The following is a 72,089-nucleotide window of genomic DNA, read 5'->3' as shown; positions in this document are numbered from 1 at the left end:
CCCAAGTAGACGTATTCCTTCAAAACTTCCAGGCTCTCACTGCCAATTGTGAACTGCTGTTCCCTTGCTAGACTGTTGAACATTACGTTGGTTTTCTGCATGTTAATTTTTAGACCGAGTGTTCTGCTCTGCCTGTCTAACTCATTGATCATGATTTGCAGTTCACCTTCTGAGTGACTCAGCAAGGCAATGTCATCAGTGAATCGCAGATTATTTAGGTATTCTCCATTTACTCTTATTCCCAACTGCTCCCAATTCAGGCCTCGAAATACCTCCTGTAAACATGCGGTGAATAGCATTGGCGAGATCGGGTCTCCTTGCCTGACGCCTTTCCTTATTGGAATTTTATTGCTCACTTTATGGAGTACTATAGTAGCCGTGCAGTTGCTATATATATATATATATATATATATATATATATATATATATATATATATATATATATATATATATATATATATATATATATATATATATATATAACTTTCAGTATTTTGACATAAGGCTCTTCTACCCCCTGATTACGCAATGCCTATATGACTGCTGAGGTTTCCACTGAGTCGAATGCTTTCTCGTAATCAATGAAAGCTATGTATAGAGGTTGGTTGTTATATTCTGCGCAATTTTCTATCACCTGATCGATAGTGTGAATATGATCTATTGTGGAATATCCTTTACGGAAACCTGCCTGATCATTTGGTTGATTAAAGTCTAAGGTTGCCCTGACTCTATTAGCGATTACCTTAGTAAATACTTCGTAGGCAACGGATAGTAAGCTGATCGGCCTGTAATTTTTCAAATCCTTGGCGTCTTCCTTCTTATGAATTAAGATAATGTTTGCATTCTTCCAAGCTTCTGCTACAGTCGAGGTCATAAAGCATTGCGTATACAGGGTGGCTAGTTTTTCTAGCTCGATGTCCCCTCCATCCTTCAACAGATCTGCTGTTACCTGATCCTCCCCAGCTGCTTTTCCCCTTTTCATTGCATCTAAGGCTTTCTTTACTTCATCTTTCGTTACTGCCGGGATGACGCATTGCTGCGCACTGCTGTCTTTCTCATTAACGCTCTGATTACATTGGCTACTGTACAGGTCTGTGTAGAACTCTTCGGCTACGTTAACTATCTTATCCATATTACTAATGACATTGTCCTGTTTCTCTCTTAATGCATGCATCTGGTTTTTACCTATGCCTAGTTTCCTCTTCACTGCTTTTAGGCTACCTTCGTTCTCTAGAGTATGCTGGATTCTCTAAATGTTAAACTTCCTTATGTCGGCTACCTTGCGCTAATTTATTGACTTTGATAGCTCTGTTAGTTCTATTCTGTCGGTAGGGTTAGACGCCCTCATGCTATGGTGCTTCTTAATAAGATCTTTCGTCACCTGAGATAGCTTTCCGGTATCCAGTCGAACTGTCCTGCCGCCTACTACTACTGCGCACTCCGTAATGATTGATGTCAGATTATCGTTCATTGTATGAACATGAAGATCGTCTTCCTCAGTTAAAGCCGAGTATCGGTTTTGCAGCGCTATTCTAAACTCCTGTACTTTCCCTCTAGGGCTAACTCGTTAATGGTCTTCCTCTTCACCAGCTTCTTCCGTTCCCTCTTCAAGTCTAGGCTAATTCGAGACCTTACCATACTGTGGTCGCTACAACGCACCTTTCCGAGGACGGCCACATCCTGAATGATGCCAGGTTTAGCGCATAGTATGAAGTCGATTTCATTTTTAGTCTAACCATTGGGGCTTTTCCAGGTCCACTTCCTGTTTTCTCGTTTGTGGAAGAAGGTATTCATGATCGGTAAATTATTTCTATCTGCGAATTCGACTAATGACTCTCCCCTGCTATTTCTAGAACCTATCCCATAGTCACCTACCGCGTGGTCGTCAGCCTGCTTATTGCCCACCTCCGCATTGAAGTCGCCCATCAGTACAGTGTACTGATGGGCGATAGATTACATATCCAGGCCTGAGCTGAGGCCTGTCTCACTGTCCAGAACAGACAACGCACTACCTCACCACCACAGGATTTGGCCACCCGGGTTTAATACTTGGCCACAACTTCCATGGAGAAATCAATTAATTCATAGCAGAAAAACGTAAACGTTACTATGGCCGTAGTTTGCTAACATTTGCGATAATCGGAATAGTTATCACTACCTGTTTAAATGAAATTAATGTTGGATGCTCATGGCCATTCTTCTTCATTTCATGTTATAGTGTTCAATGTATTAAAACCACAATGGAACAGGCGCGAAGATAACTAGTTTGAAATTTTCACGCCGTGTAACGTAATATGGATGCCCTCGTTCCCTCCGACACAAGGTGCGCCCCGTTATGCGATCCTGTTCTATTACGTCACATGTCATGCACCGTGCGCCGTATGTAACGATTGTTTTCGTATGTGCAGCGGCGCTTGTAGGTTCTTCAGGACTCCTGACTATGGAATTAATTATCAGAAAGTTAAGCAGCCAATATATCCTTTTCAACGAACACTCGCCAAAGTCATAAAGGAAAAAAAAAGCAGCCAATACTCGTTTATTTTCCAGAGTACAAATAACATGCATCTAAGCCTTAAAGAAACATCTACCTTTAAAACGCGGCAGAAATAGTGACAAAAACTATGGGGACACATAATTACATGCGGGCAACGCGATGCCATTACAATTAGCGAATTTTGTGACGGACCCAAACGCCGGGTTCTTCAGTGACGACGCTCCTGTTTGCGGGGATGCAAGTGAAGACAGGGACGCGAGAGGTGACACTTCACATGACCTGATGGAGTTAAAACTTTATCAGCCAATGAGTGAACTTTTTGACTAACCACAATGCTGGCTCGACCCATCCGCAATTTTTTTTAATTTTTTTACTTTTTTATAGCGAGATTTATTGCCGCAGGGCATCAATAATGGGTGAAGGTGTGATGAAATATGTTATAGTGATTAAATGAATGGAAAAAGGCTAGCTGAATTGATGAAGTCCAGTAGAGAACTATGGTACAGTCCCTGCCTCCAGGCAATGTATGAAGCAGGGTTGCTTGGTGAAAGACCCGCTACATTCAGGTGCCGGATCCTTGTAGGCTTGAGAGCTGGGCAGTTCTGAAGCAAGTGATGAATGTCGGCTTCAATGTCCTCGTGTTTACATATCGGACACCCTGGCCGAGGATACAATTCTCGATACTTAGGCCACTTCCGAGTGACGGCCGGTGTGAGGGCAACCCCGACCCGGATCCTCCTAAGCGCAACCTCCTCTGCTCGGGAAAGACCGCGGGGGGGGGGGGGGGGGGGTATAAGACGCGACTGCTTATACAGCTCGTTCGGTCGAAAAGCCGTCGGCGTCGCATCAGTAGTTGTAGTAGTAGTTGTCGGCACTGCGCGTCGGAAATATTCGGGGGCTGCGTAAACATCAGAGCACACACAATCAATGAATAAAAAACCTGGGCCAAGACCGTCAATCGAACCATGGCCCTAGGCGTTCGATACGGGGACGCTTCCACTCCGCCACGACAGCTCTTTTTTTTCTTTATTGCATGGGAATCAAACGCGCTAAGCAACCAAATGCTTTACATGTATACTATTCCGGGATGAAGACACACATTCTCATGCCTTTGAACACTGCACTCAACCAGCTGATCAAAATTGCGGGAGACATACACATGAGCCAAGAATCGGCAACCACTCAGGCGCCCGGTCCTGCGCAGCATAAACCCCCCGTACGAAGGCGCACTGTTCACTGAACAGAGATTTAGATGAACGAGGTGGTTCTGCGAGTCGATCCATCATGCGGTTCTTATACAGGCTAACAAGTCCGATCTACATTAACAGAGCGCTCGGAATCCGGGAGTGTTTCAGGACAAGGAAAAACCTTATAGTGTAAGGCGACATCTCAATGTCCTTTTTGATTGTATGCTGTAGTATGTCCTACAAAAACACTGCATCACGGCACCACACAAAACAATAGTCGATCTTCTCTGGTTGCCCGCACAGGCGACAGTTCACCGACCTTGACGCGAAGCCAGACCTTGACGGGTATAGTAGAAGTGTGGAGTTTAAAAAAGAATGATTTTGCTGCAGGTTGAATATACATTGTCTGAACTCGCCTCAGTACAATCGAATCCATAAAAACAAGGTAAGGCTGCCGATACACGCGTACAGAGAATAGATATTCTAATAGTACTCTTGTCATCTGCCTCTTTGACAGGTCAAATAAATATTGCAACGAGAAGCGAACATTAAGGAAATGAAAGGTATCAGCAACCTCCTTCAGGAATCCCCACAAAGCCCCTTCTCGGCCTTGGGCAGTCGAAGCAAACAGATAAGGTATCCGACAGCTCAGTCACCTTCTAAGCACCGCTAGCAGAAATGGGTGGCTTGCAGCTTTAAAGACTCTGCCACGACGGTTAAACGTTTGGAAATGAATAAAGGAGCGTCTGGGGAATGCATGGGTTTCTTAGAAACGTATCTTTAAGATCCGCACTGAGGCGTACGTGAGTAATTATGAGCATGTAAATTACAGATGTCGGAATTAAGCGAGTACCATGCGTTTCCGATAAATTTCCTCCGGGCTTGGTGTGCAGTGGTAGCTCCATCGTATGGGACCCACTGAAACCCCCCTTCGCCATGCAGGGCGCTGAGAAGGAAGATGACGCACACGTAAGCGACGGTTCTGCGTCGGAGTAGTGTCGTTCATTTCTGAACAGGTGTGATGGAACCGCAGCCGTCTACGACTGCTAGTGTGCAGCAGCGCCTGTGATTTGAGACGCCTCCTAGAGACTCCGAGCGTTTTGTCCAACTGGCAAGGCGTCGTGCCGAACGTGCGATGGTGTTCCGTGGACTCCCTGGCAGCTCTACAACACACTGTCGCGTCCCACTCTTAAAGAGGAAGCTTAGGCGTCCTCCAATTTTTATGATGATGATGTCCTCAGGCTTAAAAATAAAAAAGTAGGCTTTTTGTAGCGAGAGCTACACTACGCCAGCTCTTCGAGCCTTCAGCGTGGCCACCCCTTGAGCTCCGTGGCACCCCTTGAGCTGCGTGGCGGCGCCGTGGCTGGTCACGTTACGTGGCTAATATGTGTGCAAAACCATTGTGTTTTCACTTTCAAGCTGAACCTAAGCGTATCCAGGCAGATGTAGCTCTCATGTCACTTCAGGTTTAACCAGAGCTAAACCACAGCCAATTTTTCTTTCATGAAGAGCCTTCTGCTCTCGGCGATAGAGGTGGATAGATCTCATTTCGGTTCAGAAGCAGGCGCGCCCACCGGTGCACCTCCGTCCACTGGTAAGCCCCAAGGATGGCGCCGGTCGTTGTTTCCATCGCGACTAGGACCGAATTCGCAGTAGTCAGAATGTATTATGCAGCGATTCTACCCAATGCATGCATGTTATTAAGTAACAGCCTTTGTTACTAGGACGACGATCTCGTGCTTCCAGTCTAGTGAAATTCCCCCCTACGTTACCTAATTTATTGCACCTAAAAAGGGCATCAGGAGCTTCTCCTTCAAAGTTCCTGAAGAGAGATAGATAGAAAAAGAGGAGGAGGGAAAAGCAGGGATGTTAACAAGAAAGGGGTTCCGGTTGGCTACCCTGCACTTGGGAGAGAAATTAGGTGACTAAAAGGAGGAAGAGAGAAGGGGAAAAAGGCATAACACACACACGCAAAACGCTGTCACAATGTGTCACTCAATCAAGTCGCTCTCAAGTAGGCAAAGAGGGCATTGTATGCCTTCAAGGCAGTCTACTGCTATGGCCACGGAACGAGAATTTTTTGCTCTGTTAATGGGCGAGGATCGAGGCGGTCCAGGGCACAACACAATGCATGTCTTGCACTCGAAAATGCAGGGCACTCACAGAAAAGATGAGCCATGGTCTCCTCACAACCATAGGTTTCACAGGCAGGGCTGTCGGCCATCCCCATCCGGAAAGCATAGTGGTTGGTAAAAGCAACACCGATCCATAAACGGCATAACAATTTTGCTTCGCGACGTGCTAATTTACGTGGAAGACGAAGGCGCAGTCCAGGGTCCAGTGCATTGAGGCGTAGGTTGCAAAACTCTCCCGTGTTCCACGCTGAAAGAGTGAGCTCGAGCGCCAAAGGGCGACGCCCACACGCAGCGTTAGGTTTTGATATTAAGATCCTCACTGGAAGTCCGTCGTTGTGAGAAGAACGCGCAGCAGCATCGGCCTGGTGATTACCGCTAAGTTCATGAAGGCTTCGTGCGCAACACTGTCATGTACGGGCGTTGCTCATTCCCTCGCTTCTTCAATAGTAGCCAATAGTTCCAGTGGGGTAAATAAATGGTCAGTTATACCATTGTTTTTTACCGCATCCTTTGTGGGCGCTAGCGGCGCACTGCGCATGTTCTGAAAACAAGAAAAAAGGACTGCTGCATGTTGTGAAACTTCTTTGGTGTGAGCTGAAGTGCGGGCCGGATAGTGCCGGCATGATCTTTGATCTTTCACCGTTTTTCCATGCCACTGAAAGTCGTCCACAGGGCCCTGTAGTTCTTTCCCGGCCCAAGCTACTGCAGAAGCATGATCAACACTATGGACCAGGTGCTTCTCACGTCGGAGCGCCTGAGTCGTTGGTCGGTTGGGCGATATCTTACATTGCACACCATCAGGGTGCCGGGAGGCCTGTACGTCATCCTGCTTTTGACATGCGCATACTTGCAGAAGGTAAAGATCTTTGTTTACTGTTCTATTGATGGAATGATCCTTGAGAAGCGCTTGTATGCAGACGCAAGCGTACCTGCGCTTAGTGTGGGCCAGAATATCTTGTCGAACGCCATCCAAGCTTGTTAAGGAGACTCTTTGTCGATTTTCCTTATTTTTGCCGTTTTTAAACCCATGCTTATGGGGACTGGCCGCTACCCCACGCATCCAATTATGCCTCCCCTTCCGGTCCACTGGGACCCTTCCACCACTTCAAATGCGGTGAATGCATGCGTGTTGCACGCAGCGTGGCGACCTCCGGGTTATTTAGTTGTTCGAACTCAGTTTCTGTAAGAAAACAGTGTGAATTTGATGACGTCTTTTGGATTCATGGCCGTAACCAGAAGCCATGTGCGGAGCGCTATAGTCTTCACCTGTTAGCACAGATGTTCCCGGGCACTTCAGTAGAATTTTTTTTAACCGAGCCAAGGTTCACTACTTAGTTCCTGGGTCGAATGTAAACTGACGCTGGTATGAGTAGTGTTTTGCAATCTGCATTGCAATCTGCTTATCTACGCATCACGTTTCTTCCCGAAACCTCAGGGCCTCAGAGAGAGTGGCTGAGCCTGTATAGATATCTGTATGGATTCTGCCACATTTGAAAAAAATATGTTCACTGGTTTCACAAGTTTAACACATACGACGGGTGCTGTCATCCTGGTTAAATTTCTTCTTATAGCTTTGGGTTATGACGCACCCGGATCTCGCTTGAAACAGAAGTATAGTATCCTTGAGTTACCATAGAACGGTTCTTTCCTGATTTGATTTTCCCGCATCTTGTACAGGTCAGAGTCTGCATCCCGCTTTTATTATTCTAACTCTCAACCTCTGCCTTCTTTGCCCAGTATTCGATTCTCTTTACTTCCAGTTTCTGCTACATGAGTATGTCACATATATTAAGGAGCCTAAATTAAATTTTAAAGGAAAGAGGTCTGAAGAAGACGACATCGATTAACCGAAGAATAAAGAAGAGGAAGAAGCATTCGGTGAGGTGGAGAGAGGTGATTGGTGGAGAAGCATTCGGTGAGGTGGAGAGAGATGATTGGTGGAGAAGAGAAAACGACAAGGCTTACGTGGTCTAACACCGAGGCTATAAAAGGGCGCGTGAGAGCGAGGCACGGGGAGGAACAGCAGAGAAGCGGAGGCTCCGGCGGGTCAGGGACACTTTGGCTGGAAGAGAGCGACGCCGGCTACTGCTCCGGTGAGCTCGGATTCTACGGTTTTGCACCGTGGACCTCCTGCCGTGCCTGAGCCCGTTCCGGGGAGTCAACGGAGGACGCTACCGCCTGCTACGGCCACGGGTGTCTCCAGCGCTGTTGCCCCTTATCCGGGTGGTGCCCCCAACGCCAACAACACCAGGATAACCTCCGCGGGCGCTTGGACCGGGAGCTTATACGACGCAGCTAGCGACGCTAGCCCAAGCGCGTCGGACGCCGCCAGCGACGCCAGCCCAAGCACACCGAACGCCGCCTCGATGCCGGCCTCGGGATCCATACAACGCCGCAGCCGCACCGAACCAACAGTGAGCACGAACGCCGACCACGAATAGTAGAACGCTTCCTGATTAGTTTTCTAATCATTTTCGCCTTTTTGAATCAATAATATTTTATCCAACTGCTTTAGTACATCAGTTGCCCACCTGTCATGGTGCAGTTTCCGTAGGCTTCTTCCACAAAATAATTTACTCTCACCTTCCGGCGTTTAAAATGGTGCCCAGCAGAAATCCCCTTGAACTGCCTCGTACGTGGTTTTTGCCGTGAGCAGTTATTGTTACTCTGCCAACTACTCATTTGTTTTTTCTAAGCCGAACTAACTTCTGCGTTTTGTTAAAAAAAATTTGCAAAACTAATCCTGGCAGAACTATAATTTTGATTTCAAAATACCTTTCAGTACCTCTTACCTAATTTATCCCATGAGCCGTGATCACGGCATCTCTTCGCCATTATGTCCTAGTAGTCTGTTCGTGATTTTTTTTTCATATACATCTCCGGCTCACTTACCCATACCCCGAAATACTTGTTTTCTGTATACGTGGGGATCAGATGGCCGTGTACTGTAAGAACTTGATATTTCGTGTCGTTAAATGTCATCAAGAGTGGCCTTTATGCGATAAAAGAAAAGCATACAGCGTCCGCTTCATCTGCAGAAATATCAACCAATGTCCAAAAATCTCCTTGGCCATCAGCCAATAAAAGAATAGTGCACACATATTAAACCCGACAGCCATTAAACTGCGACCATTTTGCCTTACATGCCGGAAATGTGTATACCGACCGCGGCGGCTGCGTTTTTATGGAGGAAAAACGCTAAGGCGCCCGTGTGCTGTGCGATGTCAGTGCACGTTAAAGATCCCCAGGTGGTCGAAATTATTCCGGAGCCCTCCACTACGGTACCTAATTCTTCCTTTCTTCTTTCACTCCCTCTCTTATCCCTTCCCTTACGGTGCGGTTCAGGTGTCCAACGATATATGAGACAGATACTGCGCCATTTCCTTTCCCCAAAAAACCAATTATTATTATTATTATTCGCTAGTGGGTAACGCGGCCCCGACTTTCCGAAGGGGAATGATATCGCGTGCAGATTCGAACAAGAGGACAAGAGAACAATGAGATCAAAGAAAGCAAATTGAAGCCGTATTTATAGTTTAAAGGAAAAGGGGCCAATAAGAAACGGACACGAAAACAAGAAAAACAGACGCTCAACACGCGTACAACACTACAGAATAAAAGGAAAGAGTTCACCGGGTACTGAGCGCCCCACGTGAAGCGGGGATGCCTTGCAGACAGGGCGGACGCGGGTGGTTGTAGAGCGACGGGTCACTGGCGCTGCGTCGAAGGAAGCGACGGAAGGGATCCAGGTGGTATTAGGAGTGGAGAGGAACACAGAGACGCCGATGGTCTCCCGTCAAGAGCCCGAAGAACTTGGCAGCAGCAGGAGAATCGTAGCCAGATCCCGTCAACTGCGTCACGAAACGCCGGAGGCTTATATCAGGCTATCCAATAGTGCCGCTCGGCAGCAAGGACCCTGAGTCCACTGGCTGCCGCCTCCACGCTTGCAAGGAACGCCGGAGGCTTGCGTAGGTGATCCAAGGGAGGGTCACGGCAGCACGGACCCAACGTCCGACGGCTACTACCTCCACGCTTTAATGACACGATCTCCGCTGTCCTGTCTCCTTTCACACCTCGGTTTTCTGACACGTCAGCGGTCCGCTCCTCGTGCTCGCCACGTTCTTCGTCGCCGTCGTCTCGCACACACCATTCGCACGCGCACATGCGCAACGCTAGGCTGGCAAGCGGAGCGCTCCGCTGTCCGACGCACCACTGTCGGCGCCTCGCGTTCACAAATCCTCCGAGGATCTTTTGCGCACCTCAGATACGCCCCCCTTTCGGAACAGTTCTTTCACATAGAAAAAACTGCCTTTGGTGCACACAACGCTTATGTTGATGTGGTAAACGGACAAGTCAGACGCCGCCCAAGTCACCGAAGGCACTTTACACAATCACACATAGAGGCACAAGGAAACGCGCACGGATTGAACATGAGGTCAAATATTATACATCTGGAAAAAGGGAAAATAAAAAAGCACAAAATATCAAACACAAACTTATACATGTCTGTACCATAAAGGTGAATATGTGCACACTTAACAAACCATAAGTGCAGAACCAAGGAAGAAGAGATAAAAACCCACGAACACTACCACACTGCATTTGCACACGTAACCATTAGTAGCACTGTACATTGGCATCACCCTCCGGTAATTTACAAACGACTCATGCAATCCGCACCTACGTTTTCGGAGCCCTTGATGTGCTCTACACGAAAAGTATACTCTTGTAATGTTAAACTGCAACTTAGTACCCTGCTGTTCAAGTCCTTCGCCTTTGTTAAATATTGCAAGGGTTGGTTGTATGTCTGAATGATGAAGAACGCCCCTGTACAAGAATATGTGGAATTTCTCAGCCGCTCAAACTATCGCCAAACACTCGCGTTCAATCGCTGAGTAGCGAGATTCGCGAGGCAACAACTGTCGACTCGCATATGATACCGGGTGGAGGATTCCATCATGCTCGTGTAGGAGAACTGCGCCTATGCTGACCTCGGAAGCATCTGTGCGAAGCACGAACTGCTTACTGAGAATTGGAGCTCTTAAAACGGGCCTGGAAGTTAACGCGTTCTTTAGCTCGTCAAAAGCGACTTGCCGCTCTGGTGTCCAAGAGAAAATGCTGCGTTCATTTTCCGTTCAGCACGATTTGAATGTAATAGCATCCTGGTGTGCTCATTCATAAATGTCGTTGAATCTTAAAAAAGTGTGTTCACATCACCTTTACAAGGAAACGGTCATGCCAGTTGACTACGTATACCGTAAATAACGCTGCTTTAAGCACGACCAGGAAATATAAATATTTAGGAGTTTACTTAACAAGTGATTTGAGGTGGACTAGGTACGTTCAGCACATAAAAGTTAAGGCTGCACGTGTTTTCGCTTTGGTAATACAATATTTCAGCGAACTTCAATCTGACTTAAATGAACAATTGTATTTCACTCATGTGCGCTCACTGTTAGAATACGCCTGTATTTGCTGGGGCCCGTATACCAAAGAGCTCGCAGATACGCTTGAAAAAAATACAGAATAGGGCAGTGCGATTCGTTTTAGGTAACTGGGATCGTCAACTTAGTATGAGAGAAAGCAAAAGTAAACTTAAATGGGAAGACTTGAAAGATCGTAGACGAAACCCCAGGTTGAAATTTTTTCATATCTACCATTCCAAAACTGGAATCGATAAGGAAAAGTACATCCATGCGCCGTCCTACATATCCCAAAGAAGGGACCACAGTCTCGACGTAAATGAATTTTCCTTTAAAGGGGACGTCTTGCGCTATGCATTTTTTGTTAGATTTATACGCGAGTGGAATGATCTTCCGTCTATGATTGTATCCATTGTTCCTAATGATGATTTTTACCACCCTTTGTGTAATTAGTTTCTTTATTTGTCGCAAATATGAGGCTTATTTTCATGTATCCCCCTGCTGTAATGTCTGCAAAGGCGAAGCCGGTATCAAATAAACAGATAAAATAAATAAATAAAAGTGTCCACTCCACGAGTGGCTGGACTTCGTCGGCATAGCCAGGGATAAAATCGCGGTACTATCCGGCAAGCCCTAAGAAGGAACGGACTTGCTTCCTTCGTCTTCGGAAGTGGTACGTTGAGAAGCTTTTCCACCACTGTTTCCAACGGTCGGATGGTCCGTTCTCCAAGCTGGTGTCCATGAAAAGAGATGTTAGTGGCTCCGATTTCACCCTTCTGAGGCTTGATCGCGAGGCCGGCCTCCCGCACCCTTCTGAATGGCCTGTTTAAAATCCAAAGATGTTCTTCCCACGTAGAGGTCACTACGATAACATCGTCGATGTAATGAACGACATTTTCTATGCCTTGTAACAGAATGCGCATCAAGCGAGTAAAGATAGCCGATGCTGTCTTAATGCCGAAGGGCATATAGACGAACTGATAGGGACCGGATTGGGTAGAGAACGCGGTTTTTGGACTCTAAGCTTCCTCCAAGGGTACTTGCCAATAGCCTTAACAAGGTCAAATTTCGAAAAATGCACCTTGGTTTCAACCTCGGTAAATATTACGTCCGTTCTTGTGATGGTTTCTGCATCAGACACAAGGACATCATTGATGCGTCGAAATTCGATGCAAGTCCGGTAGGTGTTGTCTATTTTTTTAATCAAAAGCAGGGGGTAATTGTATGTAAATTTTGAATTTTCAACGACCCCTAATTTGATCATCTCGTCTATCTCCTTTTCGGCCACGTCCTTCATGGCAAAAGGCAACGGGTATTGCGGGGTATTCACGACTTCAGAATTCGAGAGCCGGAGTTGAACTCCACTAGATTAGTCTACCCGGGAATATCGGAAAAGATGTCTGCATAAGTGTCAAGTAAGCTTCAAATCTCCTGCTGTTTGCCGTCATCGAGCTTGGTGGAGATCTGCACGGCTTCAATCCTTTTACCGTGATCCGTGCTAAGGGTAGGCAGTTGTTCTTCTGAGCCACCTTCTTCGATCACGACAAAAGATGACGCCTGCACGGTCTCTTAGGATGCATGCTCTTCGTACAGGTTGAGCATAGTGATGTGGAGTAGCTTCTTAGGCCAAGTCGATCCAATAATCCACGTCATTCTTTTGTAGCGGGAGCTACACTAGGCTACCAGTCGAACATTTCGCGGTACAGGCGATACGCCAGTTGTGCGCATGCGCTACCGTGGTAGACGCAAGAGGCCAGCTGTTCGCATGCGCCGTTACCATGGCAACCGGGGAGGAGGAATGGGTGCGCCGTGCGCTTTGGCGTTTTTCTCCCTCCTTTATCCTTTCGTTTACGGCGTGGTTCGGAGAATGCCAGCTCAAGGCACAAATACGAAGACTTAGCAACACAATGACTGGAAGGGCGCTCCTGACAAAGCTAGGTCGGGAAATAGAAAAGCCACAAAATAGCAGGGCCGAAATACCAGACCCGCTAAGAAAGAAGCTTTGCATACAACCTATCCCCCGAAACATGGATCCAAACCTCCATGCTAACAGAAGACAGGTTAGGGCAGAATTTTATGAGAGGAACATGGGGCATCGGGACAACAGTCTATACTGATGCCTCCCTATACCCCCAAACACACAAAAATAACGCGGTAGCAGTAGTTGTAAATTACCACGGAGAACACATCACAAGCCTCACAGCCGAAGTATCTAACATAACGGAGGCAGAGGAGATTGCTGTCGCCCTGGCAGCGAATGAAGGATATAGGACAGGGAGATCCCTTAACATCTTAACGGATTCACAAGAGGCGTGCCGGAACTATACTAGAGGCAGAATTAGCAGCACGACACTCAAGATCCTCAGTAGAGCTCTGCTCCCTGAGGGACGACCAGTACACAACATGATCTGGATACCGAGTCACGCAGGGATCAGGGGCAACGAAGGGGCAGACAACCTAGCTCGAGGAATGACCAGCCGAGCAGGAACGTCATTAACCCCGGAGGGGCCCCAGATTAATTGCGGGGACAGCTATTCGGAATTACTAAACGTATATGAGTGGCTAAGATTCCAATACCCCCCACCACATAAAGCATTATCCAAGGAGGAAGCCACAGGATGGCGAAGACTGCAAACAGGCTCCGTCCCAAACTTATACATATTAAACAAGATGTTCCCCACACAGTATAGCGCCAACTGTCCGTGGTGCGGAGCAAAACCAACACTATATCATGTCACATGGGAGTGTGGAAAAAATCAAGCATTCCACAAACACAAAACACCAAGTGCGGAGCAATGGGAGAGCCGGCTCACTAGCTGCGAGCTAGGGGTCCAAAGGGCCCTCATAGCACACGCAAGCGATCTGGCCCGACTCAGTGGCGCCCTGGACTAGGGGCCCACCCACGGCGAAGGAGGACCCAAGCTTCAAGACGAAGACTGCGTCCTCTACCGCTACTACTTCCTAAAGGAACCAATAAAGTTTTTCATTCATTCATTCTGGTGTCCACCGAGATGTGTGAGCATGGTACATGTGGGAGCAAGGTTGTGCGCAAGCGCCGTTACCATGGCAACCAGGGAGGAGGAGTGGGTGCGCCGCGCGCTTCTCGTCGTTTCCCTCTTTCCTTTGTCCTTTCCTTTATGGCGCGGTTCGGGTGTACACCGAGATATGTTAGACGGTTACTGTGCTTTGCACGCTCGCAGCAAGATCTGGCATGATGTAACACCGCGCGGCTCGCCGCCGCCGCCGCCGTTTGGTACGACGTCACACCGCGTTCAGCACCCTAACCGCGCGTCGGCGCATGCGCAGCATTGTGTATAAAAAGCGGAGATGTAATCAGCGGCTGTATCGCAACGCTTGATATGGATGCACTGGAGAGTCCAGCCGCTGCTAAACGGCGGTATAGACAACAGAACATTAACTCTTCCGATACTGAGGTTGTCGCCTGACAGTTGGCTGCTCAACAAACAGAGAATGAGCGTCAGAAGGCGAAAGAGCGGCGGAGAAGCCCGAACAGAGAGGGGAACGCCTTGCCAAACGGAAACGCGAGACTGCCGAGCGTAATAGACGCCGCATAGCCGTTGAGATGGAGTCTATGGAAGGCGTCAGTCAACGGAAACCAACCGAAGAGGATGTGAAGGCCCGTCGTGTGACTGATGACACCATTCGAGTTTCCGGAAGTGCATCTGCGACCCGGACATTTCAAGCGGACATGTGTGTCATTACTAAACACACAGTGCCAACAACAAGCTCAACCATGGAAACGTACCTCCCGCTATGCATATCGTGGCATAGCGGAGCTGAGCCACTGCCAGTTTTTTGTCAACAACCAGGAATGGACCTTTCTACTGCATCAGGAGTTTATTGTGGCTACTCGGCAAAAGAATGAAGGCACAATCTTTAACCCTTAACTGCCTTCTTGCTGTTCCTGTCATAGTATTTCTTGTGAGACTGTTGGGCACGCAACAAATTTTGATGTGCCGTTCTCACAGTTTGCTCGAGACGTGCTCTTAGATCGAGAACGTAACCAAAGGTCGTCTTCGTGTCTTCTCTCAGCTCTTCCCTGGTACAGAGGTCTCTGATAACTGCGAGCGGTCCTCGCACGTGATGTATAAATATCAACTAAAATGGAGAAAACACCAAACTCGCCTGCTGTGCCTCTCTCTATGAGAAAGAAGCGGAGCGATATAATGATTCCATGTTTTGGGCTGCTCCTGACTGAGCTTCTGCAGCATCTGCTTGAGTGTGCCGTTAGATAGATAGATAAAGAGGAGGAGGGAAATGCAGGGATGTTAACCAGAAGGGGGTTCCGGTTGGCTACCCTGCACTGGGTAAGAGGAATTACGGGACTAAAAGGAGGAACGGAGAAGGGGGAAAGGCATAAAACACACACACACAAAGCTGTCACAATTTGTCACTCAATCCAGTCGCTCTCAGGTAGGCAAAGAGTGCCTTGTATGCCTTGAGGGCAGTCGACTGCTGTGGCCACGGACCGAGGATCTTTTAATTTGTTAGGGCGTGGATCGAGGCGGTCCAGGGCACAACACAGTGTATGCCTTGCACTCGCAAATGCAGGTCACTCACAGAGAAGATGACCGATGGTCTCACCACCACAGCTTTCACAGGCATGACAGTCGGAGATCACCATCCGGAAAACATAGTGGTTGGTAATAGCAACACCGATCCATAAACGGCATAACAATGTTGCGTCGCGACGTGCTAAGTTACGTGGAAGACGAAGGCGCAGTCCAGGGTCCAGCGCCTTGAGGCGGAGGTTGCAGAACTCTCCCGTCTTCCACGCAAAAAGTGTGAGCTCCAGCGCCAAAGGGCGTAGCCCACACGCATCGTCAGGCCTTGATATTGGGATCGTCACTGGAAGTCCGTCTCTGTGAGCAGAACGCGCCGCCGCATCGGCCTGGTGATTACCGTTAATACCACAGTGTCCTGGCAGCCATTGAAAAATGATGTCATGACCTTTGGATACGGTGCCATGGTACAGTAGACGGATCTCAGCAACAAGTTGCCGTTAATTTCTTCACCATCCTATTGTACATTGGATGGTAAGGGGTCACGCTGAGATGTTTCACCGCCAAGAGATCATTGAGCTCTCTCATCATCTCGGAAGTGAAACAGGAGCCCTGATCGCAGAGGACCTCTCTCGGTAAACCTATTCGTGAAAACATCTCGACGAAACCTTCTGCCATGGTTGCTGAATCTATCTCTGGCAGAGTCACGGCATCGGGATACCGCGTGGCAAAATCGACGAGAGTGGGAATATATCTATTCCCTTTCACCGATGCCGGCAAGAGCGGACCGACAATATCGACAGCGACCCGATCAAATGGGATGTCGATAAGAGCCCTGCGTCCCAACGGAGCTTTCCCTACTTTGCCTTTCGGGGACGTCCTTTGACAAGAGTCGCACGACCTGGCATACCTCTTAAAATCCTCCTGCACTCCCGGCCAGTAGAATTCTTCCAGAACTCGATCTGTAGCCTTCTTAATGCCCTGATCCCCCGCCAACGGGCCATCGTGGGCAAGGCTTGACACCTGTGATATACAAGACTTTGTAAGTAGTACCTGTCGAACCTCTCTGCCAGAGGCAAGATGATAGAGGCGATACAGCAAGACCTTTTCAGCAGAATACGAGTGTGAAGTGCCGTGCTTGCCATGGAACAACTTTCATACTTTCACCCAAAACGCCTTCAATGACTCATCGTCTCTTTGCTCCGCTTCTATCACTTCCTTGGTGAAATTCAAGGGACCAACGCCTAAAGCAGTAGTTTCCCTCCTTCGTCCGGAAACTTCCTTTCCAGACGGGACCACTTTCAGGCCCTCGCCCTCACCATTTTCACTGGCAACCTCGTCAATGACTATACCAGGACGTAATTTATCAGCGCCCTTCAGTTTCTTCCAATTAATAGCTGGATTGGACGGCTCACGGGTCTCTGGCATATTTCAAATAATGACAACGTACAATGGTGTCTCCATGCACTTTACCAGGGCCGTGCCAGGGAAATAAGGAGAAGCGATATATACTTCTGCCTCGAGGACTTTTAGACTACTGCCATCAACAAGGAACACCGTAGATCAGGAACCGGTGAGAGCTGAGTCAGGAACTAGGGCTCTCCGCATCAACACTTTATTGCTCTCCGTGTCCAGTAAAACACGTACGTAGGCCTGGGAGCTCGCCCTCTAGTACAGGCATGTGTTGGGCGTCTGCAGGCTTTTTCCCGACAAGTCCGACCACCACTTTGTCTTCAGCTGGTTCAAGCCTATCTGCTGTTATAAACGCAGTTTCTGGCGCAACACTTTCTGGCGGAACACAACAGGACGACTGCTTATGGTTTCCGTGCTTTCTTGAGCAGGAGCTTGCATCATGCCCTGTTTTTCGACAATAAACGCAATAAAGTTGTTTTGGCTTAGAGCGACAGTCATCAGCCTTATGTCCAGGTAGATTGCCAATGACGCACCTTCCTAACTGTCTATCTACTTGATGGAATATTCTTCTCTCTCTGGATGCCCACATATAACGATTATTTGAACAAAGACAAGTTTCTTTGCCGCTGGGCCTCTAGAAAGTTTTCTGCGGCCTCAGCCATTTTTTCCGGCGTCATGCACTCTTTTTCTCGAAGGAAAATCGCCAGACGACTATGACAGTTCCTCATGAACTGTTCGGCCACCACCAAGTCACGTAGATCACTGTACGTTCTGGCCATTCCCGACATCTCGACCCATCGATCGAAAAGACTGAGCAAGCGCTGGGCGCATTACTTGTCTGTTTCTTTATCTAGCGGCTTACTTTCGCGAAACCTTTCGCGATAACCCTCTGCTGTGAACCGAAAATGTTGGAGCAGGGCTAGTTTTGCCTTATCATAGTCCATTGAATCTGTGCGGGACAATGGACTGAGCACACGGAGAGCTTCCCCAGTCAGAGACATACTGAGTGCTGCAGCCGATCTTTCATTGGGCCAGCTGTGCCCTTCTGCGATACGCTCAAAACGTTTGAGGTATGCATCTAAGTCGTCCCTGCGATCGTGCAAAGGCGGGATCAATTTGTGTGGGCTAACCGCAACTGAGGGCCCCGGTGCGGGCTCCTGGTTACCCCCACCAGCTTCTGCAAGCCTTAGTTGCAGCATGCAGTCTACGCTCTTCAGCCTCTGCTAGCGATTTTGCATGCTCGCGTTCGGCTTGTGATTTACGCCCTTCTGCCTCCGCTTGCGCCTTGGCATGCTCGCGTTTGGTTTCTGCTAGGGCATTGGCGTGCTCGCGTTCGTCTTCTCCTTGGGCCTTGGCATGCTTTCCTTCGGTTGCACGTGCAGCGCGTTCTTTCTCCTGCTCAGCGGCAACCCACGAACGCACCTCGCCATCTCTCAACCCCATTCGCTCTCCCAACTCGATCAAATCCTTTAGTGTTGCCAACGTTTCTTTTTACTGACCCACGAAAGGGAAAAAAAACACGACTTCGTCCTGTCGCGTGGACGCCAATTGTCGCGAGTCGGTAACGCGTCCCCGATTTTCCGAAGGGGAACGCTATCGCGTGCAGATTCGAAATAGAGGACAAGAGATCAAAGAGATCAAAGTAAACAAAACTAAGCCGCATTTATAATTTAAAAAACGGCCAATAAGACACGGACATGAAAACAAGAAAAACACACACTCAACACGCGTACAACGCTACAGAATAAAAGGAACGAGTTCACCAGGTACTGAGCGTCCCAGGTGACGCGGGGATACCTTGCAGACAGGGCGGACACGGGTGGTTGTAAAGCGACGCGTCGCTGGCGCAAAGTAGAAGGGAGCGGCGGAATGGAGCCACGTGGTAGTAGGAGCAGCGAGGAACACAGGGAGACGCCGGCGCTCTCCCGTCAACAGCCCGAAGAACTTGGCAGCAGCAGGAGAATCATCGCCAGATCCCGTCTACGGCGGCCCGAAACATCAGAGGCTTAAAGCAGGCTACCCGGGAGTGCCGTTCGGCAGCAGGGACGCTCAGTCCATCAGCTTCCAGGTCCACGCTTGCAAGGAAGGCCGGAGGCTTGCGTAGGTGACCTAAGGGAGGTCCACGACAGCACGGACCCAACGTCCGACGGCTACCACCTCCACAATTGAATGACACGATCTCAGCTGTCCTGTCTCACCTGACACCTCGGTTTCCTCACACTTCAGCTCTCCGCTCCTCGTGTTCGCCATGCTCTTCGTCGCCGTCGCCTCGCACACGCATTTCGCACGCGCACACGCGCAACGCTGGGCTGGTACGCGCAGCGCTCCGCTGTCCGACGCACCACTGTCGACACCGCGTTCACAAATCCCCAGAGGATGTTTTATGCACCTCACACTTTCCTTGTGCCTCAATTTTGTATATATATTATAAATTGTTACGTCACGGAGTTCGAGGAAGAAGAGGAGAGAGGCGCGCGCAGCCTAATCTGGGCTCTGGGCCGTCGGCGACCAGCTTTCATCCACCGAGCTTTCACCTGTATTAAAGCCATTTCATCCGCTACATTTGGTGGAGGTGCTTGGTAAATACGTCCTGGATTCGCCAGTACCTCGTCGCAGCCGCCGTGTAGCAGGTTTGCCACCGTTCTCGCCTCAACTGTTCCTCCCAATGCCTACCACCCAAGCGACGCAGACTCGGGTACAGCGACCTGACCAAGAGACGGCCTTGCTCCATCAGCGAGAGCCGCGTACGTTCCACGGCGAGACCGAAGAGAACGTTGAAGAATGGCTTCGGCATTATGAAAGGTGCAGCAAGTACAACCGTTAGGACTCTACCGCCCGCCTGTACAATGTCGTTTTCTTCCTTGCTAGCACGGCTCTGACTTGGTTTGAAAACCACGAGGAAATTCTCACTACCTGGATCCGATTTGTCGAAGAAATCAGTAAGTCCTTCGGAGACACTCTTGAGAAGAAGGAACGCGCTGAGCAGCAACTTTCTCGGAGAGCCCAGCTGCCCGGCGAAACATGCACGCGGTACATCGAAGAAGTCTTGAAACTTTGCCGCACTGTCAACCGGCAAATGCTAGATGATAAGGTCGGACACCTTCTGAAGGGGATTGCTGAGGACGTGTATCACTTCCTTATTTCACGCGACACCCTTGATACGGTTGCAGATGTCACAAAGCAGTGTCGTGCATTTCAGGCGCTTAAAGCACGCCGGATAGCGACCAAATTCGGCCGCCTCTCGAATGTCACAACCATCGCCAGCATCGACGTCCCCGACCCCGAAGACCTCGCTTCTATAGTCAGGAGGATCGTACGCGAGGAGTTGGCTGCTCAGCGGCCACGTACAAATTTTGATGTACATTACCAAGAGCCATCGAGGTCCGTGCCATCATGGGAACAGCCTACGCCATGGACTGCTGCCCCAAATGGCAACGGACCATGTTACACCACCGGCTCCGAGCGGACCCGGCAATCGACGTCGCACCCTTATTTCCAGCAGCATCCGTCCCATCCTGGTGAAGTGCCTCGTGGTGCGCCCCTTCGCGTGTCTGTCGCCTCTCCTCAACCTCCAACGGATCCTGATATGAGCTACCATAGCCGCCAGCCGACCATATGTTACGGCTGTGGATGCAGCGGACACATCTCCCGTTTTGCCCGCGTCGACAACTTTCTCGGCCCCCTGCACAACGCGCACCACGCTTCAGGAATGACGCCCAGTGGGAGCGGCCACACGCTAGCTTCTATCGGCCTCCTTCTCCCCCCCCCCCCCCCACGAGGTGCCCGCAATGACTCCCCTGTCTCCGATCGCAGTGTCACTCCGCCGCCGCAGCGGCAAGGCCGTTCACCATTCCCACGTCCCCGCTGCGTTTCTCCACCGCTGGGAAACTAGGTGGTGCGACCGATGGAGGTAAGGTCGCCGGACGGTCAATTTCGAGAATACCTCTGCCTATCATCATGTTAAAGAACAAAGTGTCAGTGTGTGTTGACAATGTTGAGACGAATGCTATGGTTGATACTGGTGCCGCTGTGTCAGTTATGAGTCTTTCATTTAAGAACCGCCTTGGACACAAAGTTATGTTTGTGTGGGACAGAACTGGTACGTTTTGTGGAGTTGGGGGTGAAACTCTAGTTCCGGTTGGTCTGTGCTCGGCTTCAGTTGTAATAGGTGACGAGTGCTACAGAACAGAATTCGTTGTGCTGAGACGTACCACACATGACGTTATTTTGGGTGTTGACTTTTTGCGCGAGTGTGGTGCAACGCTTGACTTTGGTAGTGGTGAGATTTCTTTGAAGTCGAACACTATTCCGGCATTAGTGGATAACCTGTCCCGTTATCATGAAGGAGTTCTCTCCATGACAGAAGATGTGCTGCTGCCTCCGATGACGGCAACATTTGTGCCCGTGAAATCATCGGACCATTTCTTGGGAAGACACTCAATAGTCGTCGAGCCAGATGTTCAGAACGGGGCGAAGAAAAATGTGTTGGTGCCACGTGCCATACTGGAGGCAGTGGGTAGTCATCCATGCCTCTGGACTGTGAATGTGTCAGAAGAGCCTGCTCGTCTTCCTTCTGGTCTAGAACTCGCGAGATTTGAGAACCATGTGACCCCCGCCATTGAAACTATTTCTCATTGCAGCGGCGCCTCGCAAGCAAAGTGTGAATATGGTGCTGTGCTTGAGCGCATGGTCAACAAATCGCTCCCGTCTAGTGAACGCCATACCCTGAAAGACATTTTGACGGCTCATATCCAAGTATACGACTTTGCCTCCAACGGATATGGTAGCCATTTCCCTGCCTCTCGACTTCAGCATAAAATTGACACTGGAAGCGCACCCCCTATTCGCCAGAAACCTAATAGAGTATCTCCGGATGAGCCCAAGTTAATTCAAGAACAGGTGAAGGACATACTGCAGAAAGCAGTTATCCGCGAGTCTTCTAGTCCGTGGGCCGCACCTGTGATCCTAGTCCGGAAAAAAGACAATTCTTGGCGATTTTGCGTTGACTACCGTCGTTTAAATGCGTTGACCAAGAAAGACGTGTACCCGCTACCTCGCATTGACGACGCCGTCGATTGTCTGCATTCCGCGTCATATTTCTCTTCCGTTGATTTGCGATCTGGCTATTGGCAAATTCCCCTGCATCCATCCGACCGTGAGAAGACAGCTTTCGTAACCCCAGATGGCTTGTACGAATTTAATGTGATGTCGTTTTGTTTGTGCAAAGCCCCCGCGACATTCGAGCGCTTTATGGACTCTATCCTTCGCGGGCTAAAATGGGAAATATGCATGTGTTATCTGGATGATGTCATCATTTTCGGCAAGACCTTCCAGGAGCACAATGCCAGACTGCGTGTTGTTCTCGAATGCATCGGCAAAGCGGGACTCATTTTGAACTCAAAGAAGTGCCATCTTGGGGGCCGGCAAGCTCTAGCTCTTGGCTTCCTCATCGACAAGGATGGCATCAGGCCCGATCCGCAGAAGATCGCTGCAGTCCGCGATTTCGAAACTCCACGCAGCCTGAAATCCTTCGGAGCTTCCTGGGACTCTCTTCTTATTTTCGTCGTTTCACTGCTGGCTTTGCGCAAATTGCCCACCCCCTCACATCTCTTCTGCATAAGGATTCGCAGTTTGTGTGGACCCCTGAGTGCGAGTCCTCGTTCCATCTCAAATCTTCTCTCACTTCAGCACCCCTCCTGCGGCACTTCGACCCTTCTGCTGTGACGGAGGTTCACACTGACGCCAGCGGCGTCGGTCTTGGGGCAGTACTTGTCCAGCTGCATAGTGGGGCTGAGAACCTTGTTGCCTACGCCAGCCGCACGTTAACAAAATGTGAGCGTAACTACACTGTCACCGAATTGGAGTGTCTCGCAGTTGTGTTCGCTGTGCACAAGTTCCGACCCTACTTATATGGACGCCACTTCACTATTGTCACAGACCATCATTCTCTATGCTGGCTCATCGGACTTCGCGATCCATCTGGTCGTCTGGCGCGCTGGGCACTGCGCTTGCAAGAATATAACTTTGCTGTCTCGTACAAAAGAGGCCGCCGTCACGCTGATGCAGACTGCTGGTCCCGCCACCCATTGCCGACTTCAGTCGCCGATGAAGACTGTTTCGACGGGTGTTTAGCCTCACTCGCGCTGACCTTCCCCAGTGAGGCGACCTTTCGGCGCGAGCAACGTCGCGACCACTCACTGCAGCCCTTTATAGCAGCGGCAGAAGGAGGAGTAGATTCAACGCCCTTTACTGTCAAAGATGGCATTTTGTTCAAGAAGAACTACTCCGTTGATGGTGCTGCCCTGCTTTTGGTCGTTCCGAAAAGTCTCCGTCGGCAAGCTTTGCACGCTATGTACGATGACGTCACATCTGGACATCTAGGATTCTCTCGCATTCTGCACCGACTTCGCCAGCGTTTTTATTGGCCGCTAGTTTATATGAGCACCAAGCAGTACGTTGCAACATGTGAAGAATGCCAACGATTTAAGCCACGAACCATCCCGCCGGCCGGTCCTTTGCAGCCCGTCAAACCACCCACTTCCCCTTTTGAAAAAGTTGGAATTGACCCTTCTAGGTCCTTTCCCAAAGACTTTTGAGGGACGCCGCTGGGTGATTGTGTGTGTGTAGACTATCTCACCAGATACGTGGAAACCGCCGCTCTCGTTACCGCAAAGGCTGATGCTGTTTCGACGTTTCTCCTACACACTGTTATTCTTCGCCATGGCACACCCCGTGTTATAATATGTGATCGTGGAAAGCAATTTACTGCTGATGTCGTGGAAGAAATGCTCCGGCTTTGTGGATCGGACTACCGACACTCCACACCCTACCAACCGCAGACCAACGGTCTTACCGAACGCAGCAACCGCACTCTGGCGACAATGTTGTCCATGTACGTCTCGTCTGATCATCGAAACTGGGATGCAGTGCTGCCATATGTGATGTACACTTACAACACTGCCAATCATGAGGTCACCGGATATTGTCCCTTCTATTTGCTTTATGCCAGAACTACCCGCGTTTTTCTCGACACGATCCTCCCGTTTTCCCCCAACGAAAACGAGTCGGTTGGCCAGATACTATGCCGTGCCGAAGAAGCCTGTCGTATAGCCCGTCTAAGTACCCTGGCCTCGCAACGCCGTTCGAAAGAACATTACGACCTGCGTCATCGTGCAGTGACTTACTCTCCAGGAGACTTTGTCTGGCTGTGGACGACAATCCGCAAAAGAGGGTTGTGTGAGAAATTCATGTACAAGCACGATGGCCCCTTCGTCGTGTTGGACCAACTGACTGACGTGAATTACGTCGTCGCCAAAGTGACGACGGATAAACGCCGTTCCCGCAAGACACATGTTGTTCATGTGGCTCGCTTTAAGCGCTGCCATCGCCGATCTACCTAACTTTCTTGGGGACGAGAATTATCTGCACCCGGGGAAATTGTTACACCGCGGAGTTCGATGAAGAAGAGGAGAGAGGCACGCGCAATTTGATCTGGGCTCTGGGCCGTCGGCGACCAGCTTTCATCCACCGAGATTTCACCTGTATTAAAGCCATTTCATCCGCTACAATATCATGAGAAGCTAAAGTGACAACATACAACCTGACTTATTCCTTTCTGTACCTCAACTGCTTGTCTGCCTCTTATCCTTTGCCTTGCAGTTATTCCTCTATTATCAGAGTAAACTTTATTTGGCAACGGTAGCATATCATGACCGATATCTCCACTTCTAAGTGCGGTCCACAGGAGCCCCGTATTTACATTTTAGTAGGCACCGCTTACGTCCAGTTTTCACCGCTGCTCGGCAAGCGGTGCCAGCCGTCAAGAGACTCCAGACTAGAAGCGTTTGTCCAAGTTTCTCGGGCGTCTGGGTTACTGCTATTTAATACTTCTAAAACATATTTAAGTTCATCTATTGTGCAACACCTGCCACGTGCATAATAAATGCCTTATTAAAAATGATCAGATGTTCTCAAGTCGGACAGTCGGAGCTCATCATCTGCGTATGCTGAGCCGGGCTGAAAAAATACCGCGAAAGTTAACGTAAAAAGTCGCTCGCGGTTTTGTGCGGCGCGGTCCCCGAATATTAAACTGCGAGATTTCTCGAAAAAAAAACATTTCAATTAAAAAAACCCTGATATTTCCTAGAGATGTTTAATTTTGGGTCCTATGCACGACCAGCTTTCACCAATTACGTTTGGCCTAACTTTCAACACACAGTAGATGCGGTTAGCCATCCGTCGCCGTTGCACGCACCAGATTTCTCGGGGAGCATTTCACTCTTGGGATGTGTCAGAGCAGGCTGTCAAGCTTTCCAGGCAAGAAAGTTAAGAGGAGCTATATGGGGCAACTCATAAAGGGCGCAAAATACACCCAGGGAAATAGATTGGGCTATTGGCGATGCATTTGTCTACCGCTGGACGCAGTGGCACAACTGCCTGAGTGTTTAGTTATCCAACGCTTGCAGTTTATTCATGGCAGATTTTTCGATTTCTCAACTTCTCGAACAAAACCAGGTTTTACGTGAATACCACTCAGAGCCTTTCCTTACCGCACGGACTATGTACGTCTTGCTTCTATTAAACCGTGGGTGCTAAGCTCTTATATTTCTGCATGGAAACAGATTAAGGGCGTCGCTGTAGGGTTTGCAGCGTCCAGTGTTGTGGTCCAGCACGTCTTGCTCTTTCATTCCGATATTACGTCTATCCCCTGGAAATCGTGATTAACACGAGGGCACTAGGAAAAAAGTTTGCATAGCACCAATGATGCCGACTTCGTTTTTTTTACAAAAGAGGTATACAAAGCGACCGTGATCTAAAGGAAAATTCATGCCCCTTATACCGTCCACCTTGCTCAAGACACGCACCGAAGAAAAAGACACTCCGTATTACATCTTCTATAACATATTTTATTAAGAACAGTAAGGAAACAGGAAGAATCAAGGGAGGTCCTTTGCTTTGTTCTTGATCAACAAACGACACAGATAAACAGTGCGTCATTTTATCGCACCTTATTCGGTGCTCGTGGAAGCCACTTGACCTAGCCCCATGCCTGCTGTGCGATCTGTCCTGAACGGGCTCTGTACTTCTTCGGACGCACTGGTGGACCTGTGGTGCAGCCCTTCGTGATGGTAGCCGCTCATTCCGGTGAGGCCACCACCGATGGTCATGTTGGAGCGCCTGCGGGCCACCAGGGACGGATTGAACGAACGGCGCCGCCCAAGCATGTGCTGCGCAGAAGAGACGCGGGATAAGGTTTCCTCCAAAAATTAACTAGCGTTTGTGAAATTAGGGTAAACTTCATATAAGTTTAAGTTTTTTGAGGTGATGAAAATCTAAATCATTTGTTTCACAATTAGAAAAACTGTGCGACAAAACTGGAGAAAATGCGAGACAAGCGGAGGAAAACACAAAGGCACTGTGTTTTTCGTGCCGTTTTATTTATCTAGAGGATGTAAATTTAGAGGATGTAACAATACATTACTCTAAGAAAAAGTAAAACGCCAAGAAGGGATACTTATCCCTCATTGTACTACACGGTACAGTACTACACGGTATAACTTTCGAAAGAACTTCTTTAGACTACCCGCGATAAGAACGAGCTATGGTACACAAACACTGTTGTATTTAATTCCCAACTTTATAAATACACACCCACCTCTTCATGACATATCACAGCAATGTAGAGCACTCAAAGCGTTCAAAAATGCCTTCAAAACGTACATACTGTCCAACTGAAAGCTTTAAGCATACATGTTTTGAAAACCAACTTTATGTTGGATGTTATTTTTTGTTATTGCATTAGCACTTGTACAATGTTGTAAGCCGTTGCACATTTCTGTGCACTGTACGGGTGACAGGGCCATCGTCAGGCAGAGAGCATTTGCCTTTTTCTCTGTCATCCTAGACCGTCCGTGTTTGAACGAATGTTAAAAAGAAAAGTATGAATACAAGGCATCAAAGGGACCAGCGTCGGCACAAAATAGTTTTGGGAAAGGAAATATGAAGCTGAGAAACTGCGGGTGAAGAGTAGAACATGGCTTTTAGAAGTACGCTGATCATGTGCTTTTTAAATTGCTGATCGCTAGATTTCGAGGGCTAAATCAAGATTTGTGGATAGCCATGTAACAAGCTTGGTATGAGGCATGCAAGTCTTTCAAAGCCGTAGTTGGTTCGAACATTCGGTACGTTATATTTCGTGTTACGTAGACTACAACTGGCGTGTGCTAAAAAAGTTTCTTCAAAATGTTGCCAATTTGCTTTGATCAGCATGTATGCATGACTTTTAAGATTTTTTTTTTGTAAGCCTGTTCAACGAAAAGAAGGCCCCATTTCATGAAATACTCTCTCGTCTTCTCTTTAACAGGCGTGTTTGTAATAGCGCGTATATATGTTTTTTTTTGAAGTAGAAATATTTGATTTCTTTGTGTCGCGGTTCCCATACCGGTAATCTATAAGGAACCTATGAGTAAACAAATGAATAGTAAATCTGTATTTTGAATTTCATTAAAAGCAGCGTTCTAAACTTATTTATAACGCCGATGGACTTAGATATCGTAGTGCTTAAATCTAGATGATCGGACCATAGCAAGTGTTCCTCAAGAAACACACCTAGAAATTTTATCTTTCACGATTAAGAACCTGAGCCAGAACCTGTATGATACAGGTATTTTTAGCTCCAAAAAGTACATATTTGGTGACGGAACAGCGCTCAGTACGGGACTGGAGACAAACATGGAAGCACAAAGACGTTTGTGTTGTGTACATGTTTGTCTCGTGTACCGTACTTAGCGCTGTTCCTTCACCATGCAATACCAACTAGCCCATCAACTCGATCTTCTAAAGTACATATTTGGCTTTATTGACATTTAGTTCGTCTGTTGGACTCCAGCCATTCTGAAAGTTCTGCAAGCCGTAGATTAGCTTTTAATTGCACATGTTGTACGTTTTGTTCCGAAAATAAGGTATTCGTGTTGTCAGCGCACATACGTCTTTTGTGTGAGGAATGTTAGTTATGTCATTTATACATATCAAAAATGAAGCAGGACCTAGAACTGAGCCTTGATGAACTCCGTTCGAAATTCTCCCCATGTTAGATTGATAGCCATTGATCACTGTATACTGCAAGCGGTTACCAAGGTAACTGCTCATCAAATCTAAGGGAATGCCTCGTACGCCATGGTGGTGCAGTTTAGTCAGTGTATCATGTTTTACAGTATAAGCTGTTTTACGCAAATCTAAGAATTTTCTCATAGTAATGGATCTTGTTTCTTTGCTATTAACTTTTTTTTATTGCTCAGGTATCCTAGAGAACACTGAAAGGACACATATTGGCTTGTAGTTATCCGAGTATTCCTGGTCACCTGCTTTGTAAATCACCGTAACACGGGCTATTTTAATGCTGTCAGGATTGATGCCCGTTGGTAGGATTTTGTTAGTGATATGCGCTAGTGGATCAGCAATTATGTCTGCAACATTTTGGTCGGCAATATTGGGATGCCATAAGCGCCTGGTGCACTTCTAATTTGAAGTCTGTTAGTAATCTTGATAATTGCAGCAGCATTGCAAGGTGTAAGAAAAATGCTTTTGCTTAGTTGTTCATGTATGTGACCGGATCTTTAGCATCTGTAACAGCACTCTGGATGGTTCCGACGCTAAAAAAATGTTCATTCCATTTGTTTGCTAAAACTTCACATTCAAAAGACCATTAAAGCCGCCGCGGTGGCTGAGTGGTTATGGTACTCGGCTGCTGGCCCGAAAGACGCGGGTTCGATCCCGGCCGCGGTGGTCGAATTTCGATGGAGGCGAAATTCTAGAGGCCCGTGTGCTGTACGATGTCAGTGCACGTTAAAGAACCCCAGGTGGTCGAAATTTCCGGAGCCCTTCACTACGGCGTCTCTCATAGCCTGAGTCGCTTTGGGACGTTAAACCCCCATAAACGAAACCAAAAGACCATTAAAATTAAAAAAAACTTGGTATGGTTTGGTAAAGATGACGTAGCAATTCATTAAAGGTACCCTATGTTTCTCGGGGGCCATGCGACTTTGAAAACCTATGGAAATAGCCGCTAATTGATTTCATGATATCTGTGCCCAGCTTGCTTCTAGTTATTTTGAATTGATGAAATATCTCTCAATTCTTAGTCTGAATGAACTGAGCAAATACACTCTCTCTTGCGTTGATAATTTCGTAAAGATCTCTCGTGATTCATTCTTACGGAATTTTGTATTTCGTTTGAAGTGGGTTTCATGGAAGACTTGATCGTAAATTATCTTTAAAATGGTTCTAAATAGGTGGAATGATCTACTTGGATTTTGCTCAAGGAGAATATCATTCCAGTTTGTGTTTATTATGGCAAACGCGCAAAAATTTCAAGGGTAGTATTGTGAACTTTTCTCTATGTGTACTTTTCCTTATTTTTTATTGTTTATGTTACGTTGAGACTAATATGGCAGTAAACAAAAAATAGGCATGCGGTGTTTTATTCCTAATTTTAAGACACCAGCAACGGTACTGGTAGAGGTTACATTGGTAACGCATACATCACTGGGCGGTCAGTGCTAGTTGTAACTCTTGTGGGTGCTTTAATCAAATTTTCATTGCCATGGCAGTGTATGATATCAAGAAAATGTTTGGTCACCGTTTTTTTGATACAAAATCAATATTTATGGCTCCTACCATGACCATCTTTAAGTTATATTGGACCACATACTCGAACACCTGTTCAACAAGAGCATTAAAATTGTCCAGTGAAGCAGCAGAGAACGGCAGACTGCAACCACCAGAAGATTGCCACAAGATGCGGTTAAGAGTTCTGCATGTTCTTGTAATATAGATAATTCAGGTCTGGGACTGAAGGCTCTCTCCTTCCTGATGTACACCGATACTCCGCCCCCTCACTTCTCAGTTCGGAATAAAGATATATTTCTATAGTCCTGAAAATGACGTACATCGGATTCATTTGAAAACCAAGTTTCCGTAAAATCTAAAACATCAAACTCTACATGGAGATCAGCTAGGTACAGGTCTAAATCGCCGGTTTTGTTTCTGAGGCTATGAGCGTTCATATGAAAAATTGTAAAAAGATTTTTTCGATCTAGGAACTGACTTTTTGCATTCCTAATAAATGAGCTCGTACCAAAGTAGGCCTTACCAAAATGTTAGAGCATTGTGCGGAGGGTTTCTTCATTGTCAGTCTATAATAACGTGGCACCTTCATGTTTTTTTACAAAAACTCCTCTACGTTCGCACATAGCGATATATTTTTTCCCTTGCACATTTCATTGTGATCCAGATCAGCCTTTTAGCGCTTGGGATGAGACTTGCATGGATGCATATGTTTTGTCTTTCAACGCCGTTCTTCTTTGAATGAACTTGCCCCTGGTTGTTCTGTTCCTGAAACGCACAAGTATTGGTGGAATGCAAATCGGTTTCCCCTTTATTCTGTGCGCAGCCCCTATGTCCTCAAGGGTTGGAACAGAGAGATCAAGTCTGCTTGCAGTAGATTGCACTATGGCTGTCAAATCTTCAAATACTCACTCGGCATGAGCCTGTTCCAACCCAGAACATCACCGTGACTAGTAGAAAAAAAAAACTGGTAGTCACCCTGCCATTGCGCGACGGCATCTAGCGTGTGCAAAATGTGGAAACATAACAGCTGACGTGTGGCGCTTCCAAGTGTTTTTTAGGCGGGTGGCCTCGTGGTCCGTACAATAAATATGTGGCATATGCACTCTCTCACGAGCTTCATATATTTTGAAATAGTCGGCCTGTCACGTCTTGAGAGTGGCAGAGCAATTTGAGGCTTTTGTGTCAAAGTACCGGATTCACTGTTCCTGAAGACCAGTGATTAAGGTCACCACATGAGCGTTGGTGTTAAACTCTCCAAGCAAGAGGATTGGACTTGGTATATGTACCGAAAAACAGTGCACGAAGGACTCCACGACTTCTTCATTGGTCGCTGTAGAAGAAGAGCAAGCGGTCACGATAATGACGCCACTTTCCAGTCGGAAAGCGCATACGTCAGCAACACCGTCGCCGTGGCTGCCAGAACCACAGTGACTTTCTGCAAAGCCACAGCATGTCTACCCCACCGGATGAAATTCAAAGAAAAAGCAACTATTAAAGTCGCTCTGTAAGGCTATAATATAGTTAAGTTGACGGGCCTCTAAAATAAAAACACTGTAAATATCACTGTCGCGTGGAGATAGAGAACACGAATCCAAAAGGAAGTGGAAACAACTGAAAATAAAAACGTGCTTCGGTGAGCCTGAGAGCACCAGTCATATGCCCTCCACACCTAACGTTCTGTTGCGCTATGCTATATGCTTGCCTTCTCTCGGATAGCATTCGGTAGTCCCTAAGCACCATCGTTTAGCTTTCCTTCGCATTACATGTCTTGCTCAAGCCCATTGGTTCCCCTCGATTTTGACTAGGATGTAACCAAACACCGTTTCCTCATTGACCCACTGTGGCCTGTTCAGATCTCTTAACGTTACACCTATCATTTTTCTTTCCATAGCTCCCTGCGGCCACTCAATTTAAGTTGGTCCGTTACCTTTTGCCTTCACGTTTCTGCCTCATAGGTCAGTACCGGTAAGATGCAGCGGCTGTATATTTTTCTCTTGAGAGATATTGGTAAACTGCCATTCATGATATCAGAGAGCCTGCGAAATGCACTCCACCGCATACTTATCTTCTAGTTGTTTCACTTACGTGATCCGTCTGCGGTTTCTATCTGCTGTAAGCAGACGTAATCCCTTAGCACTTCCAGCGCCTCGGTACCAACTGCAAACTGGTCTCCTCTTCCGAGATTGTTGAATATTACTTCGGTTTTTGCATATTATATTTTAGACCAACCGTTCTGCTATGCCTGTCAAAGTCATCGATTTTGCTTTGCAGCAAGGCATTGTCATCAGCAAGGCAAAGGCACCGCACATACTAGATCCACCTTTGTTCGCTAAGAAACGAAGACATTTTGAGGCCTATGGGTTGCGTGCTCGACTCGCTGTCTGAAAGTCGTGGGTTTTATTCCCCGCACGTTTGCAAGTGATTTCATTTTTTTCTTTTATACCACGGTGACGTAATCTAGGAATCATTCATTACCACTTCGGCTGTCAACGAAGCCACCGCCGGTTTCATTGCTTATCAGCAACCGAATAGAAAGCTTTAGCTCACCTGTTTCATGGTCCGCTCGGCGTTTGAGCGGATTGGACGCTGAAGTGCGCATGCGCAGTGCGCTCACCCGCTAGCGGGTGAGAGGAGCGGTGCCTCCGTTACGCTGGCGCGCCGGCTTAGTGGAACGGCGTATCGTACAGAAGGGTTTTGGGACTTCCGGTTAGTTTCAGGTGGCCGCATCCGCCTCGGAGGTCGCGTCTGAGTGCGCTTTGAAGTTGTATAATGTCTCAAGGGCTTCCTTCATCGGCTGCAGTCATTGACTCCGCTTCAAAATCGACTAGAATCTTGGTTTGCATTGCGACGTAGTAGAGGTGAATTCTCTCCACCGTGTGTGCGCGCATATATATATATATATATATATATATATATATATATATATATATATATTCGTCAGATAACATCATGCTATCGACCATCATGCTATCATCATCATCAGATAACATCATGCTATCACTTCACCACAGCAGTTGGCCTAACTTTTCCATGATCACGTTGAAACGTTCTAAAACAGCTTCCCTGCTTTCATACACCCTCATTTTTCTGGCCTAAATAAATAATATGATTTCGCAATGTCTTGAAGGGAGTAAGGAGAGTGGCACCTCGACGGGGCATTCCTCGAGCAGGATGGCCTCCAGCGTCAGCCCCTTGGTCTCCGGCATAAAGTAGTAGAGCACCAGGCCGTTGGCCAGCGTCAGCGTGGCGTAGAACCAGGCCTGGTCGCCGAATCCGAAGCTGTCGCGCACGCGCTCGAAGAAGGCCGCACTGCAGAAGGCGCACGCCCAGTGGAAACTGCATACGCTGCCCAGCACCAGGCCCCGGCACCGTAGGGGAGCCAACTCCACCACCTGAGCCGTAAGTGCATCCTTGTTTGGGAAGCGCGTGCACTGTCATCTTTCGAGAGGTTTACTACAGCCGGCGCACATTGAACGATGGCAAGAGCACAGGCACGACAAAGGCTGTTTTCCAGCCAAAAATTTATCCGAAATGGCGGGAAAGAAACCCAATTAAATCGTAGTTTAGTTTAGTACCAACCATGGGTATAAAGGGCAATGTATAAAACTTGCATACGTGTTATTACGTCAGCCAGCCCTAAACGACTACACCTGTTGCATTATGCCCACGAAAACAACACATCTAATATTGTCAAAATCACAGAAGCGCAGGCATGTTGCCCACAGGCCTACAAGCGCCTATGTGATCTTATATGCTCGTAGTGTGCGTAGCACTGTATGCAACAGCTTTAAAAGTCGCTATTATTTCCAATATATTTCAACTGAGAGTTAGCACATATAGAATACCTCTTCGTGCTCTCCGTTGTCGCTCGAAGCTGTGCAAACGACGTGGATAATCAACGGTGATATTATGTAGAATGTATAAAATGCTGAACTGTCGACTAATATCGCTCCGTGTAAGCAGTTGAATTTCCTAGTTTCAGAAGCACAAAATATACGCCTTGAAAACAGCACACGCTTGCCTAATAAATCACTATATAAGTGACTTTTATACACGTTGAAAGGTGGTAGAGAGGATTCACGCGTGGGTGCTGTTAGTCTCTATTATTATTTTTTGTTTTCATCTGCGCTAGAACTCTTTCGCCAATTATATTAATTCCTCAACTGATCGAAACTTTTTAAGTGCATCATTTCTAACTGGAAAGAAGAGGCACACATGAAAATTAATTAAATGCCGTAATGGCTCCGTTATGTGGTTCAGAAGCAGGCATCTGCTGCTCGGTTACATTTGGCAAAAGGGGTACATCCGTACTCACACATACACATTTGTCAGCAGCATGTATGAAAAGTAGCAGCAACAAGGACTTCGACAAAGCAGGCTGAGCAGTCTTGTGCAGTGGTTCGAAGTTTTAGCAACTCTTGCGCTCAGCTGCCATGCCAAGAAAGCTTCTTTCCATTAGTGTCGTTGCGGTGTTGAGTAGCCAGATTTGTGCGTGCTAATCTCAACAGGAGAACATAGAATTTGTTCCCTTTGTGATGTGAATGGGCGAATGATAGAAGATCACATAATGTGGCTACTGACTGAACGGGATGGCAAGAAGCGGAAAGACATCAAAAGTCGCCATATGTACGCCGGGCCGTACGCATCGAAGAGCGCGAGGCGGATAGGATTTCTCCGGGATCGCTCCAAGCTGCAGGAACGAGTAAGTGTCATGTCTAACGAGGCCGGTACGCAGATGCGGAACATCTGCGCCTAAGCACCAGCACTGAAAAAGGCTAAGCCAGGTGTCAAACTAGCCACGTGCTACACGCCATGTGAATAAGAACGTGTCCATCATCAGGCTGATTACGGCCACTGAAGGAGAAGGACCTCTCCCATATTTGTGTAAATAACCCTGTCATGTGCAACCTGTGGCCCGCTTATGCCCGGAAACTCCCTAATCTCATCCGCCCTTTAGCTTTCTGTCGCCCCCTGCTACACATGTCTTCTCTCGCAATCCAGTCTTTTACCCTCAACATCCATCGGCTATCTTGCCTTCGAATTACATGTCCTGCCCAAACTCCATTACTACTTCTTGGTTTTGACTAGAATATCATTAACTCGAATTTCTCCTCTGACCCGCTCTGCTCTCTTCCTGTTCTTGAACGTTGCACCTATCATTTTCCTTTTCATCTCATATAGCTCACTGCGTTCTCAATTTTAATTTGAACCGTTTTTGTTAGCCTTCGTGTTTCTGAGCGATAGATGAGTGCCGGCAAGATACAACTGATGCACGCTTTTGCCTTGAGAGATATCGGCAAACTGCCGTTAATGATTTCAGCAAACCTGCTAAAAGCGCTCCGCACGATACTTATTCTTTTAGTTTTTCACTCCCGTGATCCGGATCCGCTGTCAGCACCTGCCCTAAGTATATGTATTCGTCGCTACTGATCATAAACTTCGGTTCGCTTCCACGATTGTTGAACATTAGTTTATTTTTTTGAATATTTATTTTTCTTCCCACCGTTGTTGTTTGACTACCAAAGTCATTGATCTTGCAGTGCAACTTATCTCGTGAACGACCCCAATGCAAGTCAACAGCAAATTGCAGGTAACTAAGCCATTCTCCATCAACTCTTATTCCTATCTGTTGCCAGTCCAGGCGTCTCAATGCCTCCGAAAAAGAGGGGCGTGTTAGGAAGGTATCAATTATTGTGGTGAGAGCATGAAACTTCGGGTTCGCCTGAGACAACTACTGACGCCACTGTTCCTTGTGGGAAAGAAAACCACAGTTGCAAACTTTTGAAACGTCTACTTGTTTTTTTTTTCTTTTTCACATGTGGAGGAATCCAAGAACAGATACACGCATTTCCGCGCCACACTGACAAAAAGTAGAAGAATGGGCTTCCTCTCTGTGTAAACCCTCAGTGATTCAAGATGCCACGCGCATGATGCTACCTAAACCAAATGAGCATCACAGCACGAGTGAATGAGGGAATATAAACAAAAAGGAAGGTATACTTTCTTCCTGTCCTTGCCTGAATCCAGGTGACAGTCCCCAGCCCAATCGCGTAGCCGAAGTTGAAGAGAGCCGCGAATATGACTATTAGCTGAGGCGCTACGCCGCCCGATTGCCCGCTCTCCACAGGACCGGTGCTGTTTTCAGCGGCACCCACAGCGACCACTGCGCCAGTTGGTCTCTCTCTGCTCCTCTCTATGGCGCCTTGGTGCACGACGCCCAGAAGGACCATGCTGGTAGCGCAGATGTTGGCCGACAACACGAGCAGCCGCAGACGTCCCACAGTGTCCACAAAGGGCATTACCATAGTGGCCACTGCCAACTGCGAGTGAAAAGAATCATGCTCTAAACTTGTGCGCATTCAAACGTAGCCAAGCAATTGGAACATACGCTACATGGTTTAAAATACAGAGGTCTTTGAACGCTCTCCTAGCTCCGAGTGAAGAGGATCTTGTAGAGTCAGGCACTACAAAGCTGCGCACAAAAGCGAGTGCAGCATTGCTTGCTTAGGACTCTAAAGTACCGGCCGTGACACGATTGATGCAGCAAGACAAGCCTTCTAGCCTTTTTGTAGGCTCATTACCAGATGCCAGTATGAGATATGGGAAAGGAATAAGCCGTCTGCACTAGTGTGAAATTTATAACTACTTTATGTAGGTCGCCATCACCTCCGTTATCTATAAATGAACTGCGCAGTGATCTGTCGATAGCATTCTTGTAGCCATCATCATCATCATTACCATCACTACTAGCAGTCAGGCTTTATTCGCTGAAGGACGAAGATCGCCTAACGTATGCTAGATGGAGGGACTCTGTCCCAGCGCTTTCCTGCTCTCATTTCCTCGCTTGTTGCCGCTCCCCTGTTACGTTTTTTGTCAATCGGATAGTCAGTTTTTCCCGAAGCGACCACTATATCTTAATATGCACAGTGCATATGTGACCAAAGTAGCCCGTTTTCCCCTACGTCTCGGCTAAGGTTTCAGTTACCCGTGTTCGCGGTCTCATATACTCTGCTTCTACCTTCGTGTTGCCTAAAGCTACTATTATCCTTCATTTCTCTTTGCATAGCTCGCTGTGGTGTCCCCAATTTCAAGCCTTTTTGTTCGCCGCTCCACCCCTCGCCCCCTTTCGGTTCCTTACATCGGCACTTGCAAGATATAGATATTAGAGATCTTCCATTCAGAGACTGAGGTAAGCTCCTACGCTTCACTTTAGAGAAGTAATGCGTTCAGCTGCAATGCTATTCTAGTAGTCACTTTTTTCACGCGGCTGAACATGCGGTCACTACTTGGCCGAAATAGATGCATCCCATAATACTTCCAGCACCGCTCAACCTAGATTAAACTATTGTTCCCTTTTAAACTGCGTACACAAGTTACCTGCTTGTGAAGTTTTAAAATCAACGCTGTTTGATGAATGGCTAGGTCTTTAGTCATACATGCATTTTTCTTCCGGTGTAAGTTAGCAAGCAGTGCGATCAGCAGATTGCAGGTTAGTAAGGTTTTCGCTTTATCTCCTATTACTTCCTCGTACCCTAAAAAAACGGCTGATACCTCTTGAGAATATGCAGTGATTTAACTCGGAGACAAATGGGCGCATTGCTAACACCTTTCGTAAATCGTATTCTATCAATTATCCTGTCAGTGATTGCGGTCCCTGTGACGGTCGTCCCTGTACGGCCTTTGTCAAATATATACAGCCGATGTGGTTCGCTCCTAAGTGCAGTGTGGCTCGTCCTGCATGCTCAGTGACCACAATTTTTTTGAAGGAGGAAGCAAACTTGTGTTCTCAGCGCTCTAAAATTTAGGACTTCTTAATGCTTTAGAGTGTCCAGTAACACGGCTAAGGAGCAAACTCCTTGGGCTACATACTTTAGGCAAAGCTGTACATCTCTGCATATGCTGGCCAAACATACTAAGAGACGTCTTCGAAAGCTGGCTATGCGATGTATGGTTTACTATTGATGCCTCGAGTGGAAAACTAGTTGTTCGTAATCTAGGCGAACAATTTATACGTTGCATTCGTCCCATATGTCGAGCATGATTCACTATATGAATGCTGCATGTGGTCAAATAGCCGGCAAAAAAACCACATCTTTGTTTGGTTGATTGAAGTTTATGATTATTTTTATTTTATTAACGATTACCTTGTCAGCGACTGTAATATAGATGGCATAAAATTATCCGTGTGTCTAACGTCAAGTACTAGTAGGTTACAATTCTGAACCATTCTAAATTGCTGCAAAAAGATATGTAGTTGTCTAGAGGAAGTATCAGTCTTTCTTGAAAGAAAAAAATATACCTTCTATCACTGACTTCTTTTTCGCAAAACGACCATTAGTATGCTCCTTGATTGACTTGATAGTTTTGAAACGTTTGAGTTTTAAAGTAACTATTGCACATTTGAAACAGTGTGCTGGTTTTAACCGAAAATACATGTTTTTTTTTATTGCGTTTGGAGCGTGGCAGCATTGCAGTCTTTTTGGTCAGTAAGCCCACTTAGGAAATTCACTTTCGTTATGAAAGAGATTACGTAAGAGTTTTTATGCTTCTTACACGTTTGATAGCATGTCATTGTATATACAAACTGCGAAGTCTTGCCTGGCACATCTTACTGTCGTCATTGTACACATTACAGGCAAGTTAATCGTAAGCTGCAGCTTTTACATTTTGCACTCTCACCACAGCTGTGAGCGCCGCCACGCACACGGAATGTGCGGTTTCGATTCCCAGTGTCGCCGGATGTTCATCGTTGATACGACGGGTACAAACTCCCTTGGCAGGGTGCTCGGCTTATCTGCGGTGAAATTCTTGGGAAACTGGTCTGTCGCCTTACTTTGCGTAGACGAAAAACACCTTGACCGTGGCGCTCATTGGCCACACATGCGCTTGCGCCATTAAAGCCGAATATCATCATAATCAATATGGAATCCTGAGCTGCCTGCTGCGCTTTCACTGCTTTCTGTTAACTTCGGAGCGCGCGTTTCCCCTGTGCCATTATGAACATTACTACAACGACTCCTGCACTATTCCACGAAAAATTCACCCGCTTTGTTTACTGCACAATCAGATTTGCTTATGATACTGCTCTCTGCGCATCTCGTCACATGCCCATAGATTCCCCTCAACAATAGTTACCTTTTCTTGCCTGAAGGTTTGGTCCATGTTTTACTTCTTTCTCGGCTCATTCCATAAAAAATATGATTTGCTTACTTCGGCTCGCTGATCAGTTTCGAGCAATAGGCTAGTAGCATGCATTCCTTACACCAAATTACTCTTACAGGCAGCTACAGAGAGTTCTGCTAGCCACATGTTTCGGCACAGAGGGTGAACCGAACGCGCGAAGAGGACCAGCAAACGACCCCGATGAAAGAAAAAGGAATCGATCTATATCGCTTGGTGTGTAAAGGAAAAGAAACTTATTTGCTCACTGTTTCACTGTTATCAGGCACTAAATACTCTCGCCTCTCATAATCATATAAAAGAGGTAATAGCGGTTGCTGCAATACCGAAATCCTTAGGAGCCCTCTATGCTTATGTTTCACAGGCTTGACATTCCGTGGGGGTCTGTAAGCTTGCGAAATCGCAGAATCGCCGAAGTGCGCACTCCAGTGAAGCCCTACGCTGGTGACGAATAGGCTTTCTAAGCATCTTGCCGTGTATGCCTGTCTTGCCTCGTAAAATCAATCGTTTTTTCATTAAGTGGGATGTTTATGAAGACGAATGACCGCATGTTTTTCCTGCCCACCAGCGCTTCTACCCAGCTTGGCGCTAGGGTTGCATCGTACCGTTAAATAAATCGGCATGCGAAGCCGCATACTGTCATGTACCGCGGCGTCACTGAGGTTTAGCCCAACGTACCTAAATTTTTTTATGAAAAAAGTTGGTCTGGAGAGGCAAGATGAACTCACGTAGTAAACATATATACATTTTTTATTGAAAACGGAGGGGCATAAATTTTCTATGTTGATAATCGTACGCTTTGCCGCTGCAGTTGGCGTAGCATGGACAGCCTAACAGAAAGCTTTCGTGCTCCGCACTTAAGCAAGAAGAATTCTACGAGACAGGAATGCGAAGGCTGATTCAGTGCTGTTTGCTGTGCGGGCGTCTGTTTCTGGTGTCTCTGGTCCTTGCAAACATTAGAGCTGTCGCTTTCACTAGGTGCCAAGAGGAAGGCAGGCTGGGGTATCAATAAAATTAAGTCGCTCATAGGATGTGTAAAAAGTCTCGGAGCATTTCAGAACGATAGCTGGACTCGATGCACCAAACCTGCTGAACACCACGTTACCCTGTTCGCTGTCCGAATCTTACCTTCAGCCCAGCCAAGGTCAAAATGTGCCTAGATAGAAAAAATACGCAGATAAAGATATTCGATCCACAACTGGGAGTCGAAACCGCGGCCGCGGGAACAGATAAACTTCGCAGGACGCTGCGCGAGACCACTACGCTATCGCCATTTTTTTTGTTCGCAAACAAGAAATTCAGTACAGTGAAGCAATGTTCTATGTACATGACCTAAGTAGAAACCATGAAGAAAACAATCGCAAATCAACCCAGCCGAACACTCCTTGTATTAAACTACACCAGTCTCTCGCGCTGTGAATTCCAGAGCGTAATCTTCATCAACTTCCATCTGCTCCGTCCGGTGGCAGTGCCCGCTCATTGTCGTCCTCTACATAGGGCAAATCTGCTTTCGCACTTCGAACGTCGTAAACCTTCTGTGCAGTTTCCATCGTTCCAAAATTTGGCCCAGCCCACCCCGGAAATTTGACCTAGGCTAATTTGAGCCACAATCTATGTCCAACCATAATTAAGCATGTCCGACACGACGGCCACCAGCAAATATGGACAAGGCCGTTGCCGAAATGCTGTCGCTCGACCTTTGGGCATAACCGTGGTTAAACGCTGCCGAACGTTTTCTTCATTGCCTCTCAAGTACCTACCTGCTGATGTAACTGACCTGGCCGCCTTACTTTCCTGATTCGCCATGGTGTTTCGGTGCCCTACGAGTAGTGCTCGTGCTCCAAAGGCAATAAAACCTACGGAATCACATTTCGAGTTTGGTAGTGCCAAAATAGACTCTTTAAAAATGACAATTGTTAAGACGTCGTGAAAAGGGCTCTTGACTTCTTGATTCTTTTGATTGTCATGCCTACGCACGACGGTAACATTTACCAGGAAGCATTACAGCAAGCATTCATGTGGTGCATGACATCTGTAAGATTCATATTCTGATACAGAACTATGAGGAAAAGTTCTGATCAGAATAAATTTTTCACTACAATTTTTCATTATCAAAACTTAGCATGACGATCGACCCTTTATGCGAGCCACATAACAAGAAATCTATTTTTTTTTTCTATAAGAATCACCTGTATTAACAACGCGGCCAGCGTGGCATCGCCGTCGTGTGTTGAGCGAGACGAATCCATGGCATCCTCGACAATGAAGGCTGCCACATTGGCTCCACAGAACTGCTGCAGGAACATGAGGTGCGCCGCCAACCAGTAATGCAGCGAAGGCATGGGCGCTTGGACGAAGACCTTCTCTATGAGCTTCATCTCGGCATTGGCCTCGACCGGCTCTTTGCGGAGGCTTCTCTGCGCCACCACGGCGCTGTCTCGGCGGTCCACCTGTGCGGAAACCGCAATACGCTTCGCCCTCTGAGCAGGCAAAGAAGGATCGCGAGCAGCACATCTCCTGACGAATAAACGCTGCTTTACCTTAGCATCCTAGACCAGCAGAAGCAGGAGACACCTCCAATTTCATCAGCACAAAAGACAAGCTGACACCCGGGTAACGTCAGGGCTGCTATCGCTCATAGACATTATCATACCTTGAGCTGTGTTCGTGTTGAAACTAGCCGACTATTATCTTTATCAGAATTAGCTCTTTCGCATTACAAGGAACTAAAACACGCTGAAGGGTTTCGTGTGAGTAGCGATGCAGGCATCACTCGCCGAATACGTGTTTTTCCAATGATACTCATCTCGGTGGTATCGTCCCTATCGAACGCGTCTGCCACTTTGTCATAAACGACAGTGATACTTTTATGCAGATCTACCAGCTTTCGGCGTCGCCTCGTTTCTGTCATTCGTGCCATTTTGAAGATTGTTTATGGTTTAAGGGGGCTTAACGTCCCAAAAAAAATCAGGCTATGAGGGACGCCGTAGTGAAGGGCTCCGGAGATTAAGACCACCCGTGGTTCTTCAACGTGCACTGACATCGCACAGAACACGGGCCTGTAGAATTTCGCCTCCAGCGAAATACGACCGCCGCGTCCAGGATCGAACCAGCGTATTTCGGGTCAGCAGCAAAGTGCCATGACCACTGGGCCACCGTGGTGGCTCAGTGGTCCTTGTAGAGTTGAGTAGTTGTAGTGTCTCAGCACAGTGGTTTAATTAGCAAGCAAATGTCTGGAAGTAACATAATTATCCTAGACGAAGCGGGGTTCGAAAAACTACCCTTGGTATTGCCATGCAAGCATCAATTCGTACGAGAGTGTTGGTGGTAGTGGTGAAGATGAGGACGTTGTTGGAGAATATCTCACATGCTTAATGAAGGAAAGTACAGAGCCGCCTATTTTCACAGACATGGGGGAATCAAATGAGTCATAAATTGAGCTAATATTGTCACGTTGGCGTAAAGCGGCCGAGAGTCAGCAGCGGCGTAGCCCTGGACGAGCGGACGAGCGCTTCTCCAACACTTCGTTCTCCTCTTTTTGATAGACGCGTTCGTCTGCACGAGCGCTGGCGTCAATATACTCAAAAAGGGGACAGCGCATCATGCTACCCAATGTGGGCCGTCGTCTCCAAGTTATTGTCGCAAATGGCATGACAATGCATGGTTAAATGCCTCGAAGCTTTGTATGAGCGACGGCAGACGCTGTTGTTCAGAGATTTGGATTACATCCGACCAACCGAGTTTTTAACGAGCACTGACGTCGAATAGCGCAGGTAAGTTTGCGTAATTCACTTCTATAGAAAAACAGCCGCCGCCACCGCATCCTTGATATCAAATTCACCTTGATCTCAACTCAACCTTCTTTTATGACTGCAGAGATTTGTATGAAGAATCCTGAATCATTATGCATAGAAAAAATTGGGCAGCGTTTTCAGCGTAAAAACGGGTTCGGATTCTGAGTGTGGGTGTTTAAAATCGAAGTGAATGGGTGTTGCAAGCAAATATTTCCCCAACCTGTATCAGCCATCGGGGAGACTCGACGATATACCACGACAGTGGTAGGAGAAGCGCTGCAGGCACCAGGCATGCAAACGCGAGGGTAGTCCAGGTCACGTGACGCCCAAGAAGGTGCACGTAGAGCAAGCCGACGAGAGTGCCGACATAGTGTCGTGCGCCCTGCGGACGCGCAATAAAAGTTATTAAGACGCGTAATTGCGAAGGACGGGTGAGAGTAAATGGGCGTAAAGAGGACAAAACGCTTGTCTAGAACACGTTCTGGGCTTGTTTCGGGCTGAACACGCGATATCTAGGGATAACATTTAGTTAAAAATGGTGTGGGTGTAAGCATGTGCGGCTAAACTCTTAGTATTTCACCGTCATCTTTTTTTTTTTGCCTTCCCGGTCCTAGCGGCTTTGGGAGCTGCGCAACACACAGTTCAGTGGTTCTAGACATGTTTTGAACTCTGTACACTGAGCATCTTTCCTGCACAACTTACGGGTTGTTGCATGAAACTGAGTGCATAATGTTCATGATAACTTCTCAAAATTGTCGGATAGCAGCAAAACGGTTGCAGAACTCGATTTCCATTTTGCCATCCTGGATAACCTGCAGTTCATCGCTGTCTGTAGAAGTGGTTTCAATCCTGCTCGAATGTCGCATGCCATGCAGTAAAACATGTTGTGGGACAAGTTGGCGGTCGTAAGCTATATGCTTGTTGATTGTTATATGAAATGTGTCATACAGACTGCATGCGGGATAGGCAGCTCGATCAGACAAGGGCATTTTTCGAGAAATGTTTGAAGTGAACAGGATAGCAATGCTTCACTGAGCATGAAGGGAGCGTGCCTAGTTTTTGACGGCTGGAGAAAGACTGCAAGCCATGGAGTTGAGACTGCGGATAAGTGATTTTATGTGGCTGAAGGTGCGCAAAATGCGGTCGGCTGGGGCATAGTTGCATAATTTCATCTGCACTGTAAAATCTACAAAGAAAAAGTCGTGTCTTATCAAGCGTATTGCATGGACTGCATTTTCAAATCAGAGCTCTTTCTTATGTTTTCAATGCTGGGAGAATTGAGTTAAATGCTATGTTACACAAGAGTGGCTGGAATATTAGGAAATTCGTTATAGCACTTTAGCCCATTTCCCTGTATTATTTAGTAAATTTTGAGCAAAAATAACGTTCAGCGGCCCGTAATTTAAGCAATAATACATTGAATGCGTTGTTCCATTGGACAGAAAAATAAAACTGGTCGTCGCGGCATCCGCAGATTAAGCAGTAATTTTGCGGCAGTACTGTATCGTGTATCAACTTTTGTACAATATCATTCCGTTCTCACAGATTTAATGACATTTCACATAATTATAATCAACGCTGTATAAATATGAGAAGATATATTTTATTCATGCAGAGTTAACAAATCATATAAATTACGGACACAGTGCACAGAAGTAGACACACTGTACACTGTTTACGGGCACACTGTACAGAAGTAAACAGCATGATTAGTGTTAAATGTATAATTTTCGTGTTAGAAGCAGCAGCAGCACGTGGACGCATTTGAGCGAGGAAATTTCTATGCACCTTTGAGCACATAGCAGTTTCTGTTTTTCATGATGCCCCGAAGCTTGCGTTACGACGTAGTAATTCGCCACACTTGGGCTGCGTCACGCACCTGTCTGCCACGGTCCCTCGCGTCGGCCAGCTCGGCGATAAGGGCGGGCACCACCACGGCAAGCATGCCGGCGAAGAAGCCGCTGGTGACTCGTCCCGCGTACAGGTACCACACCTCCTGGGAGCTGGCGACGCACAGCCAGGTGCACAGCGCGCCCAGGGCGCCGAAGGCCACAGTGCGACGACGGCCAATGCTCTGCGCCGCCAAGGCGCCTACCATGGAACCACCCAGAGCACCGACGAGCAGGAGGGAAGCAAACCTGCGACGTTGGGGGGGAGGGGGAAATCAAACCGCAGACACTAGAGATGTACCTATGGCGAGAGAGACTTCACGCGTGCACCGCCGCCGCGGTGGCTGAGTGGTTATGGCGCTCGGCTGCTGGCCCGAAAGACGCGGGTTCGATCCCGGCTGCGGCGGTCGAATTTCGATGGAGGCGAAATTCTAGAGGCCCGTGTACTGTGCGATGTCAGTGCACGTTAAAGAACCCCAGGTGGTCGAAATTTCCGGAGCCCTTCACTACGGCGTCTCTCATAGCCTGAGTCGCTTTGGGACGTTAAACCCTCATAAACCTAAACCTAAACCAGTCTTCACGCGTGCGTTTAGGAGCCGGTAGCAGGTCTGGTTCTCGATCTGCGCTTGCTGCTTTTGTTATTAGTTGATAGCTCTCTTGCCGGCGGATACTTCAGCTGCCGCCGTAGCTCTGGCAATGGAAGGATGGATGCTAAGAGTGTTCCCGGCAAGCAAGCGAAATTTTGTGACCCTGTAAGAAAGCGAAATTCGCAGGCGTGCTACTACGGTGCACAATGTCGCTCTACTACGTATTCATACGGATCACCAGGGTAGTTTGCGACACATTACCTGGGGCAGTGACGGGCGTTGCCAGAACTGATGTATATTAATACACGTGCATTTAAGCTTTCGTGATAGATTTTATTGCTTCTTCGTACCAAAATTCCTGATTCTTCAATTCCAGGTTCATGTCACCCTCAGTGGCCAGTCAGAGAGCACGGCGAATTTTCAAATTGCCCACAAAATTTCCCTATTGTTCTAGAGGGTTCACGTGACCTTGTGACGTTATCACAATCTGCCCTCTGAATTGTGAGCAAACTGCCCGTCGTTGCCAAATAAGTGCATGCAGCTGCCACATTACCACCGTGGCGTTGCACATGAGCCTCATGGGAGCTCGGAAACAAGGACCTGGGTCTCACAAAACCCATCAGCGGCTGTGTCGGAAAGAGTCACCTGACGGACCAGTGGTGCGCCACTAGGGGTATGAGGCTCCCTCGTGGTCTATGAAAGCGATTGAAAGTGTCACCAACACCGTGCGAACTGCCAAAGTTCAATAGGTGAGGGCCCCCAAAAATTGGAATGTGGGGCACCCTTAAAAATTTCCATGAAGCCCCGAAGCTTTGGATGTAGGTCCAACTCAGAAAATGGACTTAATGGGTCGGATTACTAAAATCCCATATAATAACCCAATAGAATGTACTCGAACTATATAGAAGGCGACGACCTATGCACAGCATATAAAGGCAGTTGAGCAGGTTCCAACTGGATTGTTGAGAGGAAAATCGCAGGATGAATAATGGGGCCCTCATTAGGAATGAGAGTAAACGATATCGCATTTTTTCCTTAAGGATGTGGTTAAGACCCCCCTTTTTATTTAGATGGTAGAATTTAGGGCTTCGTTCAACAAAAAGACTAGCGTCGTCGGCGGCAGGAGACAAAATCTCTATAAAAGCAATCTAGGTTCGACACCTACGTCACGTAACCATGTTCCATCACCAGAGCCTGCAAACCGAAATGTGAGCAAGCTGCCTCACCGTAGCAGGTTGCAGTTCGTTTAATGATTGGTCGCAAGAGGTTGCTAAGGAAGATCCACCTGAATGTTAAAAGCCCCACCCGTGGGAGCACATGATATCGCAGGGCAGTGGCACATCGCTTAACTGCTGCACTACTGGGCCTGTAGTGCCATAAACACATCCAGCGATGAATCAGTGTTAATTAGAGATTGATCCATTCCGCATATACAGACATTAACCCATCAACACCATCACGTGCTACCCTTAAGGAAGAGCTTAGTGTCTTTTCTAGTTACAATATTTTCGACTTGTATTCATGCATTAAAAACTGCTGGCTGCAAATTTACCACTTTTGAACACAGATTCCGCTTTGTTTTACTTCCACTACATTGAAGTTTGCGACATCTCGATATCACTGTTCGACTTTTAACACGATAACGTTAAGAATCGCACGTCCTAGAAAAGCAGGCATGGTCGTCGCCGTTGTCGCCGTGGACCGTGACCGAAAAATGCATGGAAAAGCTACAGGAAAGCAGCCTAGCAGGGCCACCTAGGTCACGTAACCTAGCGGTGACTTCTCATCCTGCCCATCGGATTGTGAGCACACTGCGCACCATGGCAGCTGGCAGTTCAATTAATGGTCTGTTTCGACGCGAAGAGCAGCCTGGGTCGCACAAACCCCAACGGTGGCAGCATCTGCCATCGCGGGGCGGTGGCGCATCGATTAACCACTGGACAAATAGCGGTATGAACTCCCAAGGATTTATGAATGTATAGTAGAAAAGGACCAATTCCGCATTTAAGAACACTAATCCTTTAACTCTTTCGTGTCATGCCCTTAAGGCGGAGCTTGAGCGTCGCCTCTAATTTTGTAAGCCACTAAGTATACGTCCACCCTTCGTACTAACTTTCCCCACGGTTGCACCAGCATAACTTTCGTAAACACGTAACCTCCGGGCCTCGAGTACGCTGACTGGGCCTTCCCCGATGTCCATTGTTACCATTGACGCTAAATTCTTCAAGTGGTGCCACCTTCTTATCTCATAATAATGAGTGTTTTTCGATGGTGTAGAGTATAGCTGAGAGAATAGAGGGCGCAACAGTCGAGGTCGCTCATGCGGGACGCCGAAAGGGCGAACGAATCACCAATTTTGCGGCTAGGGCGAGGAAACTCATAGAACCATTGCAGAAGGCGCGTTCACACTTTTCGAATGTTGCACGTTGCATTTTCACAATCATATTGCGTAAGCATTATTACGGTGACTACCCACCCGGAGCAAAATCGATCGTTGTCTGTGCACAGCTGGCCTAGCGCGAGCGCTCCGTCCCACAGCACTGCCCGCTCATCGTCGTCCTCTACGTGGCACAAACCTTTGCTTTCGCACTGACTGCAATGTAGTAAACATTCTCTGAAGTTCTTAGTCATTTTTTGTGTTAAGTGTCGGGCTGTTGTCTGCGACGTTAACAAGTCCATATTACTCAAGTGCGCGTCTCATGCTTCACACATTACGTTACAGTGTCCTACTGAACTTTAAAATAAATTTTATGTATTTTCTTTAAGCACACTGCAGCCCTTTCTGGGGTATAGCAAGAGTGTGTATACAAGTTTAAGATGACTGTCAATTAAAGGGCAACAAGAAAAAACAAACAAGCAAATACCGTAAACACGCAATACCAAACTCGCACGAAGCCCTTCATACAATACACTAACTAGCTTCAATGTCGTCCAGAGACTCATACAGCGAAAGTGCGCTGATGCAGCCCGAAAGCGAGTTCCAATCAGCCAGTGTTCGAGGGAAAAACTATTTAAATAAGCTAGTCCACGCGTACACAGCTGCAGTGTTTAGCTGGTGGCAGCTTCTTGATGAGGTTGGTTGTGCGACCCTTAGGTAAAGCTTTTGCGAGAGGCGATAAGAACAATTATTCATGTGACGTAAAAACGTTTCAGAATAAGTGCGACGGCGTTATAGAGGAGTTAAGTTTGCTGATAAAAGTGCGGAAGAGCGAGAAAAATTACGGTCAAATCGCTGAAAGATGAAACGAACTGAGTCTGCCTCTGCACACCTCCAAGTTTCTTGGTTTCACTTGTTGAGTTCAGGCTTCATATCACGGGCGCATATTCATGAAGCGAGCGGACAACATAATTGTACATGTAAGGTTTTTTCTTTTGAGGCCTCAGACAACGTACGTCGTAGATACTCAAGTTTTTTTCAAGGCTTTGAATTGAATTAATCTGTTCGTACCATGACATGCTATTCATAAAAGCTACTTGAAGGTACTTGAAATTAGAAACTCCGTTTATTAATGAACTGTTTAGAGATTAAATAAGGAATGAAGGAGTCTGTTGGTTAGTTAAATTGAGGACAACAGTTTTCTGGAAGCTCAAACTTATCTGCGGCTTGTCGCACCAAGCACAGAACTTTGAGGAGTCAATAAGGCTGTTGTGTTTCTGATCGTTGTCAACGGGACAATGCGAGACGCAGTAATCTAAGCAGAAGCGAATGAAAGAATGTTGCATGGAAGATCGTTTATATAAATCAAAAACTGCAGCAGGCCGATAACAGAGCCTTGGGACACTCCAGAAGTTACATCGATGGCAGAGGATTCGGTGTTGTTAAAGGAATGGATCTGTGAGCGCTCAGTGAGGAAAGAGGAAATCAAATCAACTAGGAAGCGTTATTTAGGATAGATTGTAGTTTTTTAGAAGTTTTAGTGAGGTATTGCGTCAATTTTTTTAGACGAATCTACAAATATCGCATAAACTTGACCACCGAGATCCAGGCATTGAGAGATGTCGTACGTGAACTCTAGCAATTCTGTTAGTGCGCTAAACTAGCGTCTGAAACCGTGTTGGGCATCGAATGATATGTTATTATATTTAAGTAATTCCATTAAGTGCTTATGTATTGTGTGCTCCAAGAGTTTACAAGACTTAGATGTTAGTGAGATAGGCCTGCAATTACCCAAGCTATGCTTATCGCCGGATATGTGTAAGGGTAGTAACTAAGCCAACTTCCAAGATGAGGGTATGAAGAAGATGACAAAGATTTTATGAAAAAAACAACAGTGAGGTAGCGGGATTTCAATAACGAGTAGCGAACGAGGGAAGAATTCGGTATATCACCATGGCGAATAGCTTTTTTGGTACCCAAGCTGAATATCAAATTTAACACTTCATCTGAGTGATTGTGATGTGTTTTATGTGATTAGAAGGTGCAGCTACGTCAAATCGTGGAACGTCGCAATTGTCTATAGTAAAAGAAAACAAAGTAATTATTGAAAGCCGCTGCAACATTTAGGGGCTTGGTGTTTGGGACGCCATAAATTGTAAAGGAGCTCAGGAATGTGGTATTGGGTAGAAAAGACTTCCAAAACTTTTGTTGTCTTGAGCAATCGCGCATGTTCTGCTCGATAAAAGAAATCCTTTGCGCAGTTAATTTTCAGATGTAGCTAGCTTTTGACGTGGCTGAATCGTGCGAGGCTACCAGTGCCGTATGAGAGTTTCGAGCGTCAAAGTGTACTCGCACGGCACGACCTGAGATGTAGAATATCTTTACTCATCCATGGAGTCAAAGTACTTGTTTTCGTTTCGTATTCGGGGGTATAAACCTGTGCATGCACAATTTAACCAGTTTTTCAAAGAAGTTCGTTAGATCACACATATCAAAATTTAAGCTAAGTCCGTAAATTCATCGAGTGAGTCAGCTGAGGTGCCTTCTATAGAACTAAAATCAGCACGGTTGAAGTGAGGAAGCCTGGTGTGTCGAAAACGGTATTTGAGAACCAGACAAATAATAGATGTCAGGACAGCCTTGAGCACGAAAATTTCTACCACTACGTCACATGTAAAGCCTTTATCAGCAAGGTCAGCACTAACAACTACTAAATCCAAAGTAACACCTAGTGCATTGTTTTATTACGAAAGATGAAGGGAAGTTATTTATAGCTCTATTAATGCATGGATCGGAACCGAAAGGTGACAGTCATGGCCAATGAATATCGCGGGCATTGAAATAACCCATGCAAATGATGTTCGATATCTATATTATGCTGGTGTAGGAACTGGATGAGGCCATGTAGTGGGCATACACAAGAACTGTGAGAATGGTAGCAGACGCCTTCTGCAAACGTTTGTTTGCTTAGGTAGACTCTACAGCGTATGGTTTCGGCGTCCGGTGGCAAAGGCAAAAGGAAGAATTTCAGGTTTTAAAAAAAGAGAAAAAGAGCGACTCCACCACCTCTCCTGTCTTGGGGGGGGGGGGGGGGGGGGGGGGGCTTACGAATACATAACCTGGGGGAGCGATTTCTGAATCATAAATGCTGTTATACAAACACGTCTCTGTAGCACCCACTATATTCAGGGCACGAGACGAAATAAGGTACAAAAAGATGAGAATTTATTTTCAAAACTTCTAGCGTTGAGGTTCAGGATTACCAGGCTATAATACCAACATTTGGACTGTCAGTCGGAGAATGAGACAGGAGGAGGCGACACAGCTGGTTTGCTGAGAGAGGTTGGATGTAACATCTCATTTATGACGGACGCCGTAGATAAAAAGGTGGTCATACCGCATTTTCATTTTGGAACCGCTAGAACCATATAGAGCTGATGCACCCCAGAATTCCTACAGACTAAACGAACCCTAGCTGAAAAATCTTCCTTCACAGACAAGCCTGTTTCCTTGAAATTGAAGGTGTTGGTGAGAATTTGAAAGTTTATCCTTAAAGTCTAGAAAGCTCATGGTGACTGTATGTGAATGAATCGAGGCCGACCAATCCTGTGAACCCCTCTATCCGCAGGCAATCCATTTACAAACTTTCGGAAAAGCGTTGGGAAACTTTATCAAACAAGTAATCGCCATTCGCGCCATCTCCCTCAGTGAGGCCATGTAGGATACAATTATTCGACGTCAGCGATTTTCAAGTTCGTCGTCTTTAGTGACAGGATTAGATCGACCAAGATAACTGCCTCTCATTTTTCTCCTCTGAAAGGGCACCCACGCAGCAGCACGCTGATGGAATACAGTCGGGGCCGGATATAACGAACCAGCATATTTAAAATTATTGGCTATTGATAAATAAAATGATCACCTTTAAAATCCTGCGCAACAGCATAGAAAAGCCTCCGAGTAAATCTAAATCTAGTTTAGCCATCATTAGATATATTTAACTGTGCGCAGTGCCCCTGCAAGTGGCGGTTCCCCTAAAGGCCCTCCTCGAAAAATTTTCGCGCGCGGAGGCCAGCCAACCGGGGCGGCCATAGGCACCTGCCGGTTAAACCCCGTGACGCGGAGAATGCGGGCTGTGTTTTAGACTGGCCCTCTGATTTCTCTCGCCCCGATTTTCCACACCACTAAGCCGTGATGTAGTGAAGCAAGCCTAACTATCTACAGCCCATCGGCGGCCGCGCCTGCCGTGCTTCGCACATTTCGTTGTAGGCGCTGCGGAAACCAGCTGTACGTTAATTTTGGTGGCGATTCTTCGATGTATAGTGCACTGATAAACGGACCAGATATCTTATGATCGGCTGCGGCTAGTTGCACAAAACGTTACCCCGCGGCTTCAGTGCCCAGCAGGTTATAGTTAGCAACCTCTAGTGTCGGTAGGCGGCCCGTCGCTGCAACAAGCGCATCACTAGAGTGCTTGCCATTTATTCCCTCTTATAGGTAAGGTAACGTTAGGTAACGTTATTTATTACATTTTTTGCGTATCGATTTATTGAAAAACGAACAATACGCGATACGTGGAGCTCGACATATACTAGTTCGACTATGTCATGCCATCTTTACGCAGTCGCATGCGCAGCTAGTAGGTAGTCCGTGTGCACGTATAATTGCCGCGTTCACTAAGCAGTGCAGCGCACATTTTAAGGCAAACAGGACTGCGGAAGATTTATATTATGGGTGTTTAACATCCCAAAGTGACTCAGGCTATGAGGGGCGCCGTAGTGAAGGGCTCCGAAAATTTCGATCCCTTGGGGTTCTTTAACGTGCAGTGACATCGCACAGTACACGAGCCTCTAGAATTTCGCCTCCATTGAAATTCAACTGCCGCCGCCGGGATTGAACCCGCGTCTTTCGGGTCAGCAGCCAAGCGCTATAACCACTGCGAAATAATTGTAGCGTGTCCATCTCATTTTTGTCAATGCTGCGAATGCGCTAAACAACATCTCGAAAGTACGAACAGTCCAGCCCCTCAGTAATTTTTGCTGGTAACAGACGCCCCTCCTATTACCAGAAACGGTCGGTGCTTGCGAAGTCCGGGTCTTTCTTGAGGGTCGTCCAAGCAGGTTCCGCATACCCGATGGCCGTGCCAAGGCAAAACGACCCCGTCCAGCAGGCCACCAGCGAGCGCAGCAGGGGGCGGCTGGGTGTCGGCGCTGGGCCCACCTGCGTTGTCTCCATGGGCGCCTCTTTTTCTTCGGCTGCGGCCACGGTCACGAAACTGGGACGCAGCTCTACCGCGACAGCCGCATCCAAGGGGGCTGCCCTCGACACAGCCCCGTGCGGAGTGCGGTGCGGTGTGCCCTGTTGAGTGGATGTCGTAGGCATAGACGTCGCCTCCATCCCTGCCTTTGGCTGTTACGTCTTTCCTCCAAGGCAGGATCGCTTCTTCTGGTCTCTTCTTCGTTTGCTTATCTCTCTGAGGCTGCTGGCACGTGTGATTTGAATAATGGTTGGAGCAATGTATATATGGAAGAAAATAATCTTACACAGTTCACTGCTATCTGCAGTAAAAAGAGATATTAAATTCAACAAATCCTGCTGGCGAAAGAGTAACGATTGGAAAGCGCTGATTGTTCTTTGAAATGAGATGTGTAAAAAACGACAATGAAAATGATGAAGATATATTAAAGGAACCCGTAAGAATATTTCTAGGGGCATATTCTAGTGCAACAGATCTGTAGAGGTGGTTTTTGTGGGCATTCGGGTCAAATTTGAAAGCTCGGCGTGAACACATTAATTTAGAAATAATTTTTAAAAATCGCTGCTTGCAGTAGGTCGCAACCGATTAGGGCGACACACGTCCCCGCGCGTCCCTACTCCAATGACGTCAGTGGGCAGAAGGCCAGCCTTCAAGCTCGCCCCGTCCGCCCACGGACGTCATCGGAGTAGGTCGTTTTGCCTCAAAAACGAACTACAGCTCCCATTTCTTTTCGCATTTCTGCGGAAGAAGGCTTGCCAGCCGATCTCGACAGAGTATCCACGCCTTCTTAAAGGCATCTCTGCTGCCTGTCAACATCTGTTTTCCTGGCCACTCTTCGATTCACCGCCAGCAACCCGTGGGCTTGTACTGTAGGTTCATAATTACATTTAGGTCTCATCAGTACACTGGAAATCTTCTCTGGGACATGCAAGTTGCCCAAAACCGTCATTCTGCGATTGGCGTTATGGACACCCTTGCTCGGTCCCTTTATCTTCAACAGCTGGCTAAGGAAGTAGTTCCACCAGCTCTTTGTAATCTGTGCCGAGCGACGTCTATGCACACGTAACATGTGCTCGGCAAGCCACCCTGGATGTTGGGCATAACAAACTACTCGTAACCAGTCCTGGAAAAGCCAAACTTGCCGCTACATCTTGGATCTCAGGATCTTACACACACGCTTGACATGTCCAGGCGATACCTTAACGCTTACAAAAATCGCAAATAATTCACCGGATATCAAGCCCTTCTTGAGGCAGAATGTGCAGTTTCTTGTTCGCACGGTAGAAGCGACAATGTTCGAGACGAAAGCGTCCACTTGAAGGTAGGATGAAGGAACACATATAGATGGGCCCGCAGAAGAAGAAATATGCTTAAAGGTGCACTAAAGACGAATCTGAACACGTCTATTAACCGCCGGAACTTTATTTACACGTTCGCGGCATTCTCAGAGACATCGAATTATGGTCCTGCGCGGCCGATTCCCCTAATTAAATCGAATTAAACGTCCCGGCTCCCGATTTTGTTTTTGTTTTTTAACTCAGCGCGGTAGGTAGGATGAGTCAACGTACGCGTCAGCCAGTCCCGTGGTGGCCTGCTGCTCTGCCATCGGCAGAGTGATATGTAAACCAGAGTTGACGTGTATATTTATTTCCGTGGGCCTAATTTGCGGCTATATTGTCTGTGGCTGAAACTGTTTATTCTCGGAAACCTAAAAAACAAAATCAAAGTGAATGCGAAGCCGTCACTGGACAGGCTTAAAGGCACTCCACGCGTTGGTTGACTCCGCCTACCTACCACGTTCAGCTAAAAAAAAAATGCGGGAGCCTGGACGTTTAATTCGATGTAATTAGGGCAATCGGCCGGACAGTATAGTAATTCGAAGTTTCTAAGAATGGCCCGAACGTCTACATAGAGTTCTCGCAGTAAAAAGATGAGTTCAGATTCTTCTTTAGTGCGCCTTTAAGTAGAACGTGTTGTCGGGCTTGTTGTTCCAATACTTCAGACACGGTAGTTGCACGAAACAAACACGCAAGGCAGGGTACGGGTCGAGCGCTCATCCCGTACCCTGTCTTGTGTGTATGTGTTTCGCGCAACTATCTAGCCTTAACTTCCAGCATACGCCCGGAAATTTCCTTCTGTAATCTTGGCGATGTGCATAATTCAGTGTCAACTACTCGCATCTGAAAAACTGCGTTCCTCTCTCGGTGCATTCAGCGGATGAAGCACCACCGTATTTTCAGTGTAGCCTTATGCTGTAAAATATACCTGGGTGCTCTTCTCAACTGCATTACCAGTTTAGGGTGCGTGACTAAAGAAGTGCTGATGACGGTCCAATGCTAACCTAAAATAATGTTGCCTCGCACATTTTATATTATTTTTTTTCTCCAGTGGAGCCAAAGCGCTTCAGTTGAAGAGCATAAATTATTTATGTCATGACTCACAAAAGCAAAATATTTTAATTTTCTTAAAGCTAAAGAGCAGTGCTAACAATGCCTGCCTGAAATCACATCCATTTCAGAATTCACGTCCAATCCAGTCATTAGTCTCATCCCGCCCTCCGTACATGTTACAGCGGCCATATTTGGCAGCTATGTGCCACTGAAAGAACTCGGTGCCTTAGCGTTTACTTCCTCTCCCGACTACCAAAGTCTTCTGTTCCCCTGGCGCAGTAAATCATGGCTATCGAGCAGGCTTGGGGCTTCTTTCACGCATCCATGTTGTCGCGTTCTGGTCTGGTGGTCTCTCTTTCAGCTCGTTCTGTGCTGAATGCGCATCGATAAATAATTTCTTGTAGTCTTGCCGCCGCGGTTTTTTCCGCCGCTGGAATTGCCGGCATGTCCGGACATAACGCTTGACGCTTGTAGTGAGCTGTGATCAGTAGTAGTTCTGCCGAGTTCGGGACAAGGTGCGTGTGACACCAAGGTGGCCGGAAGTCGGTTCATCATGGCAGGCATGGAGACCTTCATCCCGTAAACCAGACGGTATGACGAGCAGGTATGTTGCTGGAGTGGAAGTAGTTCTTTTTATTAAGCACTCCGCTCCTGAGGCAGAATGATGTTAGCCCACGAGCCAGGTACCGTGGTATCGCAGGTTGCCCACCTTCGAGATGTTCTATGAGCAGACGCTGCTCGGCATCGGCACGCTGTCTGGAAACGAGCTCAGACGTGCTGACCGCTCCAAGGAAGCTATCGTCGTCGATGGTGTCTTGTGGAGGAGGTTCGACGGCAGCGCGTGACAGGCTATCAGCGTCGGTGTGTTTCCGGCCGGACTTATAGGTGACGGTGAAATCGAATTCTTGCAGGCGTAATGCCCAACGTGCGAGGCGGCCGCAAGGGTCCTTTAAATTTTTTCAGCGAATGGTAGTCGGTGATGACGCAAAACGGTCTGCCATACAGGTATGGGCGGAACTTAGCTGCTGCCCAGACTACCGCTAAACATTCATTTTCGGTGGCAGACTAGTTCAACTCAGCGCGCGACAGTGCGCGGCAGGCGTAGGCAATTACTTTGCCGACACCGTCTTGCCGCTGGACGAGAACGGCGCCAAGACCGACGTTGCTCGCTTCCGTATGTACCTCCGTGTCGGCATCTTCGTCGAAATGCGCTAGGATTGGTGGTGATTGGAGTTGGCGTCGTAATTCGTCGAAGGCAGTTTGATGTTCATTGCCCCAGAAAAATGATGCATCATCCCGCGTTAGGAGCGTCAGAGGGCTGGCAAGCTGGGCGAAGTTTTTAATGAAGCGACGATAATAGGAGCACAGGCCCAGGAAATGTCGGACTGCTTTTTCTGAACGGGATCGGAAAGGCAGCAACGGCAGCAAGCTTATCTGGGTCCCTGTTCTCGTCGACACTACGGAGGTCAGCGCGTTGGTCGACACGGGCGCAGATTACTCCATCCTTAGCGGACGGCTCGCGACTGCCTTGAAAAAAGTGACGACACCGTGGGAAAGCCCGACATACGTGCATGTTGTCGCACCGCTCGGTATGTGTGCGGCCCGGGTTACGGTTCGAGGTTGCACCTTCGTCGCCACTTTTCTGGTTCTGCGCGAATGTTCTCGCGATGTCATCCTTGGCATCAACTTTCTTCGCGAGCACGGTGCTATAATAGACCTCCTGAATCGCTTGGTGACCTTTCCTACCAAAATGGCCACAGCAAAGCCGGCGCACCAGGGTTCTCGGTCCGCCCTGCGAGTCGCCGACGATAACGTTACGGTGCCCCCACGTGCCAGCATTCTCGCTAGAGTTACCTGTGATGAACCACATCGGGGACTCCGGGTTGTCGAGCCTAATGTTTCTCTCGTACTCACTAAAGGGATTGCGGTGGCACGAGGCCTTAGCTGCCTGCATGACGGTTGGACAGAGGTCCTTATTACCAACTTTTGCAATGAGCATCGACATCTATTCCGTGGCACAGCCATCGCTTACGTCGAGCATGTTCAGGAAGTGGCCGAATGCTTTGCTTGCGAGGAGGGCACACCTGGCGGTGACGTACGGCAAGATCTCATCCCCGTTTTATGTTCAACGTCAACGTAAATCGAGATCATGTCCGATAATGTTTTGTTGAGCCGTTCCGTTCAGACCATTGGTTTGAGGATGATACGCTGTAGTTGGTGCGCGATATTTTCCCATTGAGATCAACAAATAAGAGGAAGAAGGTAGCCTAGGTTGAATGCGAAATTGCACTGCCCATTCTACCTGTTCCGCTGTTCCGCCGCCGAATTCCTCGTCTCAGTCTTTATTTATGCCGTTCTAGGTTCACGCCTTCGAAGCCGCGTGTGTCATGTGGGGACGTTGAATCCCTAGGCCATTTGATCCTCTCCTGCCGGCTGTTTGCATGGCAGAGAATTAGGCATTTTCAAATTCTCCTCGCTTGATTAGGGCTGCCGCTTACTCTTCCCCTCCTCCTTTCCTTCGGCGCAACCGTTAAAAGGCGTGTCCTTAGGCCGGTGTTTGAGCTTCTTCACAAGTTTTTTATCGAGACGGGAAGATTTTTGTGCTAACTCTCCTTTCCTATAATTTTCTCTCGAAATTTATTTTTTTGTTCTTTTGCATTTTAAACAATTTAGCACTCACCCCTTTGTTTTGTCGATTTTCACTGCAATCTCCTCAAGATCTCTTAAAATTCATCACTCTTTTTCCCAGATTCCTTAATTTTTATTTATGAGCCGCTTGAGATCAGTCTGGATGAATTTTTCTCCTGTTTGGATCTGCTCCAAAACCTGGCCAATCTCCCACCGCCGGTATGTACCATTGCTTCAGAGATAACACCTGCAGCAACAACAACACGGGTTGCTAAGCGAGCTTTCCTCGGAACACGAAATAAGACCAGAGGCAAAGCGCGGTTACCCTTCATCAATTCCCAGTACCCTCGGTGTGAGTCCATTTAAAGAGGAAGGTTGGGGTAGCTAGCGCGTCTGATTGATCGGCTGAAACAGAGTAACTAGCGCCAAAAAACACAAGCGATAGAGAAACGGTACCAACGGGTCACACGCCATTTCACCCGCAGTCGGAACCACAGATTAAGAGGTGAATTTTTATTCTTTCCAAATGTAACTGTAGAGCTTACTCTCTCTCTCTCTCTCTCTAGGAAATAACTCACCCCCTCCTTACGTCACAAAAAAGGCCGCTTATGTCTGGAATACGTTGAAGTAATGAGCGTTAGCTTTATTGGCCATCCGCAAAACGAAAGTCTGCGCATCCAGCGGGGCCAGTGAAGAAAACCCTGAGCGGTTCGGAAAAGCAACATAACTTTTAAACCTAACGGAGAGATCGACGCCTAGCGCTATCTATCAGAGGAATTGAGATGCACCTCTACTCGTCGTCGAATTACACCCCATCAAGATACGTCCTAAATTGAATTTGCTTCGCTTGGGGCTCGAGCTCTAAGAATTTGGCTTGCGGTGCGATATGGTAACGCTTCAATTAGTAATTGCATGTATACAATGTTTACCTATTATTTGATTGTAATTTTATTTCTGTACCACAGCCCATAGGGTTTTGTCTACCAAACTCGATACTCAACTGTCCTCGGATGGGTTCGCATTGTTGGACTATATATAGCGGAACGAATGTATCCACCTTATCGGACCGTGACGTCATCGTTCGTAAGCGGCAGATGGTTGTTTCTAGAACGCTATTGTAGATGGCGCTACAAGTCTCAATGCGAGATGTGCTGTTTTCTAGTTGCTGCCACAAATGACGCTGCGATCTCAGGGGGGTAGTAGACCCCACGAAATCTCGAAACATGATGAGTAAGAGCTAACGCTCTTTAAAAAAAAAACTAGCGTAGCGTTATCGCCTACGATTGAAGAGAATGTTATTAAACTTATCCGCAAATTGAGGCCTTCGGAAATGCCGGCATGTTGTCTAGCGAGTCGTGTGGGCGTCAGAGTTTCACTGTGGGCTCTCACGTGTTGCGTAGGGGCCTCACAGCTTTAGAGAATACAGCCGCCTAATTTAGGTGGACCAATGCTCTGCCATCGTGGCTGTGAAGCTGGCTCTCTGAAGAGGTTGAGCGCACAGAGAGGTGGCTGCTCTTTTTCTAGATAGGGATAGCAGGTTTGCTTTGTTGGATAAGGCTGATTTATTACACATTTCCTACTGCATTTCGTTGCGATCGAAATGCTACGCATGCAGAGAACGCACTTTTGTGCCTTGAGACAACGCAAAAACAAGCACTTCGGATCTCACAAATAATCGTCAGGCTGCGGTGGCGTACATCGACAAAAGCATAATGAAGTAATATTAACTCGGATCGTAACTGAGGTCTCAAATTGAGTTTCGAAAGGAAAGCAAAGAAAGGTGGCAAAAAATTGGCTACATAAAATTTGACCAGAAAATCAGTACCTATACAGTTTGAACCGATATTACCCCACAGAGTCTTTCCTCATACTCTATGCCGATCATTTACTGCATGGAACATGATGTGGCCAAGCATGTTTCGGCGCAAGAGAGGTCGCATAGCCTTTTCGTTAATCAAGAATTCGGGAATGCCCACAGTCGTGGACAATTAAGAGCTCGAGTTGAGAGTGAAGAAGAGCCCGGCTCGCGCGTAGTTCACGAGATATCCTCGGTCACGAAGACGAGAAGAGGAAGAACAAGAAGAAGAGACGGGGTTGTTCAGTCGCCATGGCGTCTCCGTCTCCTCGGAAAGCCGCGACCCCGACGGGAAGTCCTCAGCGCGCCATTGTGCATAGGCTGCCCTCCATGGGACGCAGCCCGGCCCGTAGCTCGCCACCCGCAACTCCCAAGGAGCCCGGTAATCCCCTGGTAACGCCGTCTGCTCGGAAAGCCGAGTCCCTGACGGGAAGTCCTCAGCCCCTCATTGTGCATACGCCGCCCTCCATGGGACGCAGCCCGGGCCGTAGCTCGCCACCCGCGACTCCCAAGGAGCCCGGTACTCCCCTGGTAACGCCTTCTGCTCGGAAAGCCGAGACACTGACTGGAAGTCCTAAGACCGCAATTGTGCGAGCGCCTCTCTCCATGGGACGCAGCCAGGGTCGTACCTCGCCGCCCGCGACTCCCAAGGAACCCGGTACTCCCGCGGCAACGCTTTCTCCTCCGAAAGCCGCGACCCCGACGGGAAGTCCTCAGCCGGCCAATGTGCAAGCGCCACTCGTCTTGGGACGCATCTCGGGTCGTAGCTCGCCACCGGCGACTCCCAAGGCGTCCGGCATTCCCGTGGTATCGCCGTCACCCGCGCACTCCGAGATTCCATCGCCGGTGCTGTGCTCCGGAGGAGAGGCGCCAACTGCTCTTCTCGCGTCTCTCGCGGCCGGCTGGGCGGGATCGCTGAGCATGGGCGTTTCCATCGGCTACTCTCTACCCGCCAGCTACAGCCTCGATCGAGCTCGGAACACCACCTCCGGCGAAGGCGTTAGTGGCCACGAAGTGTTTCGGTACGACGCCCGCGAATGTCGATGGGTCCATTTTGACGCACGGTCCTTTACAAGGCTCCAAGTGGTATAATCTTAAAGGGAAATGTTAAAAACAGGCCAGTACTTACATGAGCAGCCTACCATTATTCACCAAGTTCCTTTAGTTAGCATGAGTGGACATTGCATTAGTGTTGAGTTAAATTGATCTTGGTTTGTTAAACTTGATCAGAAAGGCTGCATAAGCACCCCTTAAGCGAGATGGCAGTTTTTTCCCTACCGTGGTTATGTGGAAATAAAATGTCTTTATTCTCGTGCGCCTGTTTCTTCTCAGCCCTATATTTATTTGCTGTAAGACCCTCTAGCGCACTCTGCGTGTGTTTTATTTTGGACTGATTGCACTACCAAGCCTCAATACACACCTCGCAGTGATCCGCGCAAAGTGCGAGTTGTGTGGAAGGAGGCAACGAAAACGGGCACGGCAGAGCCTGCATTTAGTGAGCACTGCTCGAAACCGTAAAATAACGGCGAAACTCCTTCAAAGTTGTCTGCAGGTTTCGCGGTTGAAGCCACCGTAGCATTCAAGTGTAAACGTTTTGCGCAGGTTTGACTCCCTGCTACCAATCGGAGCGCTCGTTGGTGCACTCGGGGGTTGCTTAATGGCGTCAGTTCTGGGCCGCCGCGCTATGCTGGCACTGGGTTCCCTAGGCTCCCTTGCGATGTGGCTGACACTCGCATGGCCGGCCGCCGGCTACTTGCACCTTCACGCGGCCAGAGCGCTGGGAGGAATATTCACAGGCGCCGTATCACTAGTAACGCCTGCATATATTGGAGAAATTGCAACGCCTCAGCACAGGGGCAAGCAGGTGAGCTGTGGTCATGATCTGAGGCGCTCGATATGGTGATGCTTGGAGAGTTTTTGTAACGTAACTCACAATTTGCTGAGAATCATAATTCAGTTTTTTCAGGAAGCGACTTGACGCTACATTTCTTGCCGAGAAGTAGTGATGGTAGAGTAAGAGAAAGATGTGTGGTGAATTCAAATAAGGTTATAGCGGGTAGGCCGGTGATTTCCGCAGAAGTTATGTCCAGCAGTTTAGGGTTCTGCTTTAACTGATCAACTCCGAATTTCTTAATCAAATGGCCGCCACCGCAAACAGAAGCGCTGGAGAGGCGCAAGCTGCCTCGTTTAGATCTCGAGGCCGCCTATTCCAACGGCGGGGCGGCTTGACGAAGTGCGGCGTCACTGCGTCTCTTCAATTTCTTCCGCCCTGCCTCACTGCAAGCCTGTTTGTGTCTGTACCGGCGGGACAAACAAGCTCTGCGAGAACCGCTCACACCTACTCTTCGACGCAGTGCGGTGGCCATCAGACAGCCGTCATCGCGGGTGTGCTCTACGCGTACTGGCTGGGCCGGTTCGTCAACTGGTCGGCGCTGGCCGCCTGGTGCGCTGTGCCCTCCCTGCTCACGGCTGTGCTGCTCCTTCGTGCAGTCGAGTCTCCGCGCTGGCTCGTGGACAAAGGCAGATGCGAAGACGCCGCGGCGGCGCTTAGAAAGCTACGGCCAGATTCCTGGCGGGCGGACGGCGAGTTCCAGGCAAGCTGGCGCGCGCTGAATTCGCAAATGTATGACGGACAGCCTGGTGCAATTGACCAGCAGCCGGCACTAACTGCTAAAGGGTTGGAATGGAAGAAAGTACAAGTTCGATAAAGGTATGGCATGACAGAATTTCTCTTGCCTATATCTCTTCGTTGACTTGTTTTTTACCTAGCCATGTCCTACACTCTTTGAGAAAAAATAGTATCGGAAATGTGCAAGGTACTGTTGTGAAAATATTAAAGATAATGGTTCATTCCTCCGATGTCCAGGAAAATCTTTCTTGTATATCCTTCCCATCGCTCGCATCGAAAAGTTAATTAAGACTGCCACAGAAAACCAATTGGAAAGGTTTTTGACGATAGCAAAAGCGCTAACAGCAAAAAAAATCCAAGCTTTCCCAAGGGAGGTCTTCGGCTATATCGAATGACAGAGCGAAATCTCTAATATATAAAAAATGCGTTCATCAGCTCTATCTCGTTTAAAAATGCTCTTTTTCCACAATTGTGTATGTCGTCCTCTGGTGAAAAGTTATCTCATACTTTTCAATAATTTTAAAGCCGAGCTTAAAGCAAGCAATATAGAGTTCTAGAATAAGGGGCCCCAAGGATTGGGGGCCCCAGAAGTATAGCGTACCACAACCATACGGACGCGTACATCACTCGCTTTTAGAATAGGGGTTTTTTCTATACAGTGACGTTGGCTTGAGCTCGGTGACTGCAGCACCATTGCGGCCAAGAAGAGAAATCTAAAAAATAAAAAGAAAGAATGCTAATTCTTTAGTTTCATATGTCTGGTTACTTTTCTGCAGCTTAAATTCGCATAAAATAATTGAAACAAACGCTATGAACAAGAAATGCTTTTGACAGTTTTTTGGATTGTTTGGCACGTGCAGCACCATCTCGGGCAGAACCCGCAATTGTATCTCTCGCAAATGTGATTATTTTCAGTTTTCTTTACGTCGCCGCGAACAAAAATTACTGCAATAATAAAAAAGTATGTTCCTGATAGCCAATTCTTTGTCACCCGTTATGTAGCGAAAGTAAGACTAGGCTAGTCAGCAGCGCATTTCAGGCTGTCCGTGCTAGTAACTACTGCGCCTGCGCCGTAACCATGGCAACCAGCTGCGCCAGGTCTCAGGTGTTCGCCGCGTGCCGTGGCCTCGCCGTCTTCGTGCAGCGCCGCGCGCGACGTCATCGCTTCGCTATGCGCCACACTGCGCATGTGCGTTGCTCCGAGCCGCGCACCGTCGCCTCGCCGGTCACCGCGCAGTGCCCGCGTGACGTCAACACTTAGCTATGCGCCGGACAGTGCATGCGCTATGCTCTAAGCGGCTGCGCTGCGGCGGAGCATATAAGCCGCGGAGCGGGCTCTCACCTTGGGAGCAGGCGCAATGGAAGAAGGCGCGGCTGGTTGTAGGTGAATACGCTTGGCGAGACGTTCAAGTACTTCGGGCGTCTCCGACACGCGCGTAGCTCTCCGCGCTCCATTCGTACGTAGACGGGCAGCCTCGCACCAGGCATTCACTTCGTGGTCGGTAGAAGCAGCTTCCCGTAGGCTCTGAAGATGCCGCTCGTCTTCTTCCATTGTGCCTTCTCCTAAGGCGCGTAGCCGCTCCGCGGCTTACAACCTCCGCCGCGGCACAGCCGCTAATTGCATAGCGCATGCGATTTTCCTTTCATCCAAATCATCGGTGTCTAGAACGCTGTCAATGCCAACACTAGTGAACACAATGAACGCCGACAGCTTTCGCTTTGTATATCCTGGATTAGCTCAGCTAATGCACACTCATTTTTTGGACCAAAATCGCAAACCGCTTTGTGAAGATTAGTAGTTTGTACTTCCCGTGCTTTCTGAAGTCAAACGACGTGTATTCGCTGGGCCTAGCAGCTCTATAAACACGGAAGCAATCTGAAAATTTGGCTTGCTTTATCTCTAAAATTTCGTGGTTCAGGCAAGTTCAGAAGAAGCGAAAGCGTTGTGCGCCTTTAGTTTGCCGTGAACGTGGGACACAGCGTAGCGGCAATGACGAATCGGTGGCGAAGCGAGAGGCACGCTTAGGGCCGTTGTACGATCGTTTCGGAGCGCCTTCCGCCAGTTCCGCTTCGCGAGCGGTCCGCCAGTTTTCGGCCACCAGGCGGACGTGAGGCGGAAAGGTGTTGTACGATCACTTTGGCGCTTGCGAGCGAGGCGGATGGTCCCAGCTTTCCGACTGGCGCGCCCGGCAGTGCCTGTCGCCTAATCGCGTGCGGCGGTACAGTCATGCATGCTTGTAGAAAAAACGAAGATATCTTGAAGTAGGAATAGCCCGTATTAATTGCGGCGTACTCGAGACATCCGTTCCGTCAATACTTTTTTTGCCGCAGGATTTTCGTCGAAGGTACAATCGTGGTCGGCTTTGATATGTGTAGGAAACCACATGTGGACCATTTATATCCGAGAGACCGAAAAATATCGCGATCATGAACTCCTCCTCGTTCGATCGCGATGTCTTCACAACGGTCGACGATTTGCCAAAATAACAGAAGGCTGCCCCCTCTGAAAGTTAGGCAACCCTCAGGATTTCAGAACAACGACGTGATTCTTATTGCGAATTCTCGTTAGGGTCAGGCCACAGTACAGGCTGCTATCAACCGACCGTAATTATAACCGGGATAATCACATTTTTCAAATAGTTTAGATTACATACTTAATATTTTAGTCAGTTATTCAAAATTGCACACTGCAGTGCTTTTGCACTGCTGACAGAGAAAAAAGTAATGGCACTTGCAGCCTTTCCTAAGGGTTCTGTCACACTAGCCCGACACGACGCCGAGGCAGACACGACAACGACACCGATGATCGGCCGACCGGGTCGGCAGACCGTGTCTGTGGCCGACCAAGCTGTCACACTAGGCCGACAACGACACCAACGCGTCCGACGACAGCTGTCTTCGTAGTGTGGCATGCTTTGACGCCCACGAGGCCGATAAACCCAGTCTGCCGACCGACCGTGTCGACGCGAGATCGGTTGCCGAGCTAAAACATTCACCAGACACGAACACGATTACGCTATAGTGCTGTTTGTTTACGTTCATAGCAAGCTCTGGGATAGATGAATGTCCAAAAAAGTATCATTACTGAGGATCGCTGGATAATGCCAAGGTGCTGGTTGAAGTGATAACTACGATACAAGCAAATTTCAACCGCCTGCTGCTTCGTGCGGCTTGCCTGACGTCTGCTAGATCCGCTGCTGAAGGGGTCGCGGAAATCGAGCACAACTTTATTTTATTATGGGACCGGTTGGCAGTAAGGGGGTGATTAGAGAAGTTTCTTTATTACGGCGCTGGCAAATTCCAAAGTGCCCTGAGCTGCGGCATCGATGCGAAACCAGCTAGGCTTAGTGACGGGCACGACAGCCGGGAAGCAGCGCAGTTCGTCGGGGAGAGGTCAACAGGCAGCGAGATGATGAGGACGTGCATCACATGGGCTCCGTCAACATTTGCTCGTGGTGGCGGAATATCGACATGAAATGACCTGCTTTCCATCGGACACAGTTATTGAAGGTGTTGTGCACCTCTACGCACCATTTTTCGGCCCTTTTCCCCATTGGAACCGATTTTGGAAGATTTTCCGGTCGCGCCAGGCGTGGAACGCCGTCACCAGTTAGGCCTAACGCCGCCGGCTGCTCATCGCCCTGTTTGTCTCTGGGTCTACATCGTCACAGATGGAGTACCACGTCGATGGCGAAGTGATTTCCCCAGAAGAATTCGAAAATGATCCACGGTGGTCCCGCGCCGTCCGGGCCCACAACAAGCTCTACCCCACCACGAAGCCGTCATCGTCCAATGACGCGTCAGCAGCGTCCAGTTCCCGGGCGGGTCCAGACAAGCCCGCTCAACCGCCGCAAGGCAAGTCAACTCCACCGAAAATCAAGAAACACGCTCCACTTCCTCGTCTACCAGCTTCAGACCTCAAGATTGTGTTCCTCCCGGGCGGTGGTCTCGACCTGCGGCCCGTGGATGGCGGAGCTCTTCTCCAGCTTCTCTGCACTGGCGCAGAGATCGACTACGCGCAAGCGCGGAGCCAGGACAAGCTCCGAATCAACCCTTAGAATAACTCGTTCACGTGAGTACGCCTTCGGAAGCCCGAATGAAACGATATGTCCAACTTCAAGAACTCAGGCTCCACGACCAACAGTATCCGATGAAGACATACGTCGCGGCCTCCGACAACGCCGTCAAAGGGATACTCTACAATGCGGTATATAACCAGAATCACGAAGATATTTTCTCCGACCTCGTGGCGCTGAACCCCAGCCGCCACTTCACGATCGCCGACGCCCGCCAACTAGGCCGCACCAAGTCCATCTTGGTCACCTTTATTGACACCACGGAAGTTACAAGACAGCTGGTCTTCTACGGCACCCTCTACACGTGTCATCCCTTAAAGGCGAAAGTTGAAGCATGCTTCAACTGCCGCAAGCCAGGCCATCGTGCTGATGTGTGTCCGAAAGAGCGCACCGACCTTTGTCCTGGCTGCGGCGCGTCTCATCCCATCAAAGAAACTCCGGATTGCACTCCCAAATGTATCCTGTGTAATGGAACGCACTTCACAGGGACGCGCAAGTGCAAAGTACGCTTCGAACGCTCCGGCAACACCACGCCGGTCTCCACCCTACGAACAACGCCCCCGGCGAGTCCATACCCGTCTTCGCCACCCAAGAGTCCCAGGGCGTCGCGAAGCCGCCAACGCTCCACCTCCCGCCCAAGAACTGGTCGCAGTCGCAGCCGTTCCGTGTCCTTCCCACCCCTTCCAGGCCAAAGGGTCCACTACTCTTCGAAAGAGGTGAGCTGGGGGCCGCAGTCTTCCTCGCTCGAGTAGGAAAACGCGGAGCTAAAAACACAATTGTCCTCCCAGAGTCGCGAAATTGCTGCTCTAAAGGAGCAACTGCAAAACCTTGTAAGGCGTGAACACTCCCCACCGACATTGCCCCCAGTGGTGCAAACTCCGACACATACAAACGTGCCCCGTTCCTCCTCCGTCTCTTCCCTTTCCGCCTCCTCCTCGCGCGCCACGTCACCGGCACGTGGGCTCCCCGCTAACCGCAAGTCCGCCGATGACGCCAATTCTCCCTCCCAACCAGTCACTGACAACCTTGTACACCAGGTGACGCCTTTCATGCAAGATTTTGAGAAACGCATGATGGCGGCGCTAAACACGTTCCGCTCCGAAACTCAAACGTGGATGAAGAACATTTCTGACCGTGTGGCAGCGCTCGAAACCCGCCAGAGCAATCTGGAGGCCAATGTCGCGCAGTTACAAACTAAGATTCACTAGCCTCTCCCCAGAGGTCATACGCCACTCCCTGCATCTTCCGCTCTCTCCGTCACTGCCCAACATGGCTGCGACACCCCAACGCATTAAGGTGTGGCAGTGGAACTGCAGGGGTTTTCGCTGAAAGCGAGATAACCTGCAGATTTACTTACAAACCCTCTCTAGCCGCGACGTCTCCGCGGTCATTGCGCTTCAGGAAACTCTGACGTCAGTCAAGCTCCGAAACTACACCGCATACGAACCTTCTACCCAGCCACAGACCAGGGTCGCCACGCTCGTACATCGCAATCTCACTGCGATAGAGCACCCATTAGAGGTAGACTACATAGACGGTCTCCTGCTGGAGCTTCTCCCTCTCACACGCGTCACTCAGCTTCTTCATCCTCAATCTCTACAGCCCCCCAAGAGGCCCTCCTGCCCCTCTTCTTGCTGTTTTCCGCAAGACGCACTCGATCAGTTCGAACAACTCCCTGTTGGTAGTGGGCGACTTTAACGCCAATCACATCAGTTGGGGGTACCGCAAGAACTGTCGCAAAGGCACCTCCCTGTGGTCATTCATTCAGGACGAAGGCCTCTCCCTTTTGAATGACACCACGATCCCCACCCGTATTGGTTCCAGTGTTCAGCACAACACCAGCCCAGACCTCACAATTAGCAAACACATTCCCGACAGCCGATGGATCAACACGACACACTCCTTTGGCAGCGACCATTATATCATATCCACAGAAGTCAATATCTCTTCCATTACCGCGCCAAAACGACGAGGGACACAGGTGGTGGATTGGGACAAATTCCGCCAACTTCGGCGCCTAACCCCGACCACTATCATGGACCTCTCTGAATGGACCGCCAGTCTCAACCGCGATGTCGCCCGCGCTACCTCCACCATTCCCGAACCTGAGGACACGTCGGCTGCTGACAGCCGGCTCCTCCACATGTGGGAAGCACATGCCAGCCTGCAAAGGCGCTGGCACAATCAAAAGCACAATTGGCCCCTCAAATGCCGTATCGCTAATCTCGTACGCGAGATTGAAACACATGCACGCGACCTGGCCCATCAACAATGGGGACAGGTCTGCGATCGCATGAGTGGCAATTTAGGCCTCAAAGACACCTGGTCCCTCCTCAGATATCTCCTGGACCCGGGTCACACGAAGGCCACCCAACGCAAGCATGTCACACGCATCTTGCACCAGCTCCCCCTCTCAGACGATGCACTCCTCCAAGCCCTCAAAGAGCAATATCTCACCACCACCCCTCCCACCCCCTCCGCCCGTACACGGGAGACCCCAACCCGGAACTCGACGCTGACATCTCTCCGACGGAGGTTCGGGCGGCCATGCACAAACTTCGGACCACGACCGCCCCCGGCGCTGACAGTCACCAACAAGGCGCTCCGCAATCTCGACGGCTAGTCCGTGGAGGCTGTTGCAGACTTGTTCAATCACTGCTGGCGAACGGGAACCCTCCCTTCGCAGTGGACTCATGCCCACATAACTTTCATCCCCAAGCCAGGAAAGCGTCTTGAGATAAGGAATCTCCGACCCATTTCCCTTACGTCTTGCATCGCAAGCTCTTTGAGCACGTCGTCCTTGGTCGCCTCCAGGAACACATGGACGACAACCTCCTCTTCCCCCCAACGATGGTTGGTTTCCGTCTCCACCTCCACCCAAGATATCATGCTTCAGTTCTCAGAAGACGTTCTCCACCCCCGAAACACGAGGCGCACGCGCGCGGTCCTGGCCCTGGATCTAAAACAGGCATTCGACAATGTACATCATTCGGCCTTCTTGGACGCCCTGTCGTCCCTACACGTCGGCACTCGTACCCATCAGTACATCTCAGCCTTCCTCCGCCACCGCACAGCTGAAATCACTTTTGGCTCACTCTCCTCCCCTGCTTACACCCTCGCTAGCCGAGAACCCCTCAGGGATCGGTACTCTCCCCGCTTCTATTTAATATAACTCTCGTCCCCATGGCAAAGGCTCTTTCAGCCATTCCCGCCCTCTCGCACTCTTTATATGCCGACGACATCACCCTGTGGACCTCCACGGGTAATGTCGGCACCATTGAAGAGACACTACAAGCGGGGGCAGATGTGGTGACCTCCTATACCCATCAGGTCGGCCTTGCATGCTCTCCTACAAAATCAGAACTTCTGGTCCTTCGCCCCCCTCGGGGAAGACTAAACAAAACTCCCCCACCACCTGGCATCGATGTCACGATTGATGCCACCCACATACCAGAGGTAGACAAAGTTCGCATCCTGGGAATGGTTCTCCAGAACAATGGCAAGAACACTGCCACAATCACCAAGCTCACTGCTACCGTTCAACGAACCGTTCGCCTCATCAGACGAATCGCTAACAAACACCGAGGCATGCGGGAACACGACCTCCGCCGCCTGATCCAGGCCTTCGTCCTTAGCCGGGTAGTATACTCCCTGCCCTATCTCTTCCTCTCCCGAGTAGAGGAGAACAAAGTCAACTGTCTCATCCGTCAGGCGTACAAGACGGCCCTCAACCTCCCCCAGTACACGTCGAATGAACGCCTTCTTAAGATGGGCGTACACAACACCCTCGCCGAGCTCACCGAGGCCCATCGATCTGCCCAACTTGATCGGCTCTCCTCCACCCTAGCCGGCCGTCACATTCTTGACGCCATTGGCCTACACCGCCCTGGCCCTTATACCCACACGTTCTCCCTCCCACACCGCACACGGGACCTCATCACCATTCACCCCCTCCCCAAGAACATGCATCCCAAGCATCACGCGGCTCGTCGTGCTGCTCGGGCTGCAGCCCTACACAAACACTATGGCGCACAGCCGGAGAGCGTCTACGTCGACGCAGCCTCTTACACCTCCTCTTCCGCCTTTGCCCTGGCGGTAGTGTCCAATTCGTACACCCCTATTACGGCAGGCGCTGTCATTGCCTCCACTCGTGCGGAAGCGGAGGAGGCAGCCGTAGCCTTAGCCATCGCTACTACATCGGGGACCCACATTTTCAGCTTCTCAAAGACCGCGGTCCGTAACTTTGCGAAAGGCTGCATCTCCGAACCCGTTTTCCGGCTTCTAAGCCGGTCTCCCGCCCCTACCCGACCTATTCAGCTTCTCTGGGTCCCGGCCCACGCCGGCCACCCAGGTAACGAGGCGGCTCATTCTTTAGCTCCAGGTTTCGTCAGCCGAGCAGGAGCCGCCGACGCCTGGGGAGACGCTCGAGATCGAATGGTCGCGTATCACGAGATCTCTCTGCACTACCGTGAGCAACGGATAGGATAGAATAGAAAAACTTTTAATATCCAACAGAAAGAGGGTAGCCAGAGGGCTACCCGCCTAGACGACGGCCGAAAGGTCTTGACTCTCGGTGGCGGCTTCGGCCAGTCGGACGAGTTGTAACTGAGTCGCCGGGTCGGATCTCAGTAGTAAGGTCTCCCATTGATCTTTTGTGTTAATACCTCGTCCCTCCCGGGGAGCATGAGAACATTCCCATAGTATGTGGTCCAAGGTGGCCCTAAGTTCGCAGTTCGCGCATTTTTCTGAAAATTGCCCTGGGTACATAAGACTCCAGAGGGTCGGGTTTGGAAATGTGTAAGTTTGTAACCGGCGCCAGTTGATGGCTTGGTATCTGGACAAGGATCTATCCGCTGGAGGAAGTCTAGCTCGTTGCAAACTATAGTGTTGTGTAATTTCTCTGTAGGTCACCATGCGATCCCTGTCTGTAAAGACCACCTCGCTCGGGTCCGCCCGGAAAGAAAAGCCTCGGGCGAACTCGTGGGCCGTCTCATTACCAGGCAGGGATGCATGTGCTGGTGTCCAGACTAGCGTAATTTTCCGGTCTATTACATGACGGCTTAGAATTGTATTCGTTAGAGGGGAGACCCGGCCCCTGCTGAAATTTAGTATGGCAACTTTGGAGTCACTGATGATGTATCTCGCTTTTGTGCCTACACAAGCCAGTGCTATGGCAGCTTCCTCAGCAGTCTCAGGGTTACCAGAGAGTATGGAGGCACTTATTTTGAGGAGTTGGTTATTATTGACGACCGCGACGGTCATCGTGTTCTTACCATACTCAGCGGCATCCACGTAGACCACGTCCTCATCTTTGTAGGAGCGGAAGCGTTTCTCTAGCGCCTCTGCCCGCTTGGCCCGGCGCACTGAGTGATGGATAGGATGCATATTCCTGGGTAATGGGGGTACAACTATATTTTCTCGAATTTTTCCGAGCATGTCAACTTTGGCGGTTGTTCTGTTATCTCGGCTAAGATTGAGTTTTTCTAGAATGGCCCTGCCGGTTGTGGTCCCGGCTAAGCGTTCGATTTGGGACGTTCTCACTGCTGGCGTAATTTCTTCCAGGGTATTATGCATTCCCAGCTCTAGGAGGCGGTGAGTGGATGTACGGATGGGCAATCCTAGAGCTTG

General features: G+C 48.5%; 1 protein-coding gene across 1 annotated transcript; it reads right to left on the bottom strand.

The window, feature by feature from the left end:
- Positions 1–26,135: 26,135 nt before the first annotated feature.
- On the bottom strand, positions 26,136–53,023 carry LOC144120119 (solute carrier family 2, facilitated glucose transporter member 8-like). Its single transcript, XM_077652564.1, has 7 exons — positions 52,758–53,023; positions 44,656–44,914; positions 42,997–43,158; positions 41,172–41,432; positions 35,820–36,122; positions 32,949–33,194; positions 26,136–26,402 (listed from the first exon to the last, which is right to left on the bottom strand). Exons 1-7 carry the CDS (start codon positions 53,021–53,023, stop codon positions 26,184–26,186), a joined length of 1,716 nt encoding a protein of 571 aa, XP_077508690.1. The 3' UTR covers positions 26,136–26,183.
- Positions 53,024–72,089: the final 19,066 nt, after the last annotated feature.

Source organism: Amblyomma americanum, chromosome 2, assembly GCF_052857255.1.
Source record: "Amblyomma americanum isolate KBUSLIRL-KWMA chromosome 2, ASM5285725v1, whole genome shotgun sequence".
Lineage (NCBI taxonomy): Eukaryota > Metazoa > Arthropoda > Arachnida > Ixodida > Ixodidae > Amblyomma > Amblyomma americanum.
Note: the sequence above shows the minus strand (reverse complement) of the source record. Positions and strands in the feature narration are given on the sequence as shown.

Coding starts and splice junctions, on each gene's coding strand:
- LOC144120119 (XM_077652564.1), bottom strand. CDS start 53,023: ATGGAGGCGACGTCTATGCCTACGACATCCACTCAACAGGGCACACCG. Junction 44,915..52,757: donor TGCCTTGGCACGGCCATCGG/GTATGCGGAACC, acceptor CCAACGTCGCAG/GTTTGCTTCCCTCCTGCTCG. Junction 36,123..41,171: donor TGGCCGCGTTGTTAATACAG/GTGATTCTTATA, acceptor TTTCACTCGCAG/TTGGCAGTGGCCACTATGGT.